Source organism: Pyxicephalus adspersus, chromosome W (assembly GCF_032062135.1).
Source record: "Pyxicephalus adspersus chromosome W, UCB_Pads_2.0, whole genome shotgun sequence".
Taxonomy (NCBI): domain Eukaryota; kingdom Metazoa; phylum Chordata; class Amphibia; order Anura; family Pyxicephalidae; genus Pyxicephalus; species Pyxicephalus adspersus.
The window spans coordinates 5,990,535-6,061,420 of NC_092870.1; the positions used below are offsets into that span (position 1 = coordinate 5,990,535).

The 70,886-nt window shown below is 39.6% G+C and overlaps 1 protein-coding gene across 6 annotated transcripts; it reads left to right on the forward strand.

Annotated features, from left to right (window-relative positions):
- Positions 1 to 6,414: 6,414 nt before the first annotated feature.
- LOC140342775 (uncharacterized) lies at positions 6,415 to 58,283 on the forward strand. Of its 6 annotated transcripts, XM_072429116.1 has the most exons (14): positions 6,415 to 6,528; positions 14,355 to 14,487; positions 15,886 to 15,997; positions 16,080 to 16,201; positions 18,646 to 18,731; positions 19,994 to 20,034; positions 25,848 to 25,982; positions 31,328 to 31,381; positions 31,466 to 31,519; positions 50,922 to 51,023; positions 51,128 to 51,220; positions 52,225 to 52,353; positions 52,453 to 52,533; positions 53,994 to 58,283. In XM_072429116.1, exons 2-14 carry the CDS (start codon positions 14,378 to 14,380, stop codon positions 54,438 to 54,440), a joined length of 1,566 nt encoding a protein of 521 aa, XP_072285217.1. In that variant the 5' UTR covers positions 6,415 to 6,528; positions 14,355 to 14,377; the 3' UTR covers positions 54,441 to 58,283. The 6 variants fall into 6 exon arrangements, with proteins under 6 accessions (XP_072285217.1, XP_072285219.1, XP_072285218.1 ...); XM_072429118.1 differs by lacking the exon at positions 52,225 to 52,353; XM_072429117.1 differs by lacking the exon at positions 50,922 to 51,023.
- The last annotated feature ends 12,603 nt before the right edge of the window (positions 58,284 to 70,886 follow it).

Consider the following 70,886-nt stretch of genomic DNA (forward strand, 5'->3'; position numbering starts at 1 on the left):
ACCGAGCCTCCGATTTTGCTTAGTGAATCAGGGCCATAGACTCAGCTCTCATGCTCCTAGTGTACCTACTTAAAGTGGACCTAAAGAAAAAAAACAGATACGTGACGCATGCCGCTATATTTGTCAGTCTTGTCATCTTTCTTCTTTCAATGACAGAAAAGTCCCACCTGCGCATCCCTGTTCTCGGAGCCCAAGCCGTCTGGAATTTGTGATGTGCGTATCCCAGGAGGGGTTTTGCCTTTTTGTGTTTTTTTAAAAAAATGTGAAAAACAAAACAAAACAAAGGGTTATCTACCCTTCTATAAGGGTCTATAAAATTGTAGAGATTGGCTATTTCAAGACCAGAGTCCCCAAATGGAGTTTACATATTAGGGACCCCTGGGGGCCATTCCATGGCATTGAGCATTAGGGTACTGCCAATTGTCTGTGTGCGCTGTGGTGCCTGAAATATAAATTTGCCCACTCAACAAACTATAAGGCTGTGTTGAGACTGGTGGTGAGGTGGCGCTGGAGTTACCCCTTCCTCATGCCATGGAACCCTGGCTTGGAGGAGACGCTCAGTACCACTCACTGCCGCCTGGAGTCAAATCACCCCGCGGTGCAAGGGACTGAGTGGCTGGTCGGGTGCCTGTTACACATAGCTGGACACTTACCTTCTCTGGAACAGAGGAATGTTACCAACTGAAAATGTGGGAGCCGGTGGGAAACACTTTTTTTCCCCCCCCCCCCCCCAATAAAATGTTATGCCCATCATATCATGCTACCCTGTCACACATAACTATCCCCTTATTCTCTATGAACCCCAATTTCTCTGTAACATCTCGCTATAGATGGAGCTTTTATTGAGAGTGAGTGAGTGAGTGAGAACAATCAAATGTGGCTATTGTTCTAAATGTTTTATGTGCTGCATGACTTTATAACAGTAAAATGAATAAAAAATAATAACGTGTGTAAATTCCCCCACCTACTAGATTGTAAGCTCTTCGGGGCAGGGTCCTCTCCTCCTGTATAACTGTCTGTATTAGTCTATCATTTTCAACCCCTATTTAATGTACAGCGCTGTGTAATATGTCGGCGCTATATAAATCCTGTTTAATAATAATAACATAATTACATAGAAATAGCTCAGGGACTTTCTCCTTTACAAATGAATAGGTATAGGAGAGAAAGAAAGAGGTTTGAGGCTCGTAGTTGTAGATACTGGGAAGGAGATTTCCTATACCCATACTCATCCTAAGGACTTTGATGGATGAATACACTCTATTTAAGATCAATCGGTTCCCTAACAAGCATTTATTGATCAACCTTATTTTGGAAAGCAGAGCCCAAGTGCAAACTTGGTATGCATCACAATCATTATTATCCCCAAACTATTGACTTTTGATTTGTCAGTATACTTACCTAATCACACTCAATATACAAATATATACCTATATATTTGGCTCCAAAAACATTATCATTAGAAAGTGAGGTGAGGAACAATCCTTCTAGCTTTTACAAATGAAACAATAAAATGTGTACATTTTGTGCAGTATAGAAACAGTAACCTTTTTTTCTAGGAGTCTATCATCATAAATAACTCCTATGTAGGGGTTTTGTCAAGTCTTAGGAAGCAATCAGGTTACAATCATGAATTCCAAGGCTGGGTACACACGTGCAATATTTGTCATTGTGTCTTTTAAGATCCTTTTCAACGACAAAAGACTGAAAGATGCATGAACAAGTTCTGTACATACAGCGCCATTCTGCTCTATTAAGGGGGGAGGAGGGGGGGACACGTTCTCTCACCTTCACTTTCATTACAATCGTTCCTCATCCGTCATCCGTGGATCCGCCAGGATGGTTGTTTGGACGACGAGCACTGTACACACGCCAGATTTTCGTCCAATATCAGCCCTGAGCTGATTATTCTAACGTGTGTGCATGATTAAACTATGGTCTGTTGGTCAAAAGCTTGATTTACCTTGGGATGAGTCAAATAGTGACTTATTTTAGTGGGGGAATTTATTGCTGCGGTGCCATCACATAGTAAAAAAAAAAAAAAAAAGCTATATCCATTATATCATGCTACCCTGTCACACATAGCTATCCCCTTACTCTCTATGAACCCCAATTTCTCTTGCTATAGCATAACCCCAGGGACTTTGTACCTTACAAATTCAACAATAAAATGTGTACATTAGGATTCAAAGACATTTATATGTGACAGGGCATCATGGAATGATAGTGGTGATGAAGTTTTAGTGGGGGGATAGGGGTAATCACACTTACTTTGTGACTCAACCTAAGTGTACCTAAACTCAGAATTTTCACTTTACATAAAAGGGTAGACAATTCTTTGGGGTAGAATACATAAATAAGGGTAGAATACATAAATAAATGAAAAATACTGAAAATGCGGTAATTCAGTATACTGTATAGTAATATATTTTTCTAAAACACCTCCCTAGTGTCCGTCACATATCTATAGACAAAACCACATAAATATATTTTCTATTATTTTGTATTGGATTGGATACAGGACTTTGTATTCAATAAAATACTGAAAATGCGATAATTCGGTATAATGTATAGTAATATATTTTTCTAAAACACCTCCCTAGTGTCCGTCACATATCTATAGACAAAACCACATAAATATATTTTCTATTATTTTGTATTGGATTGGATACAGGACTTTGTATCCAATCCAATACAAAATGAGAGTTTGAATTTACCAATTACATACTTTGTATTTATTTTGAATTATTTTGTATTGGATTGGATACAGGAGTTTGTATTCAATCCAATACAAAATGTGTTTGAATGACTTTCAGTTTGAATTTCCCGCACACGCGCCGACGTCATCGTATGCGCCGACGTACACGCACGGAGGGAGAAGAAGCCGTCCGGCTTCTTCTTCCCGGAGAGGACAACCGACGCTGGAGGACGACGCTGGAACACGACGATGGATGATCTCAGCGGCACCAGGTAAGTGATCGATAAACCTGAACTTTTCTCACTGTATTTTCATAGTGAGAAAAGTTCGGGTTTATCGATAATTGTAACTTTTTGAAGCCCGTACCAAGGTCGGGCTTATCGCTCAGGTGGTTAAAGTAAAAATTCTGTTTGTGTTTTTTTAAGTGCAACAAAAAAAAAGGTGTAGCACCACCTCCTTAATTCTCGATCACCTAGGCGATCAAGAATGAATGGGAGCGTGGATCCTCCCGGGATACCTAATGTCACGCAACGCAGGAGGCTCCTGGCTGCAACTCGGGCATGCGTAGAAGGAGCCCTTTCACCAATAGGGAATAATATAGGGAAAAAATTGACGATCTCCCACATGCGCAATCTACGTCAGATCGGGTGACATAGAAGAAAGAACCAGGAAGAAGGGAGGAGAAGATGCCCTGGGCCGAAGACAGATACCAGGACGACGCGGGACCCGATGTAAGAAATCTCCCGTACTTATTGTTTAATTTGTAAGGTAGAAAGTCCCTGGGTTGTTTCTTTGCAGGCCCGAGGAGAGGGGATGGTGTAGCCAATAAATCGCTCCGGGGCCTATGAAGCTCAAGGGGGCCCATTATTTTTTTTAGGGATGAGTGAGAAGCCCCCTGAAAGTTTTGCGAAAATTTCCTCAAAATTTCGGCGAACCGATTTAGTAAATTCCATTAAAGTCAACGGGCTGACTTTAATGATTAATAGCAAAGCCCCTATACATGTTAGAACCACCAAATTTGCTAGGTATGTGTGGGAGAACAGTGACAACAAGGACAAATACAAAAGTTCCAAAAGACCTAGTGTTTTTTTAGAAAATGGCAGGCAAAGTGACAGCAGGCAAATAGGATAAACATTAGGACATTGAGAAAGGGTGAACTCAACCCACTAACAACAGTTTCTGCTGTCAAAACAGCAGAAGAATGCATTGCTTTTTAAAGAACGCACCCCTATTTAATTTTTATAGCTGCCAAATTTGTTTACGCTATATAAATCCTGTTTATTAATAATAATAATTGCTAGTTGGCATCATGACCTGGGTGACGTGTTAGGAATGCCACCCATAAAGTTGTGGACAAGTAGTGCTGTGACATTTGGCAAAAAGATGGAGGACCAGAGACAGAGTGTGGGTCAGCGAGAGCAGTAGCAGTGTGTGACCTCTGGTCAGCTATCTCCAGGGAGACCGCATTGCTAAGAGTCATGGAGAGCTGGGTGTAGTGCATCGTCAATGCGCCCCAGAAGTGTGTAATACAATTTTAGTGAATGGAGTACTGACAGGCGGCAGCAGCAGCAGGAGAAGACGTTGGGCCCTGGGACAGAGTGTGGACCACATTGGTAACTGGCATCTAGAGCTGGGTGTAGTGCATCATCAATCCCACCCAGAAGTCTACAATTTTAGTGAATGGAGTACTGATAGGCGGCAGCAGCAGCAGGAGGAGGTGCTGGGCCCTAAGACAGAGCAGGGACCATATTGGTAACTGGCATCTAGAGCTGGGTGTAGTGCATAACAATGCCACCCACCCAGAAGTGTGTAATACAATTTTAGTGAATGGAGCACTGACAGGCGGCAGCAGCAACAGCAGGAGGAGGAGGCGGTGGGCCCCGAGAAGGAGCGGGGACTGCATTGGTAACTGGCATCTAGAGCTGGGTGTAGTGCATAATCAATGCCACCCAGAAGTGTACAATTTTAGTGAATGGAGTACTGACAGGCAGCAACAGCAGGAGGATGAGGCTGTGGGCCCTGAGAGGAAGCGGGGACCGTATTGTTAACTGGCATCTAGAGCTGGGTGTAGTGCCTTGACATGGCCACCCACCCAGAAGTGTGTAATACAATTTTGGTGAATGGAGTACTGACAGGCAGCAGCAGCAGCAGGAGGAGGCGGTGGGCCCTGAGATGGAGTCACCATTGTCAATGTCACCCAGAAGTGTTGTAATACAAACATCTGAAATTTGTGAAGGGCCGGACCAAGATGTTTTGTGCACCAGCACTGTTGCTGTGGTCTGTGGTGCCAGAAACGGTAGGAAGGTAGACGATATTGCTAGTTTGCATCATGAAGTTGATGACATGAATGCCAACCCTCAATCTTACAATACTTAGCTGAAAAATTAGGCAATGGTACTGTCACGTATAACAGGGAGGGGAGGGTAACAGAAAGGTGTATATACTACTAGGCCTCGAATGACTAGGGAAAAGGGAATGGTCACCCCTTGCAGACACCCTAACCTCACCCTAACTCCTAACCGTATGAGCATTCCCTGATGGTAGGAAAGCTCATACTCAGGAACCTGGGCCCTACTAGCAATGACAACAAACCTATAACACAAATACAAATGTACACAGGAGTTGTGTGGCGGCAAATCTCTCTCTCTCTCCCTCTCCCCTAAAATATTTGATTTCTCTAAAGTCAAACTAGAATGAAATTTTTATCAGGTCACAAATGTTTGTTCACATATTTGTTACAGTCATACTATTGTGTGATGACATATTTGAAAGTGCCACTTAGTATATATCCAGCTTGATAGAAATTAGTTTGCAGTGTTACAACCAAAATAAAAAGTAACAACAAGTGCAACAAATGTATCTATAAATGAAGCAAGTTTGTGATTAAGTAGAATGTAACTTAAAAAAGTAACACTTACACAAAAAAACATCAAGCATTAGGCTTAGTCTACACAGACTGTTTCCCCAGCGTTTAACCTGAGGCTTTTAAAGCCCTTGTTTGAAGTCCCCATGCATTCCAATGGGCTAATCTACACCAGGACGTTTCCTTCAGGCACGTTTTTGAGCTTTATTTTAAACGATTCAAACTGACCTGTAAAATGGACTGGAGATGCGCACAGAACAGGGCGCAGGTGTGCGCTAATCAATTGTTATCACCTCACCATTGAGGTTATCTACTCCTGAATCGCGCAGCTGAAAATTAATCGCCTTAATTGGCGTATTCGAGATCTTTGCTCATCTTTGCAGGAAACCGGCAGGCGAGTTCACTAGAACTCGGGCCCAACTCGCGCTAATAAAGTTTGCTGACCGGCGCGTACGCGCATTTCATTGATGAATCAGGGCAACTGTATCTGGCAATTTGTTATGTTTAGGGGGCTAAAATTAGGTTTATGAAAATTTCACCTGAAAATTTCACGTTTGTACAACAATCAGTGTGGGACATATAAAGGTATACATTGTGGTAATGATAGCAGCATGGACGCCCAAGCAGCTGGTTGTACGCATTCCGAAAGTAGGATAATCTCATAGGCCAGCTACTTAAGTCTATAGTACACGCCCACTTTCATAGAGCTAACGCTAAGCATGCTCAGAAAGCTTCTGCTTTTGGTAACAATCTTAGGGAGATAAGTGATGCGCGCGCAGACATAGTTTATTGTGACGTCATCAGACGCCCAATCAGTTGGTAGTTTGCATTCCGAAGGTGGGATTATCTCATAGGACTACGGGATATGGGGAGGTCACCGCTAGAGCGGAAGAGGAAAGATCTAATTTCCGTTACCTGTTAGTTTCCCGCCTGTTGCTTGTTGATTACAACATATCGAATAGGAGAGGTAGGTAAAGAAACCGGGGAGGTAGGACGGACGGGTCTGGGTTCCCTTAGTGGCGCGGATTAATAGGGATCTAGGGAAGAGCCTCTGGCAGCTATGTTTCTATTCTGTTTTGTATACTTGGGGGCATCTCATCAACTGCGCTCTATGTGTGTACTTATGGTTTCCTGTTTACAGTGTGTCTCTTGTCTTATACAAATTGCACTTGCTCTTGAGGTGTGTGTGTTTGTGTTTTAAAGCAGAATGCATTTACACTTCGTACTGTGTGAAAAGCAGTGTTGTAGTTTTTGTGTATTTGCTCTTACATGCAACCTCAACAGTGTGCACGTCGTACATGAGAGTGCAATGCTTTGCACAAACTCACTGTGCATGTGTGTAATCAGCATTTGTTTTCTATCATTAAAGAAACAATTCCTTCTGTGTGCACACAAAAAAATAAAATAAAGTCTAGTTGTCTACCCCTTTTATGTATATAAAAAAAAAAAAAAGTCTAGAACAATGTTTCCTAATCTCTTTAAAATAGAGTAACTCTTAAGATAACTTTCAGGCTCTCATAGTATTATAGCATGGTGGTCAGTGGGAAGACTGCTTCTTACATTGCTTGCCGTTGGGAAGAATGTCACCCTTACAGATAATTGCTTTCACTTAAACTGACCTAAGGCTGGGTCTACATGGGCGTTTTTTTAAAAATGCATGTCAAAGTTCCTTTTGCGTTTTTATGCACTTTTATTAGCGTTTTAAAGTCTACCTTTAAAATGCTGGGAAGTGCCTATGCCATGTTTCCAGTGTTTTTTTTTTTTTTTATTTTTTTTTTTTGTGTTTTACCGTGTACCGCTGCATTTTAAGTGCTCCAAACGTCCCATTGAAATCAATAGACGCGCTTACCAGCGTTTTTGGTGTTTCCTAGCGTTTAAATTTTTTAAACATTTCAAGCAATGCTTAAGATAAATTGTCATAAAAAAATGTGCCTCAAGTTAATGTCCTGGTGTAGATTAACACATTGTAATGCATCAGGATTTCAAACAAGGGCTTTAAAAGCTGCCGGTTAAACGCTGGGGAAACAGTCCGTGTAGGCTAACCCTAAGAGCCACATACTCAAAGGAAACCATCGCAACCTCTGGAGGAACCCGGGTTAAGAAACCCTGATCTAGAAAATGCTTAGTCCTTTATTTCCAAAAAGAATATTATACAGTTGACATTCAAAAATCTGGCAACTTCTGGACCTGAGGTGCCCTTGATTTTAAAAAATTCTGTTCAGAGAAGGCTGTGGTGTTTGGGGATTGTGTATGCATAGAGTTGATTCTTTCTATGGATGAGTTTTTTTTCACTTGTTTTTGGATCCAGCAACAAGTTTAGTGTTTTCAGACAAGTGTTCCTGAGCCCATACCATGATTTCCACCAAACAGCTTTGTCTGTTCAGTGGAGGTCTTGCGGGTCCCAGGTATCCCAAACTGGTTTTCTGCCTGTACAAACATCCTAATATTACATACCCAAGCATGGTTCTCCCCAGAGGGTTTAAGCTGGCTGATTTGAATACTCCGCCCAGCTCTCGGCAGCTCTCATCCTCCGCACGGATCTCAGTGAGGCTGCTCTGTGTCATCCGTTCAGAGGATTGCTGCCGATGAGAGGTGAGCAACACCGTTCAGCCTTCATGTGAAGGAGACACGCAGCCATCTCATAGCACGAGCTCGGATTTCTGCCTGTGAAATGTATCCACCTCTAGCTCTGCGTGTGAATTCTGCATCCTCACAGCTCTGTGTACAAACCTCCATATCTCCTAATATGTATGTCACAATGACCTGTAATTTTCAGGGTGGAGCAGGCAGCACATTTTGCTAGGTAGAGATTTATGTACTCATAATGCCATAATTACATTTTAGAAAGGTTTAGCCACAAGTGTCCCCCACTTGCACCTACAGTTTCAGTTTCCTATGCCTCCACGTGTACCTTAAAAGTTTAAAATAAACACTTACCTGGTCCCATCGGCGTTCTCCAGGGCCCTTCAATCCTCTGGCCGCATCCTCTTTGTCGATCTGTCCCCCGGTGAGTGCGCTGACCTTCCCCGTGACGTTGCTGCGTACAGCCATCACTAGGGGTGGGGTGGGAACTTCAAATTATTTTGTATTTCCTTTCAATACAAAATAACTGTATTGAATGCATTACACTGTATTTATGTCTAAAAGCAGTATATTGTCTTTCATGAAAATTTATTTTACAGTATAATAAAGTTTGAAACCCAAAATCATGTCAGTTTATAAAAAAAAAAATTAAACTTTTATTATTTTGACATGGTTTTGTCTAACTTTTTTATACCTATACTATTATACTGTAAAATAAGTTTTCATGGTTTTTGCTTACATTAAATGAAATCATATTATGGTCAGTGCTACCCAGATTCTCTTTTATTTGCACATTTGTTATAAGCTCTGCATTGTTAGAAAGATCTAGGTCCAGCAGAGTATCATTTCTAGTTGGGGCTTCTATAAACTGTACCATAAAATTATCTTGTAATAAATTCACAAATATTCTCCCTTTTGCTGTTCCTGTAGTGCCATTACTCCAGTCCAGTTGAAATCTCCCAAGCAGTTTTTGCTGCTTTTTTTTTTATCTGTGCTAGAAGTTGATTCTCTATTTCTTCCTTAGCACTGGGGGGCCTATAGCAGACGCCAATAATTAAATGTGTATGATTCTATTAAGGCTTTTTTTCCCATTAACTAGGTGGGAATGAAATTAATCCTCTAAATAAGGAGGGATATTTCACTATTGTGCTTGATTGCATCTTCCTTTACATTTTCTGAGCACAGCCTTACGCCAGGGCTTTTTTGAGCCTCATCCTGTCCGATTAAGATTGTCAGATGAGAGCCTGGAGGGTGCCGCTCAACCTAACCTAGGAGGTCAAACCTACTCAAGAACAAGGATTCTTGCATGCAGCAATCTGCACCTTACTCAAAAGTAGGAAACTGGTCACCAGGGCCATATATCTTGATTTCTTATAAGAAAATAAGAAACTTTAAGACTGAACTAACCTTGCTGAAGTTTAAGGAAGGATCAAGGGTTTAGCTAGCAGAACTCTTAATATGTGGCATCCTTATCAGTCTTTTTGGACTCTATTCTCCTTATATGTTTCTTTAGAAAACCTCCTAGGGGACTTGCAGTCCCACAGTTGAACAAAAAATCAAAAGTAGTTCTCTGCTTTTTTTTTTTTTTTTTTTTTTACCATCCGGTAGCCCCGCCAGAAAAAGGCAAGGTTACTTCACTGGATGTAAAAACAGTGTATTCTTAAATACATTAGGGTGCCCAAGCCATTTAGAAAGGTTAATGCACTCTTATCCTCATTATTATTTGAGGAATCTTGTTGTCAGATTGATTTGTTCTACCATTACCCTTTAGAAGCATGTGGTTGATAGCTTGCTGGTCTCCTAGGTAAACCATCCTGTAGGTTTGAGTTGGAGAAACCTAAATAACTGATAAGTTCTTTTTCTCAAAGCCACTTCCCAATAAGTTCTCACCCTTGTTACGTGTTTGAACTATGTGTTGTTTTGAGATTTGTTAGACATCTTGATTTAGAATGAACAATGAAGGAGGATTTAGGATTAGAATCTCTGAAACAGCAACCCCAAAGTTCAATTTTCATAACTTAACACTTGTGACCCCCATATCTTGAAATTCTTTAAATCTGGGTGGCTGAAATTGTAGTAACTAGTATCTATGATGGTCCCCTGTACACCCTGAAAATTACAGGTCATTGTGACATACAACTTAGTTGATATGGATGTTTGTGCACACAGAGCTGTGAGGATGCAGAATGGCATGCAGACTTTACACACACTGGATACATTCACAGGCAGTTTTTTTTAAATAGAAATCCGAGCTCGTGCTATGAGATGGGGGCGGGGCTGCCTGTGTCTCTTTCACATGAAGGCTGAACTGTGTGCTCGCCTCTCATGGAAGAAGCAATTCTCTGAACGGATGACACAGAGCAGCCTCACTGAGATCCGAGGATGAGAGCTGCCGAGTGCTGGGCGGGGTATTCAAATCAGCCGGGCGGAGCAACCGGCTAAAAACCTCTGGGGAGAACTACTGTATTTTTTGCAGTATAAGACGCACTTTTTCTTCCCCAAAACTGGGGGGGAAAAGTTAGTGCGTCCTATACGACAAAGGTGTGATAAAGTGTGTACAATATCTACGAACGATCGTGTCGTTAACTCTATGTGCAGGATCGGTGCTATACGATCGTTCGTATATATCGTGCATGAACGTTCGTCGTTCGTTTTCCAACGATAATAATTGGAAGTGTGTATGTAGCTTAAATTAACAACTTCGCTGAGCAAGATGCCTCAAGGTAAGGATGGAGCAAATATTGACCCACTCATAAGGAGGATATACCTAGTTTCGACACAGCTCAATTATCTGCAAAAAATACAAACACAACTTAACTTCAAGACTCAGCAAAATTATATTCCTTACACATGCTTCAAAATCTACCACACCTGGGATGTCTACTAAAAATGTAAATATTTTTTATCTAAAATCTGCTTTTTTTCTGTTATTAATATTGCACCCCTATTTGGAAAATTTCAGTGAGAATGTTTGATAAAATATTTTTTTTTTTTACATTACATTGTTGTCTATTATTTCATTATTGTTTTAAATTATTATTTATATTTATGTATTATATTATAATATAAATTTAATTATACCCAGGAGTTAATCCTAATAATTACAGGCTCACAATATAAACAAAAATTTCAATGCAAAAAAAAAATAGGATCATTTTTTGCATCAAAAAACTGACAGAATTAGAAAGCTAGGGGGGTTAACATGCTCGGTGCTTTAGAAAAAGCATCTCTAGCAGCACACATATTATACCTATAGCAGCTTGGAAATGCAAGCCTTGGTAATTATGACCTCTTAACCCAATTTCCTTCAGATCTTACCATTGATGACAGGTGGAGAAAATACTGCTTGATATATTATGAGGTTAGTCTGTATCAGAAATGGGAGTGATCATCTGTAGCATGGCAGCATGGGATTTTGTTTGCTTTAGGAACTTTCTATACTCGCTGCCTGCTGACCTTGTGCAGTTTAGAAATTAAACGACCCAGCTGTTTCAGTTTAGTAGTGTCAAAAATGTAATACCCTACATACACAAGGCTCAATTTACTAAGTTTTAACACGAACTTGGGTATCTTTATTTTAGCCATATTACTGTAACTTGCAAATCCCATTGTACTTTTCTTTAAATAACTGCAACTCTTCTTGAAAAAAGTATCCTTAAGCCGCGTACACGTGCAATTTTTGTCGTTGGAAAGGATCTTTCACGATCCTTTCCAACGACAAAGGACTACACGATGCATGAACGGTGCTGTACATACAGCACCGTTCTGCATTATGGAGAGGGGAGGGGGAGAGCGACGGAGCGGCACCCTGCTGCGCGGTCTCCCCCTTCCGTTTCATTAGGATCGCTCGTCGTTCATCGTCCGTGGATCCGCCAGGACGGTCGTTCGGACGATGAACGACAGACTGTACACACGACAGATTTTTGACATCTGGCCGATGTCGATTATCGGGCGATAAAAATCTGACGTGTGTACATAGCTTTATCCTGTTGTGTTTTTCCCACTTTAGTGCTAAACGTTTTCTTCTTGCTAATTATTGGGGAAAAAAAATATATATTTGAAATGAAAAGGCAGACATAAAAGGCACAGATAATGTACCTCTAATTATTATTGTCTCATTTTATTTTTTATTTTTTTTATTGAGAAGGTTCAAAAGAAATATCACAGAACGGTAAAATAATCATGTAGTCAAACAAATTATGCAACACACATGAAACAGATCAAAAAAGCCAGAGACATTGGCACACGTCTCTAACACCTTTTTATTTTTAAATGCTAGCAGTTTACATACATGAATTGTTCTTGGCCTTCTTCAGTTCCTGTGCAGCAGAGCTTAAGGGTTAATAAAGTTACAAGAAGCATGCTGTTTGTAAGAGGAAGTAGAGAGAGCCTCATTACTGTACTGATTATTTCCTTACACTTTCCAGTCACAGGCTGGGTCATAAACATAACCATGTTCATCTTTGAGGAGCAGGCTGAATAATAGTGGCAAAAATTTTGCAGTGTAAGATTTTTTTTTTTTATTTTCCCTCTGCTTTATTGTATTTCATGCCAACCAAACCCACGGTATTCTCAGTTTGGATAAATATATTTACTGGTTTAAATTCTGTTAAGTCTACAATGCTTTACAATCCTTTTTTTTTTTTTTTTTTTTTTTTTTTCTTGATTTCTCCTCTATCAATGTTCTACACAAAAGTGCTTAAGAAGTAATGCTCTAACTGGGACATCTTTTAAAAAAATTAATATAGATAAAATGCAGTCGTGTTCCAATATAAGAAAAAAAAATCCATGTAATCGGTCAACCCAGAGATGCATTTGTCCAAAGTTGGCATTTGTATGTAGAAAGGTGTGTGTGTGGTTTTTGTTTTGCTGTTCTCCTTTTTCTTTTTTAGTATTAAGAGTTACCCTTAAGGCCGTCATTAAGGTCAGGGTTAAGATTAAGATCACCATTAGAATTAGTGTTAGGGTTTGCGTTGTTTATTAACAAAGCCACATCATCACTGGACCAATGCTAGTAGAAAAAAAGTTTGAAAATATTATTTTCATCTGACAAATGCACTGTGGGAATTTGCATTGTATTGTTGGAGCTGAAATGTGTCGTCAAGCAAGAAAGACTCAAAAAAGGGGGCGGGAGGGGTTAAGGCAGAACAGTTGCACAGGCATTTAACAGCTTTCCAAAAACTTGAATCAGACCTAATCTCAAAATTTTTACTTAAAAGGCTGGACAATCCTTTAATATAAAGTAAAAATTGCCTTCCTTAAAAAAAAAAAAAAAAAAAAAAAAAAAAAACTGCTCCTTTCTGTCTTGATGGCACTAAATGGGATTGCAGAGCCTCCCCGGGATACCTACGTCACACATCCTGGGAGGCTCTGGCTGCTCATGAAGAAGCCTTTTCTTTAATAGTAGAGTCAAAATGCAGATCTCATGCATTCCCAGTGAAATTCCCTTCTGTATACCATATTGCTGTTCAGACTAGCTGGGGAACTAAATCTTTTGTAAAGTAGACTTGCTTTCACTATTGCTTTGTGCTAATGCAATGCACTACGCAATACATGCATTGATGTGATTGGTTGCCATTCATTGTTGTTGGCACCCCAATTGGCTCTGCAGTGCAATGTGCGGCCATTTGCTACATTTGTGGTACGCACCCAACTTTTGCAGTCAAATTTTGTTTCGGACACATCTCATAGAAACTTTCGTCATGCAAGTAAGGTTTTTTGAAAAAATAAAAAGTAATTAACTAGCTTGTGTTGTCTGTGGGATCTATATTGAATGTAGGTTGTTTTGTAATGACAGATTCACTTTTTAGTCTTCAGTATGTCTCAGAAACTGTTCAAATGCACTGAGCCTTTTATACAGGTTTATCTTTTTGAAGCCAATTGTTTTAATACGTTTGGTAAGCTGCTCCAGCCTGCATGAATTTGGGACTTTAAGAAAGGAGGCAGCTAACTGATGGCCTTGTGCATAGGATGTCATGCACAAGTTCCTGGCTTCCAGCATATTGCATAGTGTTCCTGTCTGCATTACTTCCGTTCACAGCATTTTTTATGGGTTGAAATATCAGGAATTCATTAAAGGTTAAGGGAAGTTAAAGGCTCTGGCATGAGTTTCAAACTGTGAGCATCTGTGTGTCTGATGTGAGTGCCCAACTCTCAGGTGCAGCTGCTGCAGGCTGTGAGGCCCATTATACTGTCCCCTTGTTCTTACAGTTCCAACGGACCCCTGCTGAACCATGTCTGAGGGCTGGGAGGACTGGCCACTGCTGGGCCCAGGCTGGAAGCGGAGGATAGCCATTCGCAAATCAGGACAGTCCTGCGGACACTCGGACACCTATTATCAAAGGTATTGTCTATCAGGGTCAGATTATAGGTTTAAACGTGGACTAGTGCTAGGCATACACTGTGATATTTCTCTATCAATATTGTAATGACTAAAAGTATGTATTATTCACTTGTTTGATAATTGATATGAATTGCAGATGATTTTGCCTTGCCTAAATGTTTAATTGAAATGAAAGTGGTTTTGATTTCCAATGGAGAAAAATATACTTTAGCTGTCCATCTTTTTTTTTTTTTTTTTTTTTTTTTTTTTTTTTTTTTTTTTTGCCATAATATCCTTTGTAAATACAATTTGATTCACTCACTGTTTTTGACTAATCGATCAAAAATGTTACTATGGCTATCCAAACATTTGTGGTGTATTGCTAGCTTAGAGAAACATCTGTTTACAATATTTAGCCATTGTAACCCTCCTCTGATTCCCACTTGTTGAGATCCAAAGGCCTGTGATTGCAGCGTTTATTTACATTCACCTGCAAGGTAGTCATGCATGCACAGTACATCTTCGTAGCTATTGGAAAGGAGTTTTATATAGAGGGCGGTGCTGTGCACATGACTACCTTGCAGACAAATGGGTGCGTGAACACTGAGACTTTAGTTCATAGATTCATATTTATCGAAATCCAAAGGGTTGGCATATACAGCCTACCGTTTGAAGGGGAATTGTGGCATATTACTCTTTAGTATGTATTTAAGGTTTATCTAATTTTCAGGAGACGTGTTATATTATACGATATCCCCTAATATAAAAATTACCTCACATACACACATTTTTTAATTGTATAAATGGTGTTGTCAAACACTTCATTCAGCAATTTTGCTAAACTAGCCATGCAGCTTGAAGTGTTTTGAATCCCTGGGAGGCACTGCTACAAATTAAGACAACCCTGTGTATAGAATAAGCATATACAGCTGCCCCTTTCACAAACTTTGTGCTATGGTTCTCTTTAAAGAGTACCAATCAGCCAAACTATAAAAATGTGTAGAAAATATTATACAAATCAACCATAACCTTGGGTGATGGTTTATAATTTGAAGCTGCAGTGTGCTTTTACTCTGGAGACTACTTATATTTTATTCTGGACACCTACCTTTCATGGGACAGACCTGTCTGGGTAATTTGATTGTAGACTGTACTAAAGGAGCTTTAAAAAAAAAAAATATGGCCAAACTCTGATAAATTCAGTATATTGAATTGGACACACAGCACGAGTATGCAGGTTAGAAAAGTTCAAAAAAAAAAAAAAAATATATATATATATATATATATATATATATATATATATATATATATATATATATATATATATATATATATTTATATTAGTATAGAGTGTTTACTTCATCTAATCTTTGTTACATAAATTTTCTGGTGTTAATCATCTCTCGCTTCTTCTGTTAGTCCCACTGGTCAGCGCTTTCGCAGCAAGCCTGAGCTGGCCAAGTTCTTAGGAGAATCCATTGACCTGTCATGCTTTAACTTCAAGCACGGAACCCTGATTCCAGTAGAGAATGTAAGTGACTTCCCCTGTAGACATTTGGAGAATAAGGTGGTACAGTTGTCAGCCTTTCTTCTTATATGTTTTATGTTTCTAGAGGAAAAAGAGTAAGAAAAAAAAGTCAACGTCACCAGTGCAGCCTAAGAAACGTCTGTCCTTTGCCCTACAGTCCCCTGACGAGCACAAGCAAAATGGCACTGAAACAAAGTCAATGGTCAAGTAAGTTGCTTGAGCTGGAAGGATTATTTTTGTGTTTACTTGTTGCAAGAACTTGCTAGGCAGCTTCATACACCAAAAGTGTTACTGTACTCTGATCAAATTTTTTATTCCGTCACTGGGATTTCCCATAATTCTGATCTCTGCTGTTCACTTGGAAGTTAAGGGAATAAATGGTGGGTGCTCTTCCCAGCCCCCTTTTGGTGGGCGTGCCGCCCACCCGTCTACCGTGCCCCCTCCACCCGGCTCTCTGGGTGCTAAGGCGGTAGAGCTACTATAGTGTTCCCAGCATGCCCACTGGGTGCTAAATATAGCATTGCAGTCGTTCTCAAATACTCTATAGTTTCCTCCATTCTCATTATGCCGTTGACCTTAGTAACCCAATGGGCTAGGGAAGGAGTATTGTTTCCAATAAAGAGGCATAAGTGGCATAGCACAGATTTTTTATGAGAGGCTGGGGGGCCAGAGAGAATAGACGGCAAACCCATCTCTGGGGTCGTGGTGTACAGGTCCAAGCAAATTGAGAAAATATGCCTCCAAAACAGTTGCAGAATCTTACATCCCATATCTAGGTGCCATTGTCTAACTTAGGCTTGGTTTTATTGTGAAGGCCTATAAGCAGTGTATATACAGTATGGATACTGTATGGTGTCGAGGATATTGTTAGGGTACAGTGGTCAAGGTGTGTGGGGTGACAAATGCATTGACTTGCAGAATGCAGCGAGTTGTAATTTCTGTAGCCAGCTTTTTGGGTTCCCCGGGGTGGTGTCTGCTGAAACGAAAGAGGCGTGTACCGGGTTTACAAAATGCCTAGTCTGGGGCCAAGATTTCCTTGTATAGTCTTCCTCCATGGTGGTTGTCAAAAAGTAGTGTTAATGGGGAGTGGGTAGAGGATGATGGGGAAAGGCATTCGTATGCAGATCTCCAAATTTTCAGGGTGGCTGTCGTGATCGGTGAATATTCTGGTCGCAGAGAGACTGGGGATGGGGAAGCCCTTGCCGTAGCTCTCCGATCCAAAGGGAATACGTCCTGCTCAGCCAGGGTTAATGGGGTTTGCCATTCAATTACCCAAGTAAATGTGGTACAGTGCAAATTGTGGCAGCCCCATACCGCCAACCTGTTTGCGTCTGCGTAGGGAGATGTGTTTGATTCTTGGTCTACTTCCACCCCACGCAAGTTTAATAGACAGAGCAGAGTGCGTGGAAAAATGATTTAGGTGGTGATATAGGGATGGTCATGAAGGCATACAGCAGTTTAGATAGAGTCCATTTTTAACCTGTGCATCCTGCCAAACCAGTAGATTGTATGGTTACTCCAGTGGTCAAGGTCTTTTGTTAAACTTTTGAGCAAGTGGGAGTAGTTAAGCTTGTAGTCTGGGTGTCACCATACCCTCTGACCTTGCCAAATAAGGTATGTTTGAGCACCATTTGAAGGGAAAATTCTGGGAGAGCTGGGTGGCAAGTGGTCAGGGTAAGGTAATATTGATAGCCTTTGTTTTAGAAAGGTTATCTTTAATGTTGCTGAAGAGGCCAAATCGCTGCATTTTTAATAAGATGGGGGCCATGGAGATGTGTGGTTGGGTAACGTATAGGAGGCCCGTACTGGACCAGTTTATGGTGATGAGAGGGGGTCTGTATCCCATGGAAGAATGCTTTGGAACAGATTGTGATAGAACAATGTACCATGACCAAGACAAAAAGTGGGGAGAGTAGGCAACCTTGTCTGGTGCCATTGGAGATGGAGAAGATCTCAGATTGGGTACCATTGACCAAAACGTTTGCCGCCAGGGCTGCATATAGGGCCAAGATTTTAGTTCGGAAATCTTAACCCAGACATCTGTTGCAGAGTCAGATCTAAAAAAAATTCCAGTTGACTCTATCGAAGGTCTTTTCTGCGTCTATTTATGGTAGACAAGCAGGGGCCTTATTTTTGAGTGTAGGAGATCAGGTGGATGGTCCTAGTGGTATTGTCCCTTGCTTCCCTGCCTGGGATGAAACCCACTTGGTTATGGCTCACCACAGAAGAAAGAAGGGGATTTAATCTATTAGACAAATTTATTAGTATTTTTGTGTACAAGTGTGGGAAATGTCAGGGTAGAAGGTGAGGTGGGGGTAAGTGTCTAAAGTGTGTATTGCAAAAACCTGCGCCACTGTTTGTGAGTGGGGAAACATGGATGATGAGGTGGAAAGGATTCCCGCCCATGCCTGGCAACCCAGCACAGTGTGTTCAAGGGAAATCTAAAAGAGTGTGTGGCATAAACAACAGAGCAATGAATAATAACTTATAACTGGAATAAGCGGGAAACTCGCTACAATTCAAGGAAATAGCAGTATTAAGCAGCACTGAGCTGTGTTTGTTGGATGGCCATTAGCAATTTACTTGCATGATGTTGTAAATCAGATTGGTAGTGTGAAAAGGAATTTTTAAACGTAAATCTTTTCTTTTAGGTGCTGCACTGGTTGTAAGAGTTGGTTTAGTGGAGTGGAGTTTGGTCAGTCAAAGCAAACCATTTGGTACTGTACCAACTGTTGTGGTAAGAAGTCACTTTTAACTAAATAAGAGCAGTATTCTTGGATGGTGAAGATTTTTCCTGTAACAATCACCAATCTTTTATTGTACTGTTAAGTCTGCAGTGTGCCCCTCTTGCTATTGTGTGTTTAGTTTATTTCAGTTGACTACTGATTCAGTTTTAAAGGTGCAGTGATGACAGAACCCTGACTCATTCAACAGCACTCTGCAATATAGCCAGCTGAAATGTAGGGACATTTGCGGAAGCCCATCTTCATTCAATCACATCCAGTCATCTACCTTTTTGACTTAAAAATTTCAAATATTCTAGGATTTCTACCTCAAACACCTGGAGGTACCGGGATATGTTACCAGTCAGTGCTGCCTGGTCACTGCCCACTTAATTACGGTCTTGTATGGTAATTGTGTCATTCAGTGGAAAGGCGCAAATACTTGGCCATATGTAAACACCTATGGCCCGTGTCTGCCGTACAGTTTTTACTCTCTCCCTAAAGATTAAACCGAGAACAGTAAGGTAACCAGTTAAAAAGATTTATTTTTTTATTTTTTGAACAGGATGAATGTAAACTAATTTCACTCCAGCACTTGCACTATTGCAGGAGTGCCACACTTTTTTGGCTTGCGAGCTACTTTTAAAATGATCTACCAACAATAAAAATGCCACACACACACGTACGTTACTAAAGCTAATAAGATTGAATGGCACTAGTACTACTAGTGACAGGAAAGCTACAGTTCACCTGTCATAGAAGAATGACGTGCTGCACAAGAAAAAGAACTGCTAATCTATACAAAGGTATCTCAGTAATTGAACCCTGACTCCGAGCCTGAACTGACTAGGCTGCCCAGCACTGCTCATCTTGAACTGTCCCCTGTGCCTCGCATTGCCTCTGCTATCGACCAGTAGATCGCGATCAATGTTTTGAGCACCCCTGCACTATTGGATGCCTTCTCTGTGATACTTTTATTTTGGAGACTACGGTGTATTTTCTTATCTTTTTATAGTTTTATGTATTTCTGTTTTTGTTTTTACAGCTGCTATAGGGATGAACAATTTAAAAAAGATATTGGTGCTGACCATAAGCCTTTTAGGCTGTGTACCTGTTAGTTGGTATTTGTGGAGCACTGTGCAAAAACAAAATGTTAACTAATTGTAGGCTAAGGGTTAATATCTTCATAAAGAGACCTGTAACGCTTGCTTCAGATTAACTGTCTTCATTCCCATCACCTTGCATATACCTTAACTATTTTTTGTTTTTGTTTTAGTTTCTCGGAGAGCATTCAACAAGGTGCGAAAGTTTCTAAAGGTGAGCCTCTTGAAACTGAAATGCATGTGTTTGAGGTCTATGGTTTCCCAGTGCTATCACAGGGCCATCTGTGATGCTGGTGGTCAAAGCCAACTTACTTTTTTTTGACAAACCTAGCCCAGTGAGTCCCATGCTGACTCGCCTTCCCTTTTCGTCTTTCTGATGCTCACCATTATGTCCAGCGCAGAAACTGAAATGTAGGTGCAAATGGGGGACACTTGTGGCTAAACATTTAAAATGTTATTACTATGGCACTATGACAACATAAATCTCTACCTATCAAAACAGGCTGCCTTGCCCTGTGATACATATTTGTCTGCTTCTCTACCTTGAACACTAATTTCTCTAGAATGTAGAGGTGCAGGTAAACAAAAATAAAGGTTCAAGTAGTGGACATTTAGATAAATTAGTGAACAATTACATAATCTCTCTACATTGTATAGCTCTCTCTCCCCCCCCCTCTGTCTCTCTCCCCCCTCCCCTCTCTCTCTCTCTTTTTCTCTCTCTCTCTTTTTCTCTCTCTCTCTTTTTCTCTCTCTCTCTTTTTCTCTCTCTCTCTTTTTCTCTCTCTCTCTTTCTCTCTCTCTCTCTCTCTCTCTCTCTCTCTCTCTTTCATCAGGGTTTCCTATTTCTCAGCCAATCACAGAGCACTAGAGAAGAATGGACACAAGTCTCCCCATTCATGTCTAGTGCTGAATAGCTGAAAAATGTAAAACCTCAGCCATTTACAGAGCAGTAGGAGTGAAGGCTTGTCCTCATTTTACCCCTAGTGCCCTGCGATCCCTCACTGTCAGGAGGATTTCCGGGGCTGTGCTCATTGCAACCCTGGAAATCATCCTGTCATTGAGAACCTGTTAAAAAAAAAAAAAAAAAAAAGTTTAATTACACAAACACACACATTTAATAAAATATTTTAACAAAGCCTCCTCCAATTTTTTTACACATTTTAACCCTTTCAGGGAATGAGTAAGGGGTTTTATGTACCTCTGTACTCATTCCCCAGGTTGGGGTGGTGGAGATCTGGGAGTCTCCTTATTAAAGGGGGTTTCCAAAGTCCTGCTAAAAACGTTTATAAAAGCCCCCATTGTTTTCAATGGAAGCTTTCATAAAAGCTGAAAAACGCTTGAAAAAGCCTCCATTGATTTCAATGGAAGCGTTTTCATGCTATTTCCCTTTTTCCCTTTTTTTTCGCGTTTATCCAGCGTTTTAATTTTTTAAAAGTTGCAAGCGATGTTTAACATAACGCTCAAAAACGTGCCTGAAGTAAACGTCCTGGATTAGATTAGCCCAGGGGTCGGCAACCTTTTGAGTCGGAAGAGTCAAAAATTACAATTTACAAAATTTCAAAGTTTTTAAAGAGCCACAAAATTTTTTAGATTAGCCCAGGGGTCGGCAACCTTTTGAGTCGGAAGAGTCAAAAATTACAATTTACAAAATTTCAAAGTTTTTAAAGAGCCACAAAATTTTTTCTTCCCAACAATAAATAGTACTCGTATAAATAAAGTTTTTTGATTAAAAAAAACTAATCTATTACTACTACTACTACTATCTAGTAAGTTAGCTCCATAAGCAAGTAATATTACTGATGATAGATATATAGATATAGATATATAGATATAGATATAGAGTCAACCATGCCCTATTGTCATGTAGTACTCAATCCATGGTGACCACACTTTTTGAAACTTTGTTACCTATGCCTTCAAAGAAAGCCCTCATCTTCCCGTTAACTAAAATCCAGGAGATTTTATTTTTGACTTGTTGTATATTGGGGATTTTAGACCATCATGCTTTAGCTAGGACCATTTTAGCAGCAGTAAACTTGCCAACATGATATCTTCTTATATTGCACTAAAGTGTTCTATAATACTCCTTTAGTGTTTGGGTCCTTTACACACATTTTCTCAAACCATGTCATATTGTAAATACCAGGGGTTGGTCCCACTCTAGATTGTATAAAATGTCTAATCTGGAGGTATCTAAAGAGTTCTACTGAAGGTGCTTCATATTTCTCCAAATGTAAATATCCCATCCAAATTTAAAAAATGATGGATTCTGTACAATCCTTTCTCCATCCACCAGCAAAACTGCCTTGGTTCCTCCATGCCAGGGTAAACATTGGGTTTCCTATGATAGAAGTTCTGGGCGATAACCAGACATAAAACCCCCTAATTGTTTAATTGAATCCCAAATTCTCAATGTATGTTTCAATATAGGATTGGAAAAATTGTGTGTCTGTTTATCCGAGACCCAGAGTATTGCTTCTACCGATATTGATGCTACCACTGCTTTCTCAATGGCTACCCATTTAGGAACAATTTTTTTATTTTTTTATTTTTTAATTTTTTTTTTTTTTTTTTTTTTTTTTTTTTAATATAGTACATTAAGAAAGGGGGTACCTGTGCCGCCTTATAATACAAACTCAAGTTCAGCACTGATAAACCTCCCACCATCTTAGTTTGAAGTAGAGTATGTTTGGGAACTCGTGGGCGTTTAGCTCCCCAAATAAACTCGAATATTTTGCGTTGTAACAATTTAAGTATATGGGTAGGTATGGCTAGTGGGAGAATTCTCATAGGGTATGAAAGTTTTGGTAAAGTCATTTTTTTTAGAAGCGATACGGCCTAACCATGAAATTTGTTACAGTTTTCCTGGTTCCGAAAGGCCTATCAGATATTTCACAAGATCAGGGACACTAGCAGCATATAATGTATCACAAGATAGAGAGATATATATGCCCAAATACCAGCCTTTTTGATTCCCATTGAAAGGGAAATGTTTCTTTAAGTATCTTCACCCTCTCAGGTGCCAAAGTAACATTGAGTGCCTTACATTTTTGAGTTATTTAATCAGAGTCCTGAAAAAGTCACCCCCAGGACCTCCAACAAGTTAGGCAGCGATACCATAGGATTAGTCTGACTAATGTTATCTGCGAAAAGGCAAAGCTATCGTTGTTCACCTCTCACATCTCTTCCCTGGTTATCTGCAATATTTCTAATTGCTATTGCCAAGGGTTCCACTGCCAATGCAAACAGCAATGGTGATAATGGGCAGCCCTGTGTCTAGTACCCCTACCTATTGAAAAGCTCTCTGAACAGTAGCCCAAATATTAGATGAAAGCTTTAGGGGAAGCATACAAGGAGAATATCCATTTGCAAAAATTTGGTCAAAAGCCCTATTTAGTTAATAAGGGAGATATGGCCATAATACTGATCCAAGCTTAACCAATAGTGCTGGAATCTTTTCTTGTTTAGTCTGATGGACCAAATGCAATATTCTCTATACTGTCCCCTGCTTGCCGTCCATTTATAAATCCTGTTTGATCTGTCACTACAATATCACCGATACTCTCGTTCAACCTGGACTCCCAAGATCTCGGCGTCCAGATTAAGTAAAGAAAACGGTCTATAATTAGACCACATTGTTGCGTCAGTAGCGGTATTTAGTAGCATACAAATGGCTGCATCCAGTATGCTAGGCTCCAATGCCTCCCCTTTTAAGATACTATTAAACATCTCTACCAGGTATGTCCCTATGATCTGCTGATATTTTTTTTTATAATAGACTGCCATAAATCCATTGGGCCCAGGACGCTTATTAGACTTGAGGCACTTGATGGGTTGGGTCACTTTTTAATTAATGTAATTGGAGTTTCCATTTTTTCCTTTACACTTTTATTAAGCTCTAGGAGATCTACAAACAGAAAAAAGTTATCAAAAGCTCTTTTATCAAACACACCAGTAGTTTGATAAATTGCCCGCATATGAATATGAAATTCCTGTAATATATTTAATGGCTTGCTTGTAAGGCCTATCCCCTTAACCCTAAGTCTATAGAAATGTAAACGCCTTTCGGGGTGCCTCAACCTATTTGCCAACATCGTATGCATTTTATTACTGTATCTATAAAATTTATTAGACCATCTCGGCTTTTTTTGGCTTTTGATGCCGTACAGATCTTATTCAATTGTCTTATATTTTTACTTGATGAAGCTATATATTGAGTATGTAACCCCGTGGACTTAGTTTCCAAGTCTTTAATAGTCCCCCTTTCCTAGCTTTTTAAATCTGTGAGGCCATCTGTATTAATCTACCCCTAACTACCTCCTTATATGCTGCCCAAAGCATAGCTGAAGAAATCTCAGGCTGTTCATTTAATGCAAAATACTCAGCCAGTATCTCTTGCAGTTTTTGATCCACCTCGGGATTACTTAACAATGAATCGTTGAGCGACCATCTAAACGAGTCTGGTTTCGGAAAAAAAAGTTAATGTAGCCCAAACTGCATCATGGTCAAACCATGAGACCGCCAGAATATCACACTTTGTTACCAATGGTAACGCCCTTTGATGTATTAAGATATGGTCTATATGTGTTAACAATTGGTGTGGATAGGAAAAATAGGTATAATCTTGATCTTTAGGATGTAATTCCCTCCATAGATCTACTAACATCTCAGATTTAAATGATTCAAGCAATCTATTGGATATATTCACATCTCTAAGATTGACCGTTTCCATAGTCACCTTTTTCTTATCCAAACGTGGCCTTAAGGGCACATTGGTATCACCACATAATACCAAGGTGCCCTGTATATTTTGACATATTAAATGCATGAGACGTTCAAAAAACCTTAGTTGATTATCATTAGGGGCAGAGTAAGACACCATATAGAGGTCCATATAGAGAACTCTCCTCCCCATTATTCACTTTGAGATCATTACAAAGAACAAGAGGGCACTCTCTGCATCTGGAGGAAAAGAAGTTTAAGCTTCGGATAAGGAAGGGATTCTTCACTGTAAGGTCTGTGAAAATGTGGAATCGGCTCCCTCAGGAAGTAATTTCAGCAAGTTCTATAGATTGCTTTAAGAAAAAGCTGGATGTTTTTCTAGAAGCACAGACTATAACTGGGTATTAAGGCTTTAAAGTAAAAATATCAATGACTGTTGATCCAGGGAACATCCCATTGCCTCATGGAATCAGTAAGGAATTTTTTTTCCCTGTTTTTTTTGTAGTGTTTTCCAAAGCTGTTTTCGGCATCATTTGAAATCTATCAAGAAGATTATCTGGATCTAATACCTGCTGCTGCTGCTCAGCTGGAAATGGAGTTGAGTGAGAGCTCCCTATGGGCGTATCCAGCTCGCTGGAGCCCTCTCTCCTCCTCTGTTTCATAGGAGAGGGAGAGAGTGAGTCCACTATCTTTTTTGCTCTGTATGTTGCCGCCACTTGCATTGCTTCCTGGGGTTTCCAGTGCTTACCCCGTGTTGGCATCTGGGCTTCTCCTCCGTGCTCCCACTGTACTGCTCGTTTTCAAAGAGCTTCAAATGACTGGTTCACTGCTGGAGCCTCGTTTGTCCCGGCGTGGTGTGTAGCCGGTTCAGGGCGTTAACATCCGCCAGATCTACGCATGCGTCCCCCCTCCTCCTCTTCCTGGTTTCTTATAAGGTTTTTATTGTTTGGTTTTTATTGGCACTTTAAAAAATGGATCGTGTCAGCCTTCAGACAATTTTGCAATTTTTCTATCTATAAGGTACCACTGAAGAAGATCCTTTTTGACAGCTTACATTACTCTTGGATAGTACCATTTGTTAGGTTTAGAATTGTACAAAAATGTGAATGCAGGGTTATTTTGGTCCTAAATTAGTTAAAAATGGATAAGGCTGTATACAGTATGAGAATTAAACAAATAAAATGGGTGTTGGCCATAGTCCAACAATTTTAATATGTTGGTATATGCTTATGCAATGTTTGCCTGCATCATTTCTTTACAGTTTTAGTATGAAAAATGGCAAAAAATAACTATTTTCATAAACAGCCAGGTGACTGTGGAGTGTGTCAGGGCTGCACTGCAACAGATGACTGTGAATCTTGTTCCATGTGTTTAAAGAGAAAACAAAACCCAGAGCTGGAAATCAATAACAAGTGTATGAAACACAGCTGCCACAATGAGGTAAGTGTGACACACACACACACACACACACACACACACACACACTTTTTTTACTAACCATAAAGTATACTAACAGTTGATCAATCATCAGGTTCCATATGGGTGAATGTGGAATTAGGTCAGTCAGTACCAGTCTTTTTCCTGATAGTGATCTTTGATTATTGGTCTTTGCTGCTAACAGGTTAGCAAGAAAATCTTGGTGTTGCTTTTATTGGTTAACCTGGGCTTCAGAAGCAATAGTTAAAATGCCTGTAGCCTTGTTAAAAGGATAAGGTCGCTTTAAAATTAGACTCCCCCCCCCCCACCCCCCCCCCCCCCCCCCCCCCTAAATGTTTTGCACCTCTGCCTTTTAATTCGTCTTTACAGTGCACTAGACACAATGGCCCTGATTTAATAAAGCTCTCAAAAGCTGGAGAAGATAACACTTTTTTTTTCAGTGAAGCTGGGTGATCCAGCAAACATGGAATAGAGTTCCTTAGTCATTTGCTAGCAAATGTTTTCAATCCTGAGCAGATTCATTCCATGTTTGCTGGATCACCCACCTTCACTGAAGAAAGTATCCTCTCCAGCCTTGGGCACAATAGAAGACGTTTTCTGCTGGTATGCATCATCTGATAACTGACAAACAAAATGGTCTAGGTCATAAAGTAAATTGACAGCCCTCCTGATTTTGTTCCTTAAAGGTCACCTCTTTGCTCTGCTTCTGCATGTGCAGCAGTTCATAACCACAGTATTGGCTTAGCAAAGGACAGTCGGTGTCTATCAGCAATTTTGGCCTAGAATACCGTTTTAAGCCCTAAGATGGGAAATCTAATTTAATTTTTTTTTTATTTCATACACTTAACACCCCTGGTGTTCTAATTCTGTCTGTTTTTTTATGCAAAAAGTGTTACATTGTTTTGCATATAGTTACATAGTAGGTTAGGTTGAAAAAAGTTCAAGTTCAACCCCTAGAGAAATATCCCAGGGTTTTAAGACCCTATAAGACATAGTTGGTCCAGACGAAGGCAAAAAAAACCCCGGTACAATTTGCTTCAACAAGCGAAAAACAAAAACTTCCTGATTCCATGAGGCAATCGGATGTTCCCTGGATCAACAGTCTCTGTTATTTTTACTTTAAAGCCTTAATACCCAGTTATATTCTGTGCTTCTAGAAAAACATCCAGCTTTTTCTTAAAGCAATCTATAGTAGTTGCTGAAACTACTTCCAGAGTGAGCCGATTCCACATTTTCACAGACCTTCCAGTCCAACTATGTTACCTGGTAATGACTTTGCTCCCTTTTTGGAGATCGGAACCACATTGGCTTTACGCTAATCCATCGGTACCTTGCCAGTGGCTAAAGAGTCTCTAAAAATTGGAAACAATAGCTTTGAAATACCCAAGCTCAGCTCTATGAAAACACATGGATGTAATCCATCAGGTCCTGGTGCTTTGTCAACCTTAATATTTCCCAGCTGTTTATCAATCATTTCAATTCTAGGCCATTGTGACATTAAGGCAGTGACATTGCTATTATGAATTTGGGCTTGAGCTCTGCCATTTTCCTTTGTGTACACAGAGCTAAAAAAGTGTTAAGTAAATCTGCCTTGTCTTTATCCCCAGTTACCAACCCAGCGACATCATTTAAGGGGCTTACATTGTCAGATCTGATCTTTTTGCTAATATATTTTAAAAAATTTTGGCGGTTTGCCTTACTTTCCTTTGCAATTTCTTTTATTTTGAAGTTTTGCACATTTCATCTTCTTTTTACATATTTTGTTATATTCTTTATAGGTTTCAAATGATGAAGGTGATCCTTCATTTTTATATTTTTGGAATGCCCTTTTCTTTTTCCTTATGGCTTTTTTAACATCAGCAGTAAGCCACATAGGTTTTAATTTTAGCCTCCTAAACATATTAACCATTGGATTATATTTTTCAGTGTGCTTTTGTAGAACAGACTTGAAACATTCCCATTTCTGTTCCCTGTTCTTTAAGGACAATATTGTCTCCCAGTCCAAGTCACAGAGCCGCCCTTAATAATGGAAAATTTGCTCTCTTAAAATTAAATGTTTTTATCTTTCCTGTTTACAACTTACGTTAAGTGAAATCATATTATGGTCACTGCTACCCAGATTCTCTTTTATTTGCACATTTGTTATAAACTCTGCATTGTTAGAACTAGGTCCAGCAGAGTTATTTCTAGTTGGGGCTTCTTTAAACGGTACCATAAAATTATCTTGTAATAAATTCACAAATTTCCTCCCTTTTGCTGTTCCTGTAGTGCCATTACTCCAGTCAATGTCAGGGTAGATTAAAACACTTCACTTTTTGCTGCTTTTTCTATTTGTGCTAGTAGTTGATTTTCTATTTCTTCCTTAGCACTGGGGGGCCTATAGCAGACTCCAATAATTGTGTGTTATTCAACTCCACCCATAATGCCTCAACCTCATCGCTTGTTCCATCCGCAATTTATTCTTTCACATTCACTTTTATATTTCAATATTTTTATTGAATTTTCACAAAAATAGGTACATGTATGTCAACAAAACAAAAAAAAAATAAAAAAACGAGATAATACAAAATTATCAAAACTAGGGTCAGCAGGGTACAAACATATTCTTGACGACCTCAATGTTCAAAGTGACAAGGAGAAAACCATATACAACAGTGGTGTGAACAATGAATAAACCAAAATTGCAACCCCATTATGGAAAAAAAAGGAAGAAAAGTTAAAAGACAACGACAAACATGGAACAAGTAAACAACCGGGAGGGGGAGGGGAAGGAAGAGGAAGTCGCTCTAAACAGTAACACTAGTGTGTAATGATTCATGTTAATGTCCAGAAAAAAAAGAAAAAAAAAATTTTCATTACTTATTAATAAATGCGATCCAAGGTTCCCATATATCATCAAATTTATCCAACGTGTGTTGTAGCGTGTGAGTCAATCTATCGTTGACCATAATCCAGTTCAGTTTGTTATATAAAGGGTCCAAGGATATCAAAGGGGACCTCCACGCCTTGGCCAGAGAGATTCTGCCTGCTAATAATATCAAACGAATCAGCTTTTTTAAGGGAGCTGAAAGGGACAGGTCAAGCCTGCCAAAAAGCACTGCTTCCACAGTGCTGCCAATCGTTTGATGGAGAATGTTAGAGATCATATCAAACACCTCATCCCAATACCGCCTGGCTATAGGACATGACCACCAAATATGTAGCATAGAGCCTCTGGAGTTACAGCCCCGAAAACAAGAGGAGAAGTTGAGGGGAACATTTTCGCTAATCTGTCCAGAGTGAGATACCACCTGAGAGCCACCTTGTAATTGGCTTCTATTATTGCAGAGTTCAGAGAGATCCTGGAAAGGGAGTCTATCGTATCCCACCAATCTTCCAAATCCCATGTAATACCCAATTCGGATTCCCAAGTCTTCATATAGAGCAATTTATCAGTAGGGGTCACTAAGGCCGAATAGATTACTGAGATTTGCCCTTTGGTTGAAGCTAGAGAGAGGCACGTACTTTCAAATGCAGAGGAGCGCATGGGCTTTGGCGCCGCCTTAATTACTGTTGTAATATAGGAGGACAGTTGTCTATAAGGAAAATGTTCTTTATATGGGATTTCAAAACTACTAACTAGGTGTTCCCCAGAAAATACAGACCGGACACACATTCACTTTTAGATCACTTCACATACAGACAGACACCATCCTTTAGTTTGACTCGTCTTCACGAAAGCGAGTATACCCAGGAATATTGACAGCCCAGTCATGCGAAGAACAAAGCCAGGATTCAGCAATGCTGAGTCATAATCCTCATCACTCACTAAGGCCTCCAACGCCCCTATCTTGTTTGCTAGACTTCTAGTATTGTTGAACAGGCTCTTTAAACCATTGGTGCTTTTGCCATCATTATTTGCCAAATACTTTTGTTTTTCAGTACCGCTAGTGCTACACAATCCAATGTTTGTAACATGAGAAGCTCCTTACAATTATCCATAACCCTCCCCCCAACTATCCCTAATCCACCCTCCACTGGTGTCTGACCCCTGACTAACCTTTCTTCCACCTTATATAACTTTCCCACCCCCCCCTTTGTCCTAGTTTAAATATGCCTCCACCATTTGACTAAATCTTTCCCCTAGCACAGCAGACCCCCTTTCATTTAGGTGCAAACCATCTCTGGCATACAGATTGTACCCCAATGAAAAGTCAGCCCAGTGCTCTATGAACCCAAACCCTTCCCTTTTGCACCAGGACTTAAGCCATGTCTGAATCTCCCTCTGCCTTTCCTGTGTTGCGCATGGCACAAGCCATATTCCAGAGGATATAGCCTTGGAGGTCCTTTTCTTCAACTTGGAACCTAGTTCTTCATACTGATTTTTAGGGATCCTCCATCTTCCGTCTATCTTGTCATTGGTTCCAACATGGACCAAGACAGCTGGGTCCTGTCCAGCCCCTCCCAGTAATTTGTCCACTCGGTCCACCACATGCCGAACCCTGGCACCAGGAAGACGGCAAACCATTATGTCTACCAATTGTCTTTTCCTTCCTGCGTTTCCCTCCCCACCACTACTAGATGTGCTTCTCTCCCGGCTGTTAGGGGTAGCAGTAACATCTAGAGTTGCCACCACTGGGTCTGCCACCTGCACATCTTCACATTACTTTGCAAACATGTTGGGGTGCTGAAACACAGGGCTGGCCTTCCTTTTTCTGGGTGCCCCTACCAATCCCTCTAGTTACATTAACCAACGCCCTACATAGAAATTTATTTTACATTGTAGGCCTATAATTCTTAGGCATAACTCACTGAAATATCAATATTTAATAAATTTAATTATAAACTTTAAGTAAAAACACAAAATTCTGTTAAAACAAGGGTGCATAAAACTGAAAACTGTAATAACTGTACAGTAGCATGTATAAATCTGTGTATGTATATATATGTGTGTGTGTATGTGTATGTATGTATATGTGTGTATATATATATATATATATATATATATATATATATATATATATATATATACACATATATATATATATATTTAATACAGCTATTTTGTATTGAATCTAATTCAAAATTATTTGAATTTCCCGCCGCACCTTTTGCACACACTGACGCATGCACCGACGTCACTGGGGAAAGCCCTGCAGCGTCTCTGCACTCGCTGGCTGAAGATCCGTTGGGCAGGACGCCGGAGGTTGTAAGTGGGGGTTTTTTTTTTTTTTTTTAATAGCTACCCCGAGTGTGGCTCAGGGTTACCGCTTTTTGCATGTTTTTTACTCCGAGCCACACTCGGGAATACTGCCTGGAGGGTTAATACAGAAACTGTTGCTGTTAACTTTCTTGTTTTGTGTTTTCAGAAACCAGACACCAAATCAACAAATAAGGATTTTGCTGCAAAGAAGTTAAAAACGGTAAGGGTCTTAGAGATCCAAGGAGAAGGGCCAAAAATAGTAGCGTTAAGTTTTTTTTCCTATTTTGTTTTGTCTTTGTTATAGAAATGGACATTAATGTCCGAAAAAGACGGTAGGAGTCTTTCAGCTAAGAATAAGGTTAGTGGAATTCCTTTGTGTATTTTCTGCCTTCTATAAAATTTTGTGGATATTTTGTAGTGGTCTTAAAGTCCTATAGACCCAGCTTGTGTGTGTGTGTGTGTGTGTGTGTGTGTGTGTGTGTGGCTATTTTTTGTCAAGTCCTTTTGTCGGCTGTCCAAATCTCATCTTTGAAGGCTACAGATCAAGTTTTTTTTAGACATTGTTCTGCCTAATGACTTCATTGTTTCTAAAAGTAAATCCCTCTGAGCTTAAAAATAGAAATCCTTTTCAATAGTTGATCATTTCTCTAAGATTATCAAAGTTTTTTCATAGTTCTTTCACAAGGGTTTTGTGCATGCTGGGCTCGTGCACATGGCTTATACATTCTCAACACCCTAGGCGTCTGGGGATCAAAGGCAGGTATTGAGTTAAATGGTTCAGCTGATATTTAGCATAGTGCAAGAAAATGCCATGAACAGATGAAAAATTATAGATCCTAACCTTCGTAAAGACAACCAACTTTAAATGGAGATGCCTTTATAGAAAAATAGTATTTATGACCTATGTACTATAGAAGTTGTTTATCATGTTGTTTGTAATATAAGTGTTCTATAATATACAGCTTTAAATATCTTCTGTCACACATTCATGCCACAAATTTTGTCTTTAAGCGGCAATGTTGAATTGTTCAAATAGGCTGGGTTTCTTCTGCTGTGGGAATTCTAACCTGCTTGTTTGCATCCTCTCTGAAAACGTTCATTTGCAGCTGGCTGCACAAATTTGGCATATGCCAAGATAATTGAACTATTGTGCATCTGAAGAAATCATTAAGCGTTGATGTAGGTTAACTAAGTATATTGTCAAATAGCTGATTATTGGGGCTAAGATAGAAAACACCATTTTTAAGCTTTGCTTACGCTTTACCACTGAAAGGGGGTAGGGGTGGCCTTCAAGGATAAAATTGGATAGTCATTCGTTTTTATTTTTTATTTTTTTCTAAATATGTTTATTGAGGTTAAACAGTGGAAAAATGAATTACAAGCGTTTTTTCGTTTTTCAAACAATAAACAATAAACAAGAACATAAGAAAGAACAAAACGTTAGTGCAAAACTACAGTGGTACCTTGGTATAAGTCCTTAATCCGTTCCAGATCCTTGGACTACTAAACAGGACTTATACCAAACAAATTTTTCTCATAAGAAATACAAGGAAAATGATTCATCCGTTCCCATGAAAAAAATTCCTATTGTTATTGGCATATTATACCTTGATGGGGTTGTATAGAATAATTTAAACACTACTTAATATTAAGATACATAAATACAAAAGCAATTAGATGAAAAAAATGAAAATTTACCTCCCTTTACCTTACTGAGAACTGCCTACTAGGATGGTGCTGAGGAGGAGGGGATGTTCTGTATTTCACAGAGCGTTATAGCGCGGGTTGTTCACTGAATGGTAGCAACTGGCGTACTGATGCTCATGGGAAGCGCAGTGTTATGACTCATTTTGACCCATACAAGTTCTAGCATAAAGGTTGTATACCAAGCAAAATTTTTCATGTCCAAACAGGGCTTTAAGTTGGACTTATTTCAAAGCGGACTGTACCCAAGGTACCACTGTATACATGTTTTCATAGTAGTCAGAGGTAGGTCAGTACTTTTCGATAGAACATACAATAATTACACAGCGTTGGCAGTACAGAAAAAATAGACATAATTAGCATTCGCATAACAATAGGGGGTCATTTATAAGTTCTCTTTCAAGATACCATGTAGTGTGATGAAAACAGTTGTACAATTTCGTTTTGTTGGCCAGGTTTAGTGTGTCAATAAAACTTTCCCAAGTTTCAAAAAAATGTGGGTTTTAAATTCTTTCTGACTAGTTCTTGTAATTTAGTCATAAAGAGACGCATCGTTGGGGGAGTGGATTCTAACCAGCAATGAAGAATAAAACCATTCTTAGCAATAGCCTAGAGTAAGAGTGCTAATCTTTTGGTGCCCCTGGTAAATCAGTCTCCCCTTAACTCCACTAGACCAAAGACTACCCATTCTGGTGTAAATGGTATGTAATTTAGTAGTTATCTGAATATTTTGTACCACTTGCCTCCAGAATTGCTTAAAAATTGGGCATTCCCAGAACTTATAATAAAGTGTAGCCGCCTGGACTCCACATTTAAAACATGCACTTTTTGTTTTATACCCCAAAAGTCCAATGCCGTTTATTTTATTCCAACTCCCTTGAGTTCCATGTTTTAATAGTGTAATACCTTGTAGTAGTGTAATATTGTGATCAACGTGACTTAACAAATTAGGCTTAGTTCACATTGGCAGTAAAAAATGCCCCTCCTGAGTGACTACTTCTTGGTAACTGCTGGGCACCTGGGACTGGTAACTGGCGGTAGGTAAGTGCTGGGGTAAAGTCTGCTTGTCATGTTCTGCAGCCTAACAACTCATTGCTTTCAATCCTTTAGATCTCCTAAATTGTTAGTTGTAATTACCTAAAAATTTTAGGGTACACAGGGGACTCTCATAGCTACTAATAACCAACATTTCTTTTTTTAATTTCAAGAATTTCAAGATATGGGGCTCATGAGTTTAAAAACTTGTGGAAATTGGAAGATTTGGGTTGCTGTTTTGTAAGAAAGTGCACCATATCATGAAATTTGTAAAAGCTGGGGTGCTGAAATTGTGAATGGTGCTATCTATAAGTGTTCCCTGTGCACCCTGAAAATTTCAAGTCATTATGACATACAGTTTAGGGGATTTGAAGGTTTATACACAGAGCTGTAAGGCTGAGGAATGTGACATCACACACACACACACACACACACACACCTCTGATGACGTCATTACACACGCCCACTGGACGGATACATTGCCCCTGATTCATCAATAAAATCCGCGCTCGCTGGAAGCGCGGTTTCCCGCGGTCCGGAGTCGAGTGCGCTCGTACACTCGCCTCCTCACTGCCAGCATAGAAATGAAATAATTGAAAAAAGGATTATTGTCAAAGGTGGTTTAAAAAAACATTTAGTGATTTCACTTGTGTGTATATATGTCAAAATACAAATAAATGCATATAAATACATAGTTCTCTCCAGAGGTTTTTAGCCGGTTGCTCCGCCCGGCTACTTTGAATACCCCGCCCGGCTACTTTGAATACCCCGCCCGGCTACTTTGAATACCCCGCCCGGCTACTTTGAATACCCCGCCCGGCTCTCGGCAGCTCTCATCCTCGGATGCACGGATCTCAGGCTGCTCTGTGTCATCAATTCAAATGATTGCTGCGGTCGAGCACACAGCTCAGCCTTCATGTGAAGGAGACACAGGCAGCCCCGCCCCCATCTCATAGCACGAGCTCTGCCTGTGAATTGTATCCACCTCTAGCTCTGCATTCCGTTCTGCATCCTCCCAGCTCTGTGTGTACAAACCTCCATATCTCCTAATATGTATGTCACAATGACCTGTAATTTTCAGGGTGTACAGGGGACAGTGATTTAAAAATATGCTTTTTTTCTTAGCGCACATAAATGTTTAAAACATTTCAACAGCGCAAACATTTTTTTTTAGGGCTAAGGGTAATATGTGTGCCATCAGAAAGAATGATTTTTTAGGGTAACAGTGACTTTTAATACAAGCTCGCCAGTGTAAAGCTGCCGGAGATGCGCGGCTCCGGGCGCGAGCTTTTTCAGTTGCTGAATAGCGTGACGGCGTACGATTTCGGATCGCGAATACGGATGCGCGAGCGATCATCCGATTCTGCTTGATGAATCAGGGGCATTGTTTGCACTATGTTTTTTTTTTTTTTCTTCCCCCAAAAGACTCAGCACAGCTATGAGAGGGGGAGGGGCAGCCTGTGTCCCGATCTCTTCATAGCTATGCTCTCCTCATAGCTATGCTCTCCTCACTCTGCCCGGCTCTAATCAGCTATCAACTCTTATCAGCGGAGAACAGCAGGCAGAGCAGCCTCTCCGATGTCCGTTCAGAGCTGCTAAAAATGTGCCGGGCGGAATAATCACGGAATGTGGGCGGCCCGCCCCCAAAAACGGGCTGGGGTGAACTAAGCATCTGATAGACTCATTTAATAGGCTCTCTGAGGTGAGATAATTCCTATGGAAAAGTTGAAAAAAACATTTTCCTGTATTGAACTACCACAATTGCCTTCCAGGATAATCTGTACATTTTGCAGGATTTTTGAGACCGGTAGATCAGAAAAATAAGCCCGCTATTTTGCCATGCTTACCATAGAAGATTTTTTTAATTTAGGTCAGTTCTAAGAAACTTATACAGTTTAGAGATGGCCTTTGTGGGAGCCTCAGGGGGGGGGGGGCAACAACATTTTGTCTAATGGATTATTCCAATCCCAAGAAGCTAATTGTCTAGCAATCTTTACTGCATACACCCTAACTTGGATTAGTAGGAAAATACGCTCATCCATAGAGGGGAACCTTTAACTCTGGAAAAGAATATCCCTTATGAGTGTTGGCATCAATTAGGAATCTGACTGAAGTATGACCTCGGTTAGCCCATGTTGTTGTTGTTGTTAACAAAGGCATGTCCAGGTGTAAATTCAGCATTGCCTTCAAGAGGGAGATAAATTGATGCGTGAGCACAATTCTGTTTTCGGTAAGAAATGCCAGAGTTGCCAGAGAGAGTAAATTAAAAGGGTTCAATTGTATCTCCTCCGGCAAGAGTTCTTTGTGGGCCATGGGATTCAGATCAGGATATAATGAGAAATCCACCTGCAAATTTGTGTAAAAGGATGTGCCGTGTATCCAATCTTTTAAGGTACGCAGCAATGCTGCTTGATTATACAGGGCTACATCTGGTACATTCAACCCACCAGAACCTCTTGTTCTTTGTAATCTCAACGTGAATAATTGGGAAGACATTCTCTATATGCACCATTTATACAGGGTGATCATATCCATATTTAAACATCTCTCCTCAAGGGGGAAAAGATTCAGTTCAGCTAATCTCTCCTCATAGCTGAGCTCCTCCATTGCTTTTATTAGTTTATTGAACCCTTTTAATTTACTCTCTCTGGCAACTCTGGCATTTCTTCTCTGCACTTTATCCAATTCCACAATGTCCTTTTTGTGAACTGTTGCCCAAAACTGGACTGCATATTCCAGATGTAGTCTGACCAATGCTTTGTACAGGGGCAGGATTATGTCTCCATCTCTGCAGTCTATTCCTCTTTTTATTACAAGAAAGTACTTTACTAGCTTTACATATTGCAGCTTGGCATTGCATGCTGTTATTAAGTCTATAATCTACCAGAACCCCCAGATCCTTTTCCATTTCTGACTCCCCCCAAATGTATTCCCTCTAGACAGTAAGAAGCATGCATGTTAGCTCACAAGTGCATAACTTTACATTTATCTATATTAAATGTCATTTACCACTTGGCTGCCCAATCAAACAGTACATCCAGGTCTGCTTGTAGATTATAGACATCCTGTATGGACTTCAGGTCTGCCTGTGGATTGGTGTCATCTGCAAACACAGAAATGGTACTTTTAATCCCAAACTCTATATTATTTATGAAGATGTTAAACAGTAAAGGTCCCAACACTGAACCCTGGGGTACACCACTAATAACCTTAGACCATTCAGAGTATGAATCGGTAATTACAACTCTCTGGATGCGATCTTTAAGCCAGTTCTCTATCCGTTTACAGATTGACTTTTCTAAACCTATCGACCCTAACTTGCATATTAACCGTATGTGGGGTACAGTGTGAAATGCTTTAGCAAAGTCCAAGTACACTATATCAACTGCTATTCCACTGTCTACCTGTTTACTTACTACTTCATAAAAAGAGAGTAAATTTGTTTGACAACTTTGGTCATTTTTGAAGCCATGCTTACTATCACTTTTAATATTATTTTCTAGCAGGAACTCCTCTATGTGGTTCTTTATCAAACTCTCTAGGACCCTTCCAACTTTGGACGTTAGTCCGTCCTGACCTGGTGCTTTGTCTGTGACTGCATGCGTCACAGCTGAGGATAATTCCTCTGCACTAATCGGGTTGTTAACAGTTTCTATGCACTCTTCAGAAATCGATCGAAAGAACACACTTATTCATTCCTGTTTACCAAAATCTGCTGATTGATTCTGCGTGCTATTTTACTTAATAAGGGGGTCCTAAAATGCACAAAAGGATACCACTAGTTGAAAGACTGTTTAATTCTGAAAAAAAAAATTATTCTCTGTCCGCTTTAGTATGTATTTCTGGGCATTCTAAAAGGGATTATTTTAGTTTCCAGAAGTATGATTTGTGCGGAACAGGGACTGTTTGTATTGTAATGGATACCAGGGCATGTTCTGAAATGGTAAAAACCCCTATATGACGATGAAAAGGGACGGAGTGATGAGGAAAAAATCTGTTCTGGAGTACATTTTATTTATTGGAGAGTAGAAGGTATAATCCTCCTGTAGTATGAAGGAAGTTGATGTAACAGCCGTTAAATCCGCTTCAAGGCCGCGAATGAGTATCTAGAGGTCTCTTTATACACGTCTAGTGTTGGGTTCAGTTAAAGCAGAACTAAGCTGAAAACAAAAAAATGACACCTTTTATTCCTGTTGATCCCTCGATGGTGCTGTTCCTTCCCACAATCGGGTCCCATGTCGTCTTGGAATTCCTCTTCATCCCAAAGATAAGGAAGCTCCGGGCGCCGCCATCTTCGGTCTTCTCTTCCATCGTCTTCTTACCACGTCACCCGAACTCGCACTCCGCAGGTGTGAGATCGGGTGTCGTAGCCCACTATAAAATGGGGGGAAAAAAAGAGCCGATCAGCATTTCTTCTCTAATCGAAAAATGCCCCTTCTGCGCATGTCTGAGATTAGGGCATGCGCAGAAGAAGCACCAAGAGCGTCCCGTGACGTTAGCCTTTCAAGGCTAAAAGGGGAGGTGCTGCTATAAGTTCATTCACTGGTGTGAATTTTTTAGACTGTATTGTCCCCTTATTTATCAGGTATTTGCCTTCAGGATACACTATCTGCGAGATAAGATGCCACACTTGGGATTTGTGTATTACTATACAGACTCCTGTTGATTTGGAGTCAGTGGATGTGCCCTCTGAACATATCTATTTCATACATTTGATCTTATGTATGAAATGTTTCCAGTAGAAATGCAAATTGACATTTTATAAACTGTTTAACTCACGCAAGAAAGTTTACAGTAACCGCCTGAGCGGTAAATAAAAAAAAAAAAAAAAAAAAAAAAAATGAAGCCTAGACATTTATTAAATTCTGGAGCAAGCTGTGCTTTGATATGTATATATATATATATATATATATATATATATATATATATATATATATATATATGCTGTATTTTTTTGATTTATTTTATTCACCCTTGTTTTAACAGATTTTTGTTTGTTTTTTTTATTTGAAGTTTATTATTACATTTAATACATTTATTAAATATTTCACATATTTTGGTGACTTATGCCTAAGAATTACAGGCCTACAATGTAAAATAAATTTTCTAGACAATCTACCGCTTTTAGATATTTAAATCCGGACAGTAATGAACCACCCAGGAGGTTAAGGGAAGTTAATCTGTAGAGACGTGTTTGGGGTGGGGTGGAAAGGAAGAGAATGCGGGGTCTGAGCAGAGAAAACTATGTACAGAACCGAAAAGGTAGTAGGGTATTGTCCCCAGAAGGGCGGGGATGCTAAAATACTAACTATAAAGAGCTCCACTTGGGAGGTGTTGCCTAGTGGAGATGAGCAAGTGGGTGCTGAATTGGTGACTAAAAAAAAAAAAAAAAAAAAACTTATTTTTTTTTAGATTTGTCTGTTATATTACTGACATCGGAAACTGTTGTGCGACATTGATAAGTTCCATGTGATATTTTCGTTTTTTGTGTTAACCTCCCTAGCGGTTCATTTCTTTCCAGTTTTATATGCCTAAAAGCAGTACATTGTTTTTCATGAAATTTATTTTACGGTATAATATTGTATGAGTATAATAAAGTTTGAAACACAAAATCATGTAAATAATAAATTGAATAAATTAAAAAGTTTATATATTTAAAAAAAAAAAAAAAAAAAAAATTTTAAATACATACTCATTCTAATATTTATATTGTAAAATAAATGTTCTTGAAAGCAATGTACTGCTTTCACACATATAAATCCAATGTATTGCATTCAATACAGTTATTTTGTATTGAATGCAATATAAATGGATTTTGAACTTGCCCGTCCCGCCGGCAACGTACACACGCACCGAAGTCACTGGGAGCTTCCCGGCGACTCATCGGGTGCAGAAGCCGGCCGAAGGAAGAAGACGGAGATCGCGGCGATGGACAGCGCGGGACGCCGGTGGATCAGCTAAGGCTGTATTTACTTCTACTTCCCATAGGTTTACCTACCCCGAGTGTGACTCGGGGTTAGCGCTTTTAACAACTTTTTTTCTACCCCGAGTCACACTCGGGGTTACCGCTAAGGAGGTTAATGGGCATTGAATTGAAGTGTGAGGGTAAGGAGTGAAGGGGAAGTATGAATAAGTGAGAACGAGGTGCATGAGATAGAATGGAGGACAGGGGGGGCATAGGGAGTAGGTGTTCTGACGGTGGGGGATAGATTAGCAAAATCCCACTAAAGGTGGTATGTTAAGCATGGTATCCTATAAAAAAAAATATATATATTTGTTTCCACTCCACCTATAGATCATCTGCTCAGCAAGCTGCAGCATCACCTTCATCACTGTAACTGTGAATTTTTCCCCGTTCTCTACATCCCCTGCACAGTAACAGAGGCTGTGCACAGCTGAAGGGGATTCTGAAGTTAGGTGCAGGTAATTTACAGATTTTTCAGTCCTGTCCTCCCATTGGCTGTTGGGCCCTTTTAAACCTTTCCAGGTTGCTGGATCCTCAGTGCACTACCTGCCACTCTGCCAGCTAGTCGTCTGTTTGGATTTTCTGTATCTGACCTCAGCCTGTTACCTGGCCTTGCCTGCCCTTGGCTAGTCCAACTAGCTCAACTTGACTCTGTTTTCTGGCCTCATTGCCATTCCTAAGGTGAGGTCTTTTGATCCGTGTCACCCCCTGGTAGGGACAGCCTGGGGGCCGCAACCTGGTTGACCACCTTGTAGCAAAGCAGCCCGGTGCTCACTAGGGTCACCTCAGCTTGTGCTCAAGCTGCTATTGCATGGCCACGCCTCCTTAATGATTTTCTTACTTACGGCCCATCACTACCCAGGATTCCGCGCCTCAGGTAATCCTGTGTCACCTGCCAGAGGGAGGCAACCCGTAACAATATTAATATATAACAGCAAACTATCAAGTAGGAATATATATGGTGGTAGTCAAACTTAAATTGCAAAAAAATTATTTTCTTTTTGTAGGACCACTCACTTATGTTGGTGCAACATAACAAGGCAAAGGTTAGGCAGAATACTTATTTGTTGAAATTGACTTGACTAAACTATAAAGTTATTAACATAGTTCCAGAGATATATTCAGTCGTTCTATAAAACTAATTTATAATATATTAAATACAAATTGTCCCTTTGCAGCATAAAGGAATAAATGTCAGGTAGAAACAAACCAGAGTTTTTATGAGCAAGCATTACAAACCCATGATGACTGGTCAGAGTGTGACTAGAAAGGTCTGGTAAAATTTGTATAGTGGGTCTGCAAAATCGATTGAGCTCTTTCTCCAGGCTTGTTTCATGATTGCTTCTTTGAGGGCATAAAGGTGAATTCTGCACAGGATATCCCTTGGAAGAGCTCCAGAGGTGTTTTGTGAGCAATTTACCCTATGGACTCTGTCTAGCTAAATGCCAGTCGGAGGTGGTTGTCTGCCAGATGTAGCTTCTGGTAGTCCACAAATTCGTACATTGTTTCGGCGCTTCAGATTTTCATTATCCTCCGTAAGTTGAAATAAGTTGTGATTGCATAATAGAGGTGGGGGATTCTAATGCATTTAGATGAGCTTCGGTCAGGGAGGATGAGAATTCCAATGTAGTGACCGATATATCCACAGATATTTGGTGCTGGATAGCCGCCTTCTTTCGTATAAAGATTGTTTCTATGTGTGTTGCCAGTGTATTTAGGTCCTCCATTTGAGAGGAGGTGGCTAAGGATTGCTTCCGTATCCATCTGTGGGTGGCCCGAAGCAGGTTGACTAGCATTCGCTGGAGGGTCTGACATCTAATATACTGGGGTTATTGGAAAGGCATCCAGGTTGTGCAGTTCATCCAATGAAATAGTGGAGTTCCCGTTTTATGTGTGTTTACAGGACTGGGGCCTTCAGCGGTGGCGGCACGCTTCTTGGATCCAGTCTGTCGGCTCAGCTGTGGCATTAGGCGGAATAAATTGTGGACTCCTGTTTTTCTGCATCCTTGGGGGTTTGAAGTTTTTTGGTACTGTGACATATGCAGTGGTGAGAAATCAATCCTATATGGAGTGTACAGACTACTAGATGCCTCCAAAGGTAGAGAGCTCTAAAAAAAAAAAAAAAAAAAAAATTGTGTGCTCAAGCTGCTATTGTGTGGCCACGCCCCCTTACAATGATTTCCCTACTATGGTAGTATACATTGTTAGCTTTAACCTCCTCAGCGGTAAACCTATGGAAAACCAATAGTAAATTGCGACTTACTTGATCCGCCGGCGTCTTCTGCACCCGATGGCCCTGATTTATTAAAGTTCTCTAAGGCTGGAGAGAATACAATTTGATCAGTGAAGCTGAGTGATCCAGCAAACCTGGAGTGGATCTGGTCCAGGATTCAAAACATTTGCTAGCAAATGATTTTAGGAAATCCATTTCAGGTTTTTTAGATTACCCAGCTTCACTGAAGAAAGTGTATTCTCTCCATCCTTGGAGAGCTTTAGTAAATCGGGGCCGATGAGTCACTGGGGAGTTCCCGGTGACTTTGGGGCAAGAAATTCAAATTTATTTGTATTGCATTCAATACAAAATAACTGTATTGAATGCACTACCGTGGATTTATGTGTAAAAGCACTACATTGTTTTTCATTAACATTTATTTTACAGTATAATAGGAGTATAATTATTTTTTTAAAATAAAAAATTTAAAAAAAATTTTTTATGACATGATTGTGTTTCAAACGTTATTATACTCATACTATTATAATATACTGTAACTACTATAATATACAGTAAAATAAATTTTCATGAAAAACAATGTACCGCTTGTAGACACATTCTGGACAAAAATGAACCGCCCAGGAGGTTAATGCTCTTATTTAAGTGCTGTATTTGTTTCTTTATCAACTTACTTTCATTGAATATTTTCTTAAGTTTTTCCAGCGGTAAAGACACGGACATTAATTAGCTGGACAGGTGCCAGGCTTGAGAAACATTTTATATACTTTTCATTCTACAACATATAGGTTCTATCGTTCCAGGTAAAGGGGGTCACATTGTCCAAGCAAGGGGCAACTAATTGCACGCATTATAGTCTCGGTGGTTACTGCACAGAGAGTCTGACTCAATCTCTACAAACAATTTGTCCGATTGGGGCATTATGACCCATTTATACACGTTTATGGAGCTATGTAATAAACACGGTTCATATACTTGTGATCTTAACTTGCACACCTTACCATTGTAACTTTGTGTACACACAGTTGCTGAAACATGGTTTGCATAGTTCAAAGGGTCAAATCCTTAAAGCTAGTAAATTTTGGTTAGTTTTTAGTTGCGCTATTACTGATTTGTTAACGAGAGGTAATTAACATTTGTCTATCCCCAAGGTTTTTTTCCTATTAAACCACTGGGTATGCCTCCATTGGGCCTGCAAATGTATTATATTAAGATTATGTTTGGCTGTAAAAGTCCAGTTGTGCTCCCCACCTCTCCCAACAGGGTGTCATACCAGCTGTGCTTCTGGCTAAACAACCCTGTAAATGCGGAGTTAGTTTATGGAAAAGTCACTGCATAGCTTACATGGAATTTCTTTTCTTGGGTGCCCACTTCTTTACAGGTGGAGGGCACTCTTTTTATCTGTACTTGGGTCTACTTTAGTTGGTGTTTCCTGGGCAAAGATTACATAGTTCCACATAAATTTGCATGTTTTTACAGGGTCTGCAATTATTGTGGTACTGTTGACACAGTTTAACACTTGAATGCCTTTCAAGCTGAAGGAAGACTGGTTGGTGATAGGCCAGCCAGGATATGTCCCGTTGGTCAACCACTCATTGGTGTGACCAACTCTGATGTCAGGGGTCAACTTACTTGCACTCTTCTTCAACTCCTTCTTTATATGGATGCGTTCGTTGAGGTTTTCAGGAAATTTTTTGAGGGGGCAAATTGCAACATTTTAGCAGTGTTCCCCACAGAATTTTTTTTCAGCCGGGTGGGGGAAACTGTAGCCGGGTAGTAAATAAGTGGGCGGGCTAGACACAGCAAATTTGGAGCTCCTAGGTATTTATGCCATATGTATCCAGTAACCCCTTCTATTGTGTCAAGTGTTCTACCCACCCCCTATACTTCCAACTTTCTAATGCCTAGCTTGTTAGACTGTACAATTTTTCCATTTTTTGTATTCTGCACCAACAGTCTAGTGCTGTGTATTTTAATCCAACTCCCTAGAGTTCCATGTTTTATTAGTGTAATCCCTTGTATTAGTGCAATATTGTGATCAATGTGGCTTAACAAATTAGGCTTTGTTCACATTAGCAGTAAAAAAAGAATGCCCCTCCTGAGTGACTACTTGGCAACGGCTGGGCACCTGGGATTGGTAACCTGTGATAACTACTGGGCACCTGGGATTGGTAACCGGTGACAACTGCTGGGCTTTTCAGGCCTAGCAGTTTTTCAAGCAGCAGTGGTTCCTAGCGAGAGGCAAGTGAGGGGTAAACGCAGCAAATGCAACCTTACTGCTAATGTGAATTCAGCCTAACTTCAGATGTCACCTCCTAGTGTTATACCTAGGTAACACAAAGAGCATCATGCATGTAATCGCAGATGGGGGCAGGACACCCAGTGCCCTCCTCATCACTGCCAAAAATAAAAACTTCCTGTGAAATTTATCCACCCGCAGTGTGATAGGTGTGTGTAAAGTCTGCTTGTCATGTTCTGCAGCCTAACAACTCATTGCTCTCAATCCTTTAGATCTCCTAAATTGTTAGTTGTAATTACCTAAAATTTTTAGGGTACACAGGGGACTCTCATAGCTACTAAAAACCAACATTTCTTTTTTTTAATTTCTAGAATTTAAAAATATGGGGATCACGAGTTTAAAAACTTGTGGAAGTTGAACATTTGAGTTGCTGTTTTAAAAGAGAGTGCACCTAGGAGCCGAAAATTGAAAATGCAAATTAAGGGACCCCCGGGGCAACTTGCATAGCAAGAAGCATTGGGGTGGGGCCCCCTAAATATTTACCTACCTTACACCAGATTATAATTGTAATACTATGCTGCCCCTTTCCCATTCTTGCCTGTAGGTGTGGGGTAAGTATTCTCATCTGAGGGGGTTTGTTTCTGCCACCAGTCTGTTTTCAGGATTTGCTGTGCCTTTTAAAGGTTATCCCCCTTCTGTTGGATATAATCCGCTCCCCCTAGTTTCTCAAGGTGTTCCTTGAGTGGGCCATTCATCTTCTCTATTAGTCCTGCAGCTTGGGGATAACAGAGATGTGGAAGACCTGTTCAGTGTTGTTCTCCTAAGCAAATTTCTTTACTTGCTCTCCTTTGAAGTGTGATCCATAGTTACATAATAGGTTAGGTTGAAAAAAGTCCAAGTTAAACCACTAGGAAATAAACATATCCCAGATAAAGCAAATTGTACCATAACAGGGTGAAAAATTCCTTCCCGATTCCATGAGGCAATCATATGTTCCCTGGATCAACAGTCACTGTTGTTTTTACTTTAAAGCCTTAATACCCAGTTATATTCTGTGCTTCTAGAAAAACCAGCTTTTTCCTAAAGCAATCTATAGTAGTTGCTGAAACTACTTCCTGAGGGAGCCGATTCAAATTTTCACAGACCTTACAGTGAAGAATCCCTTCCTTATCCAAAGCTTAAACTTCTTTCCCTCCGATGCAAAGAGTGCCCTCTTGTTCTTTGTAATGATCTCGAAGAGAATAATTGGGAAGAGTTTCCTATATGGACTGTTTTATATTTATACAGGGTGATCATATCCCCATAACCCTCTTCTCTGCACTCTCTTCAATTCCACAATGTCCTTTTTGTGAACTGGTGCCCAAAAATGGACTGCATATTCCAAATGTGGTCTGACCAATGCTTTATATAGGGGCAGGATTATGTCTCCATCTCTGCAGTCTATTCCTCTTTTAATACAAGAAAGTACTTTACTAGCTTTAGATAAACAGTAAAGGTCCCAACACTGACCCCTGGGGTACGCCACTAATAACCTTAGACCATTCAGAGTATGAATCATTAATTACAACTCTCTGGATGCCTTCTTTGTTTGACAACTGCAGTCTTTCTTGAAGCCATGCTGACTATCACTTATAATATTATTTTCTAGCAGAAACTCCTCTGTGGTTCTTTATCAAGCTCTCTAGGACCTTTCCAACTATGGACTTTAAACTAACCGGTCAGTAGTTACCTGGTAATTACCTTGCTCCCTTTTTTTTTTTTTTGAAGATATGAACCACATTGGCCTTACGCCAATCCATCGGTACCTTGCCAGTGACTAAAGAGTTTCTAAAAATTAGAAATAATGGCTTTGCAATAACTGAGCTCTTTGAGGACACGTGGATGTAATCCATCAGGTCCTGGTGCTTTGTCAACCTTAATTTTTCCCAGCTGTTTCTCGATTATATCAATTCTAAACCATTGTGACTCATTTAAGGCAGTGACCTTGCGATTATGAATTTGGGCTTGAGCTCTGCCATTTTTCTGTGAACACAGAGTTAAAATAAGTGTTGAGGAAATCTGCCTATACTAATCTTTTTGCTCTTGAAATATTTAAAAGTTTGGGGGTTTGCCTTACTTTCCTTTGCAACCCGTCTTTCATGTTGAAGTTTTGCTCATTTTATCATCTTTTGTTATATTCTTTATAGTTTCAAACGATGAAGGTGATCCTTCGTTTTTATATTTTTGGAATGCCCTTTTGTTGTGGGAAAATAACTTCTCTCAGTCAGTTGATTATGGAAAACAAGCTGGAAGGCTTCTGTTTATTTTCTTGCGCAAGGAGAATACAATACAGAGAATACGGTTGCAATATCTCAAGTAGAGTAGTCTGATAACCAATAATTTTGCAGGTTTATATACAGTAGTGGTTTTAAACACACCTTAACTTCTAAACGTCTTTTGTAAGAACTGAAACTTACAAAGTTTCGTTTCCGGAGAAACTACCTTAAAGGTTTGGCCTCTCACAAGAAAACAAACCTTATCAGTCATGCTGATAAGAAGTTTTGCTAGCATCGAAATTCCACATAATATAAGTCATAGGGAAAAACAAAACTTTTCAGCTTCATGCATAATAATGGCGTATATTAACCACCTGGGCGTTTCACTGATGTCTAGATTTCTGTACCAAAAGTATACTGTTTTTCATGAAATTTTTTTTTCTAATTGTAGACCTGTAATATAAAAAAAGTTTGAAACCCACAATCATGTAAAAAAAAAATAAAAAAAAAAATTTACTTTTAATAAAAACATTAAATAAAAAACACAAAAATCAGCTTAAACAAGAATACATAAATAAATACTGAAAATGCGATAATTTGGTATACTGTATAGTAATATATTTTTCTAAAACACCTCCCTAGTGTGGTAAATTTTAAAACGAGTCCAACGTCACATACCTATAGACAATGAAAAAGAGCGGATGTCTCCGGAGGAGCTGCGGGGACAAAGTAAGTATTTTTTTTCAGTTGTAATCCGATTGTCATACAATGTTGTATGACAATCGGATTGCAATATAACGCTTGTTTATACTTTTAGCTACCCCGACCTTGGTTCGGGATAACCGATTGTAGCAAGTAGCTAACCGCCCGGTTGGTATTGTAACACTTTACATTATGTGCATAAAAACAATTTTCTCAACAAGTATTCTTTTGTAGAACAGACTTGAAACATTCCCATTTCAGTTCTTTGAGGACAATATTGTCTCCCAGTCCAAGTCACAGAGAGCTGTCCTTTAATAATAGAAATTTTGTTTTCTTAAAATTAAATGTTTTTATTTTTCCTGTTTTTGCTTCCTGTTTACAGCTTACATTAAATGAAATCATATTATGGTCACTGCTACCCAGATTCTCTTTTATTTGCACATTTGTTATAAGCTCTGCATTGTTAGAAAGAACTAGGTCCAGCAGAGTATCATTTGTAGTTGGGGCTTCAATAAACTGTACCACAAAATTATCTTGTAATAAATTCACAAATTTCCTTCCTTTTGCTGTTCCTGTATTGCCATTACTCCCGTCAATGTCAGGGTAGTTGAAATCTCCCATGATTAAAACACTTCCACTTTTTGCTGCTTTTTCTATTTGTGCTAGTAGTTGATTTTCTGTTTGTTCCTTAGCACTGGGGGGCCTATAGCAGACTACAATAATTTATTGTGTTATTTAACCCCACATTCACCTCCACCTATAATGCCTCAACCTCATCGCTTGTTTCATCCGCAATTTCTTCTTTCACATTCACTTTAGATCACTTCTCACATACAGACACCACCACCCTTTCGTTTGACTCTGTGTTTACGAAAGAGTATACCCAGGAATATTGACAGCCCAGTCATGTGAAGAACAAAGCCAGGATTCAGCAATGCCAACTAGGTCATAATTCTCTTCACTCATTAAGGCTTCCAACTTACCTTTCTTGTTTGCTAGACGTCTAGCACTGCACAGGCTCTTTAAACCATTGCTGCTTTTACCATCTTTGTTTGCCAAAGCCTTTTGTTTTACAGGACAACTAGTACTGCACAATCCAATATTTGTAAAATGGGAAGCTCCATACATTTATCCATAACCCCTCCCCCCTTCAACTATCCCCAATCCACCCTCCACTAGTGTCTGACCCCTGACTTTTCCCCAATCTTTCCCCCAGCAAAGCAAACCCCCTTTTCATTTAGGTGCAAACCATCTCTGGCATACAGGTGTATGTACCCCAATGAAAAGTCAGCCCAGTGCTCTATGAATCCAAACTCTTCCCTTTTGCACCAGGACTTAAGCCATGCGTTTACCTGTCTAAGCTCTCTCTGCCTTTCCTGTGTTGCACATGGCACAGGCAGTATTCCAGAGAATATAACCTTTCTTTCAACTTGAAACCTAGTTCTTGGTAGGATCCTTAAAAATCAAGATATCTTCCATCTATCTTGTCATTGGTTCCAACATGGACCAAGACGGCTGGGTCTTGTCCAGCCGCCCCCTTCCTTTATGAGGAAGTAACTCCTGATCATAGAAAATCCCCCCTAACTACCAATGTGCTGTTAGGGGTAGCAGTAACATCTAGAGTTGCTACCATTGCGTCTGCCACCTGCAAATCTTCACATAACTTTGCAAACATGTTGGGGTGCTCAAACACAGGGCTGGCCTTCCTTTTCTGGGAGCCCCTACCACGCTCTTTAGTTACATTAACCCAACGCCTAACATGCTCATCTTGATTAACCTTTCCACCCTCCACATCTAAGCCATTAACTGCCTGCTCAGTGAGCAGGAGACCCCTCTCAAGGTTATCCAGTGATTTCAGTGTTGCAATGCGCTTCTCCAGCTCTCCAATGCGAGATACCAGAAAGGCGACTTGCTCACATCTGTCACAGCGGTATTCATCTAGGAGCTGTTGCCCCATTTGTGCATACATATGGCAGACTGTGGACTGAACCAAACCTTCAACCTTGCTACGGTACCACTCATCTTCCCCGTTACAATATGTTTGTTTACAAGGAGCTATAAAAGTTTACTTACTCTAAGGATTTAACCCCCTTTTGTTTTCAAACCACTGTTTTTTCTAACTCCACTTGATTAAAAAGCCACTTGTTTCACCAGCCAAGTTTAATCGATTGTCTGTTTGACTATGTAGTGGAGTTCCATAGTAATACCTGTACTGTTTTAATTGTACTTCACTGTTTGGCTCTCTTACAGGGATATCCTATTAGATATCCAGAAAATGCGTCCGTAGTCGTGCACATGTGTTGGCACCCTCTGCTTTAAAGGAGGGGTTCATTAATGTCCATTTGCCAGATTTGTCTTGGCAACTTTCCTCTGGCAGTATGTCATGGTAGTATTTGGGACAGTCCTTCTCTTGGCATACTAGACATTCTAAAATCACTGTTTTTATTAGGTCTTGTGTTAGGAGGGATGCTTAATGTGGCTTTTTTGTTCATTGTGCCTACTTTTCTGGTGAGCTCAGAGAGCTGTAGGTTTAAACCATCCTTCTGTGTCCAGTTCCTTTACACTCGGCTGAGAAACTTGAGTAACTTAAACAGGCGTTCCAAGGAGTCAAGTGGAGCATGAGCATCTATGTGAAAAACTGTTACTGTGGTATTTTCCAATATCCCCATATCTTCCCACACTTCTTTTCTCTATATTTCTTTGGAGTGGATCATCGCCCTATGTTTCTTCCACATGGCTAGCCCATTGTAGAGTCATTTGTAGATGTGACACTAACTGCATATTGGCTGCTTTTTCCTTCTCCCACTGTTTCCACTTTCCTAGAGTTAAGGATTGAAAGCTACTTCTTTCAACACTTTATTTTTCATTAACATATTTTGCTAACCCATCAGTGAACCATGTTCCTGTTCTGTGTTTGGCAGGTCTGAGTAAGGTTTTCCTGGGGATTCTATTTGCCGTGTCTCTAGGTTGGGGCTTTTGTAGGGACTGCTACAACAGTCTCATTTAAAGTGGCAACCCCTACTACACCTTGTTTGGCTCTGGAGCGAATATACCATTTCCATTTTTTAACATTTGAGTCTTGTGCATGTCCTATCTTAGGTGTTTAGGAGTCACTGAATACCCATTGTATGATGGGGTATCTGGGGCTTTATGGCTACCACATGATTGAGGGTAAGCTGTTCTGTGTCTATCACATACAGATATCACATTACATTGATGACATACTTATTGAAGTGGAAAACAAAGAGCAAGTAGAGGAACAGTTAAAAATTTTGCCCACATGAGGATATATAATCACTTGAGGAATCCATTTTGATCGCATTTAATTTATACAGCACTCGGTCAATATGGCCAGCTGTATCACACCATACGGTAAAAATGAGCACACCTCCAAAATAGTGTATCACATCACACACTGTTAATGCTAGGTGTGTTGTGTGTGTTTTTTCTTCTTCTGTTGCCCAAAATGGGTCACCTTATTTTCAATTGAATGAACTGCTTTAACACACTCAAAGGTGTGAATATGTCTGAGAATATATTTAAAATGTAAATGGTTGTTGGGCAGTCAGGCAGTTCAGTTGCCACCTAAAGAAGCTCATGCATGCATTTTGCTTATACCGTTTGTTATAGGAAAAAAATATTCATGTGAATCTCAAGTCTAGCAATCATTCTGTGATCCTTGAGCGGCTCCAGAGAGAGAAGTTGACTGGCAATGATAAGATGGAGACATTGGTTAGTTTTATGGTCACAAGAGCTGAGTGCTAGATTTCTTCAATAGACCTACAACTCTTCTTTTTTTCCCTACAGTATTTTATCTTTTCACTGTCGCCCTCTAGCATAAAGAAAAGGAAATAAAGCTTCTACCCAGGTTGCCAATTATTAAACTTGAACGACTGGATTACAGATATGGAGTGTTCAAGAAGATAGAAGTGAGTAGCAAAAAAAAAAAAAAAAAAAAACACAAGGGCACACATTGTGTAGATCTTAAAATAAAGGACCCTCACACAGTGAACCTGTTCACGCTTCCCTACTTACTTTTTTTGATCATGCATGTGTTTGTTTTTTTCTGAATGCAAGTGGGCGTTTTCTGAACACACTATCGCAGGCACCAGTTAATTTGAATCCCTTTTTGACACTGTCAGAGCAAGGATGTAAAAAAGGTTACACAGTATACCCTTCAGGAAGAGGTATGTACGCAAAGAGAGATCCCTTCTCTTAATGTACATTTATTGTGGCCAGGCATGATGTGAATAAAGTGTAAATTGTCTTCAGTTTTTTTTTTTTTTTTTTTTGTTTCTCCAAAGCCAACTTTATAGTGATGGCATAGTTTTGGGCACAATGAGCCATCATTTATTTGAATATACTGTTAATTGCTGTTCTCAGAACTTATAAATTCATGTTTGACATTTTTTTTTTCTCAATGACAAGTGCCTGGATATATTTAGTTGTTGGCATATGCGGTATTCTCCCAGGATTTTGTTTTTAAGCTGGGTGGCAGCCCCTGTATTGTGAGCCAACTTTTTAGTAACCACCCAAAAACAGCCGAGTGATTACTGAAATGTGCCGGGTGGTCCACCCAGCTAAAGGGGTCTGAGGATTCTATATACTTTGGGAGATTTTCTCTTCTTGAGTCTTTTGGACAAGAAGTAAAGGTAAATGGTACAAATACAGTAAATAACCTGGCAGGGGTGGTGGTAACCTTTCCCTAGGTTTTTGTTGCACATTACCTTGAAAGTGTTTGTGCTTTAAGTTCAGGTTTAATAAACTGGAAAAATGTTGGTGTCTCTCTGACAAAAGTAGAGCTTCAAAGAATAGGTCTTGTGCTGCACAAGTTTGATACATAATTGTGTAAACTTGTATAATGGTCACAAGTCTCAGAAGGTTTGCAACCATGTTAGTATTAGTGCGTTCCAACCATGTGTTTTTGTTGCAGGATGGTGGTAGTTGGATCATTGGCAAACCTGAGACCAAACCAATAAAAGAGGAGCGTGAAGAGAGTAATACACTTGACAGTAACTCAGTAAACAGTACAGTTAAGCAGGAAATACCAGAAGAGCCTCTGGTAGGAAGCATTTTTCAAGTATATTCAGATATTTTAGTGTTTTTTTTTTTTTTTTTTTTTTTTTTTTTTTTTTTTTTTTTTTTTTTTTCATGGTTACAGAATCTTTACTGTCCAGTGAAAACAGAAGAGTTTATTGCAGAGACTGATGATGTTGAGGCAGCTGATGAGAGTACCCCAGTGGTGAGCTTGCTGATTTGTATTCTTTTTTTGTATTTGTATTCTATACTTTTTTTGTTTCTGACAGTAAAACACATCATTCCACCATCAAACATTGATCAATCACCTCGGGAAAGGCACATAAAGACCGTTTCTTGGCTTGTACTTGTTTAGAACATGGTTCATCAGGTGTATCAAGCTTTTAAAAGAACTCCAACTTGTTGCAAATCACCCAAATCCTACTAGGGATACAAGCCATTTACTGGGGTTGGTATGTGGGAAGGCAGCAATAAATGAACACACTTTACCAAAATGGGAGATTTTTTTTTATTGGTGGTTAAAAATGTTTATTACATGGACTTGTTCCATCTATTCTTTCTATTCATGAGATTAATCGTCTGTACATAAAATGTTATTGATAGACAATATAGACACTTCTCGAGATATGGATACACATACACACCTAGGGAACCACATACACACCTAGGGAACAACTAGTGGAACTAGTGAAAATGTTTCCGCATATAGAAATGTAATACTGAAAAGCTTTCACAAACCTTGGATGCCTTAAATGTGTACTATGTCATACATAAAACATACTTGGGTCCTTGCATATATTTTAGTGTGGGTGGTATAGCCAAATAATTCATTATTCTTGTTTGTTTGTGCTTCTAGTATTGGTGGGAAGAGGTAGCTGAAAACTGTGTTCGATAGTACATGAAAGTCATTTTTCCTATGGCTTGTTTAGACCTGCTAAAAAAAAAATAGACGTTGCCTCTACTGGAGCCTTTTTGCATGCATTTACAAAGTCTAATACAGGCTTTTGTAATTGTCTAAACAGGTGTTATTTTAAAGCCTAGTTAAAAAATAGTAAAGTCCAGACATTAAACACCTGTACAGGCAGTTGCAAATGTCTGTACAAGCCTTTTTAAGAGTTTTTAAACACTTCCGGTCAAGTCCATGCAGGCAGCAAAGGTGGCAACTGCCCCAGGACGCTGCATTGAGATTTCAGAAAACCACATGGAAATGCTGGCACTTTTCAAATGAAGAATAATAAACAAGACCTATTTGGTCCAATGTTAACAGTTTTTTGCAAGTGTTTGAGCAGTAAAACCTCTTGGAAAAAGCTTCCCGTATTCTTTAACTTTTTTCTTTTTTATATTTATCTTTATCTTTTTTTATTCTCTTTTGTTGTACATAATTTTGAATGTTTGCACTGAAATTGTTGTCGTTATATTTAGGTTGTTTTCCCTTTTTCAAAATTTCAATAAGTATTAACAAAAAAACATATTTAAAACAAAAAAACACCACATCAATTTTATTAGTATTGGTGCTAATTCTGACTTGCAAAAGAACATCAACTTAAAAAAAAAAAAGTTTTGATGGGTTTACAGGCAGTAAAGACCTTATTTGCATATATTACCTTGTCATATGTATTTTTCAACCTTCTGCAGTTATGTATTTTCCTAATTTTTGTTTTGCAGATCACACAGATCTTTAGCTTTGCGACCTTACTTGAAAAAAATGGCCTGGGCCAGGTTCTCCAGGAATTTTTGATGGAGCTACATGAAATCCCCTTGCCAGCGCACTGGGAGGTCCTGTCTAACGTAGGCCCCACCTTGCAGTTGGTGCAGAGGTCGAAAGCTTCCACCATGGCAGAGACAGTTGTTCATATTCAGCCAGGACTTCACTATCATATTGTAGTCAGGGAATACACTGTACCTTCCTTCCATGAACTTTTCCAAACTCACCCAAGCCGGCTCACCACCGTGGATGAAGTGGTGGAGCTTATCTGTGACCTTGAAGCCTATCGTCCTTGTGCCGGCCTTCCCAGAGAAGGACCTCGCTCTCCAAACTGCCAAGTACTAGTGTATGGGGAATGGTGTCAACAATGCAGCATAAATCCCTGGCCTTCAGGATTTGTCCGCTGAACTTGGGAAGGTGATGGGTGAGCCGAAGCTCAGGGGGACAAGGGAACTACTTGTGAGATGTTCATGACTTAAGTGTTTTGTGTTGGATATTCAGAAGGCATTTAAGAAAGCATTTGAGACCATCACCTAGGAAGAACCTGTGTAATACTTAGCAGTGGTTCATCGTTTTGTCGTTCATCGTCTTGTTTACCCTCTTACCGTTGTACCCGCTGTATGCATAGGTAAACTATTTCTTAGGCAAAGATGAACTAGTTGCTGACCCTATGGCTGTTCGATAGATAGAGCTGGTTTTTGGAAGGAAATGATTTATGGTTTGAAATAATTTGAATGTAAGAATATTAAATTTTTTAGCAAATAGTTCATAACTAGGCATCACTAACCTGGCAAAGGACTGATGCCTCTTCAATCCCATTTTAGTGCACCAAATAAAAGCCATGTCTGTAGAAATGGACATTTTAATGTGTTTGGTTGCAGCAGGGACACCTTAGCCAATGTATTCAGACCTCTAACACAGATGTGTGTGCAAAAAAGCTTAACATAGGGCCAAATATATCCCAGGAGCAAGTTATTGCTTCTGCCCAGTACCCCCCCCCCCCCCCCTTACTCCATTGGAAGCACATTTAAAAGCCCTTTACTATTTAAAATTGATTAGTGATTAATAAGCTGAACTGACTCCTGTATTCTTTATTCGTCCATCCCTGGTTGAGGTTATCTTTCAAGCAAATAGAGTATCGTTTTTGTGGGCCCTGTAAACACACTATCAACCTGTGTGTTTGTATGAGAAGTGTTTTTTTTTTTTTTTTTTTTTTTTTTTTTTTTTACACATTCGTGTCCTTTTATGCTGATTCTGTTTTTTTTATATATATATATATATATATATATATATATATGTGTGTGTATGTAAAGTTATTGGTGTGTATATTGTTTTTTAATGCCATTTTATAATTCTAAAAAAGCAGCTATATTTTCTGGTTCCTTTGGCAGTTTTGTCTACTGCTAGTAATGCCAGGCATTGAATGTGCTTTACAGTTCCTAGCTCTCATTTAGTGCTGGCTTTTTGTTTTTGTTTTTTTTGTTATATATAAAAAATATATGTTTTTATAAAAAGAGCTGGGAATGGCAACCACCATAATTGTGTTATTTCAACAAGTAGGCTAAACAAGCTGCCTGATATACACATTGTGTGTGTGTTTCATTCAATCATAAAAATGAGGTGGCAGAAATTTAAAAAGGCACACAGGAATTTAGATTTTTGAGTAAGTTGTAAACAATTCAATTCGACTAAATTAAACTCGATATGCTCTTTAGTTTACCTGTTGGGCTGAGACTTGAAAATTAAATGAAATCGCCTTGCTTCGACAAATTCATTTGGGAGGCACCGCTATGAATGCAAGGTAGGTATCGCCACTTACATCACTTTTCTAAGGATATCAATAGGAAATATTGGTAACACGGGTAAGTATATTGAAGGGCCAAGTTTACACTGAGACTTGCCTTGTAAAAACCATAGTTTGAAGCCAAAATGTAAGTATCCTTCCATCATTTGGGCAGGACAGGCTTTCTCAAACCTAACACAAGAGGAACTCTTGAAATTCTTTCAGGTCTCAGTGAACCCCTGCCAAAATGTGAGACCACAAATTGCTCATTCATAACCTTCAGGCTAACCGTTTAAAGCTTTAAGACGAATTGAAAACGTTTACTTAAAGAGGAACTAAAGTAAAAACTGACCAAAAAAAAAGAAAATACATTTACCTTCAATCCCGCAGGGCAGTCCGATCCATCCTGGAGTGTCTTGCATCAGGTCCCGCGTTGTCCCAGGGCTGGTGCACCGGGCGCCGTCATCTTAGTCTCTTCTGGGTTCTTCATCCTACATCACCCGGCCCAGGTGCAGGATCGGGTGACGTAGGATGGGAAAAAAAACTTGCCGATCTTGCTGCACATGCGTGGGATCTGCAAATTTTTCTCTTTGCGTGAAAAGGCTCCTGTGCAGGCTCCTGTTAGTTTTGTTAATGTAGTTTGTTTATAGGGAACATTATTGTAGGTAACTTCTTAGATCTAGACATGTCAAAAATGGAACTGATATACTGAATATTATCATTACATGCATTAATCTTATACAATTTTTGGTATGCAATATTTTTCTGGCTACAGTTTTACAATTGACACTTTGGTGTGTATTTAAAAATTATTTCCCTGTCAATATGACCTAGATTCACCCCTAAATTCGTTTAAATAGTTATTTCCTATTGTGACTACTTTGCACGTCTGAAAATTGGTCAGTAGGTGGCAGAAGGAGTCATTGTTTTAATATGGATTGAAAGGAGAAATATAGAGGAATTTGAACGGCTCTGAGCAAACTTCCAGCCAAATTGACTAGAGAATAGTTCATAAATATACATTACAGAAAGGCAATCCTCAGCTTCATAAATATATATATATATATTATATTTTTTTTTTTCTCTTGCTCATGTCAGGAATGAATGAACTGTGTGGGAGTTACATCTTCACGGCAAAGATTTGGGACATTTGAGCATTTCAGGGTTTAGTTTGGCTTTTAAGGTCTCCCTACCTGACAGTATTTGAGACGCTATTGTCTTTCATGTAATGCTTGTGTGAATCAGGCCTACACTCATAATCATAGCTGAGCTCCAGGATTTTTCTAAGCTTGAACCTACAACAGAAAATGGTTTCCAGGGTTGAAATTTTATAAAATTATATTCTGTCCTATTTTGGATACCTCCTAGAGGTGGTAAAAACAGGTTACCAGATTTTAGGATTTGGTTAAGTTGAACTCCAGCCAGATACAAAAATACTACTACTACTACATTTAGTTGGTAATTATCTTAAGAATAAATTATTCCTATTTCTTCTGCTGCAGACCTCCTCCTAGGTGCCTGGCTGTTTTGCTGACCTATTGCCTTTAGTGCTTTTCTTGGTGAGCTGCAACACATGCTCAGATCGCAAAATGGAACACTAGCATGACAGCCAGGCAATTTTAATTTTTTTAAGAAAAGAGCCAAAAACCGCAGACCTTGTGCTTTTACTCATGATAAATTCCCTTTCAATGTATTTTGCAGTAAAACTAGTGCATAGCTTTAGAATAAAAAAACTAGTGCAATAGCGTTAGAAAAAGCTACACTGCTTTTCCTACTGGTATGTGAAAATGTTGAACATGTAACATAAAACACAATAGGAAAGTAAATCAAAAACGTCTTCAATGCACTATTGCTCCTTTATTGTCCATTTAGCAGGCTAGGGGTGGATCCTTGATCAAGCTGTATTGGATAAGTATGCGGGAGGTCAAGGACCTGTCTATTATCTAGGAGCGCCACACAGTTTACATATGTGTGTTTGAGCCGCACTGTTTGCCTGGAGTTCCCTTGTAAGCTGTTAGATTCACTGCCCTACTTTACAATGTGAAATTTGCTTGGTGTGAGAATTGGCTTAGACTTATATTTGCTAGGGTAGCAGACTTTTTAGGTAATCCGCTTTTGAATTGTTTGTCAGAATGAGAGCACAATGTAGTGTTCTTGTGTGACCTATTCTTTAAAAATGGGGCAAAGCACCATAAAACCTGTCTTTTTTTTCAAATGTCATTTGAAAAGGTATAATTTTTTTCCTTGTTTTCTACACTGGAAGTAGCTGTGTAACTGGGGGAAAAATGCTTTAAAACATTTATTTTGTTACCAATGCAATGGTTGGCAAACACGATTTATATTTATATATAATACTTTTTTACACCATTGTTGTGCCCAAGCATACCCTAAATGTTGTTGGTCTCCTAATAGCTCTTGTTTAGAAAGTTACTGCTTTTTAAATAAATGTTCTTTATATTTGCTATAATGCACAATGGGTTTTGGTTTGTATCCCGTGTTGCTGTTTTTCAGAGACAAACCTTCACTGTGTACAGGACCATGTGAAAAAATAAAAATTGCTGCTGATGGTTTTGTAAACCAACCAGTTGCCATTAGAAGTGCTCAGGACAGTAAAATGCTGACATAAATCGAATCTTGTCTAATCAATCAAGAAATCCCAACTAGAGTCAGAAATGGTAAATTTGTAATGGGCTGCATTATACCTGTCAGTGCCAGGTGGTGTATGAGTTGGCCAATCCAGCAGTTGGAGGGCAGCCAGATAGTCCTACTATACCAAGTATAGTAGGACTCGGCTGTCACTGTCCAGTGGCCATATAGATTGACAGGATGAACCCTTCTATAGTTGTCAACGTGTAGTATAGATATAGTAGAGCTTGGCCAATCCAGTATGAGAATTTGCTGACATAACGGCTGTCATCGTCCGTGTTATGTCACGGGTATAATTTGTGACAGTTTATGGAAATAATAATGGGTTGAATTTGAAGTGTGCAAAGAGATAACACAAAGACTTGAAAGATTATACTATTTATTAATAAAGACAGATAGATAAAACAATGCAATAACAAAGAGTTAGATATAACAAAAAATACTTTGCTGCGGAAGTGAGTTGCATTCATCCAAGGAGTCCCCCAAATTAATGGCTTGGCAGGATATTAAATTATGCTAACCCAACAGTCCGGCAGCCTGCTTTATGCATCGACAGGTATGAGATTGCTCATATTCTAATCTAAGTCAGAAAAGACGCCGCTCCAAGCTATACAACCACCACTATTTGCCATGTATTTAAGTCCAAGGAACATCTTGGCTGTAAAGTACTATTTCAATGTTAATATTTTGCTCCACAGATAGCTTCTGTCTTCACCTTGTAGTTGGTAGACTAGCTGAAATATAAGCCCTATGGTACCAATTACATAGGTATTAAAAAGTGTTGGTGTAGGAATGCTGATTACCTGCTGCATTAATTGAATATCAATATTGCGTTCTGCAGGTGGTTACATTATTTGGCATTTCCTCAAACAATCCCTGGTGGGAATCAATTACTGCCATTGGGACACATGGACCTGCAAGATTCCCACTAGGGAATGACTGATTCCCAGTTTTATAAACCTTAATCTTTTTACATCTGTCTTGTGTAAATATTTTCCTGCATGGAAGGCATGATGTCTGCTAAACTTCACTCACTCAACTCCTTTGCCAGTGGCCTAGATTTGATACATGTTGTTAACGGACATGTTTTTTTTTTTTTTTTTTTTTTTTTTTTTTTTTTTTCCCCTCTTTCATCTTCATGCTGCTAGTGAATAGACTACATACATGGTAAGTATGGGCTACAAAATGGCTGATTTCCTTTTGTATGAGCAACAGCACTACTTATCTTATACAGCTAAATCAGCTAAAAGGAAAACTTCAGATTTTTCTTTGAGTGTTCAATATGGTACTTGTAAGTAAATGTTGCCACCCCTGAGAAAGTCATCTCCCACTCAAGGAAATGGAAGTGTAAATTGCATTCCCAACAACGCAGCTGCTGCTCTTTCAGTCTCTGAATATGACAATTACAGCATTTAGTCTGCACTAACAGCATTTGAACATCCCACTCATTTCTCTTTGGCAATCACAAAATGCCCCATATTCTGTGAACACGATGCAGAATGTACTGTAGTGTGAGTTCGGCAAGGACAGGTGATGAGTGTGTAACCAACACTGACTAAAAGTTACATCTTTCATACCTGGAACAAGAGTAACAGCTGTGCTGTTGGACCTGTATTAAAGTAAGGCAGTGTACACATGTATAATTTTTATTGCTGGTAACCGTCTAATGATTATCTGTCACTGGAAACAAACAAACAAGTGCTGTACATACACCTCCTGTTCTGCTTATTGGAGAGGACAAGTGGCACCCCACTGTGGTCTACTGCCTTGACTTGTATAGTGGTCATTCCTGATCAATTGTTTATTCTGACATATTCATAAACTATGTTGGGCGTCCACTGTAAACACGTTAGATTCTTGCCCAAGAACAAGCCCGATCACTTTGTCTCGGGCAATAATCATCGAATGTGTGTACTTAGCCTAAAGGTCTACAGGAAACCTGAGCCTAGAGTTTGTTTGCCTGTTAGGAGAGTTATGTCCTCCTAGGAGCAAGAGACTTTCTCAGGAGATACAGTTAGGTCCATAAATATTTGGACAGAGACAACTTTTTACAAATTTTGGTTCTGTACATTACCACAATTAATTTTAAATGAAACAACTCAGATGCAGTTGAGACTTCCAGCTTTAATTTTGTTCAACCCACTCAATTAAAGCTGAAAGTCTGAAGTTCAACTGCATCTGAGTTGTGTCATTTAAAATTAATTGTGGTAATGTACAGAACCAAAATTAGAAAGAAGTTGTCTCTGTCCAAATATTATGGACGTAACTGTTACATGTTCTTTGAGATAATGTTATACCATATTGTAAACTCCAACATTACATCTCTCTTTAGTGTCTGTATTGTCTGTCTGATCTGTCGCTATTTTTCCCTTTAATGTGCAAAACTTTTTTTTTTTTTTTTTATAATAAGGCTTGTCTAGCTTCGTGACCTGCACCAGGTTACCATTCCCAGAAGAAAATATTTACATCTTGAAAATGTATTTTAAAACAATCTGTCTTACCTCATAAACAGTTTAGTTACTCTGCAGACACGCCTATTACTCCTAATGTATTTTTAATCATGCACCAATTGCCGCCCCCCCCCCCTCCACCACAAACAGAACATTGAATATGAATAGTTTCATTTCTGACCCGAAGCCCACCTTCTTTCTCCCTAGACTCTTAAACTCTGAATAGATTTGCATCTTCTATTGTAGGTCACAGCCTGGCAGCATTAGTAATAAGTAACTAAGTAGTTGGTATAATAAGGCTTCAGGATCAAATAAGTGCATGGCTTAACACAGAAGCTGTAAGGGACTGTTCCAAATTTATATTATAACATTTTTTTAATTTGTCTTGCTATATTTATTAAACGTCTAAATAGGGAGATGGGGTCGTGTTCTGACAACGGGAAAAAAAGTGTTTTTTTTTCCCCGTTGTCAGAACATTGAATATGAATAGTTTCATTTCTGACACATCCCAATAGCTACATTCAATTCCCAAACCTCACAGATAAGGGACTTTATAAACCAAAAAAATGTGATTTAATTGTTCAAATAAAAGTTATAAGTAAAAGATTCACATAAGTGAACACAATTTAAAAAAAAAAAAAAAAAACACTTTCTATATCACACATGGTCTTGCATAGATCAAACAGTCTTGTTTTGACGTGTTTCAGGGGTAGAACCTGCTTCCTTGGGAAGTAAAGTTGAGACCTATCAATGCAATAAATTCACTGTATCTGATTTATGAACAATAAAAAAAAAAATCTCTATTTCAATTCTATTAAATTTTCTCAATTTACATGCCCATTTAATGGAAGTGTTACCAAATCACTCTAAGGTGGATGTCTCCTCCAAAAAGAAACAGTGCAGATCACAAGCCAAGGAGTAGCATAGCAACAGCAGCAACCAGGAATGATCAAATTGGGCTTCTTATGATGTCACCAAGCAATATTTATATTCAATGTTTGTGTGTGTATAATATATATATTTTTTTATTTATTTTACAGCACTAAGGGTGGGTGTATAAACAATCCGGTAGAGAAGCAATACACGGTCACCTAAACCTGTGTACTAATACATATTCATCTTGATAAAATAGGAGCCTCATATAAATGTCAGGTTCTCTACGTCATAGCATTGTGGGTATACTATGAGATCCGCATGACACTCTCCTGACTCAATGACATTCCCATACCTACATACTTTGCCTTAACATTTATTCTCATAGTCGCTGCATTTCATTACACGCTTTATAAATCATTAAATTCTCACCTGAATCTATCCACTTCAATATTGTTTCCACACCCAAATACTAATGTAAATAGACATTTTAATATTAACTCACTATTTGCGCTGGTATCCATAGTCTGTACTAGCATGTGCTTGATGTAATTAAATTACACTCACGAGGCTTTAATCCGGACAAACATTCCCTTGGTGCTGTAGCTCTGTCATGCGGCTACTCCCTGCTAAAATAGAGCCGCATTAAACGGACTGAGCATCCCACGTGGAGAACAATGCCCATGCTGTTGTGATGCAGTGTGGGGCGGGATCCCCTGCCTCTTCATCCTGCACACACGTGTGGGATGACGTGATTAATTCCCTATTATCAGCTTTAGTGCTTACAACGGAAGCGGAAACAGGTTTGAATGGGACCGCCGCTCAGGGGATACAGAGAGCGCAACATGTCCTGGACAGATCAGTCGATCCGGACTGTTTATTCTTGGACCTAAATATACCCAGGCTGCCCCTCTTAGTAGAGGGGGCAACCATGGGGCTTTCCGTCCCCTGTATACCAGAGACAGAACTATTTTTAACATTGTATATACATTGTAAATAGTTTCACAGAAATTTATGAGAGTATACATTACTTTGTAACAATGTTGATAAATGAATACATGAGAAAGCAAGGAAATAGACATATTTAACAAGACAACATTGATGTACAACAAAAGCAATACAAGGATAGACCAAAACATTACAAAACCAAAATAAGACAAAACAACAAACACACATAAAACAAAACATTACAAAACGCCTTTTCTCCCCTCAATTTATTTTTTCTTTTAGACCAAGAAGGGTTCATAACTGATAATCTCATTGAGACCTGGGAATTTTGTGGCCTCTAATTGATATATACATTTTGCTTCTCTTTAGTGCTTCTCTAACAAATAGTGAAACATAATATGCATGTACAGTATAATTATATATAGATTATATGAAGATTTCTTTGTATTGGACTCAATACAGCTATTTTGTATTGAATCCATTACAAAATTATTTAAATTTCCCGCCGCTCCTCCTGTCCGCACCAACGCATGCACTGACATCACTGGGAAACCCCAAATATTGTCGCTGCAGTTTGCAGTCTGCAGGACCTGCGGGGGACGCTGACAGAGCAAGGTAAGTGTTTTTTTTTTAAGTTTTAAGCGACCACACTTGGGATTACTGCTAGGGGGGTTAATGACTTAGTAAAATGTACATTTTATTGTGGAGAAGGTACATCGATGATGTTATCCTTATATGAACTGGACCCAAATCAAGCCAAAAGGAATTCTTTGAAATAATTCAGGTGAATGCATTTAATTTGAAATGTACGCTAGAAACAAATATGTCATCTATTCCTTTTCTAGACATAACTATTGAAATTATTGGACCGAACACTCTAGTCTTTAAACTATACCTAAAAAAGAACAGCAGCTACCACAATCTTATCTGCGACAAGTGCGCACCCGATAAGGTTAAAAAACAGTATCCCCTATTCACAGTATTTACGTCTTGGACATATCTGCTCACAAGAAGATGATTTTCTAACAGTGGTGAGACTACTTAGAGCATATAGTCAAAGAATCCCAAAGAGAGCTTATCAGAGAGCCAAGTCAAAAACACGATCACAAGCATTATTTAGGGGAAGAGAAGGCAAAAATGAATTGCAGTTGAACCTAATAACGAGATATTCAGAAAATCATAAGACTTTGAAGGAAATCTTGGATAATGTTTGACCTCTTCTTAAAACGGACCTGAAAATTGGTAAACATTTCATATTATCCACAGATTACTTATAGAAAACTGACATCACTTCAAACAACAAGTTAGTGAAGAGTCATTTTGTTTCTACTGAAACTATGAAAAAAAATAAATTTGGCACTTTTGCCTGTAAAAAAAATGTAATTAATGTAAGTGGATATACACGACAAAAGGCCCTTTTAAGGTACCTAGCCTTTTGTAGCTGTGGCAGGTTCCATGTGGGAAAGACAAAAAGAACTAAGGAAAACTAGTGGGAAAATTATAACACCACTTAGTTTCCACATGGGCATCTCCCACAGCTACAATAGTAATGAAATGAGATTTAGAGCCCTCGACCAGATTGTTCCCAAGGAAAGAAGTGGTGACATGGATAAGGAACTTCTCAAAAGAGAAGCAAAATGTATATATCAATTAGAGGCCACAAAATTCCCAGGTCTCAATGAGATTATCAGTTATGAACCCTTCTTGGTCTAAAAGAAAAAATAAATTGAGGGGAGAAAAGGCGTTTTGTAATGTTTTGTTTTATGTGTGTTTGTTGTTTTGTCTTATTTTGGTTTTGTAATGTTTTGGTCTATCCTTGTATTGCTTTTGTTGTACATCAATGTTGTCTTGTTAAATATGTCTATTTCCTTGCTTTCTCATGTATTCATTTATCAACATTGTTACAAAGTAATGTATACTCTCATAAATTTCTGTGAAACTATTTACAATGTATATACAATGTTAAAAATAGTTCTGTCTCTGGTATACAGGGGACGGAAAGCCCCATGGTTGCCCCCTCTACTAAGAGGGGCAGCCTGGGTATATTTAGGTCCAAGAATAAACAGTCCGGATCGACTGATCTGTCCAGGACATGTTGCGCTCTCTGTATCCCCTGAGCGGCGGTCCCATTCAAACCTGTTTCCGCTTCCGTTGTAAGCACTAAAGCTGATAATAGGGAATTGGTCACGTCATCCCACACGTGTGTGCAGGATGAAGAGGCAGGGGATCCCGCCCCACACTGCATCACAACAGCATGGGCATTGTTCTCCACGTGGGATGTGTCCTAACAAAAAAAACTGCCCGTGAAAAATAACTGCCAGGCGGCGTATACCAAGAGGCGTGTACAAAGACTTCATGTTAGGAAAGTTTCACTTTCACTGGGTATGAATGCAGCATGTCATGTACTGCACCCTTACATCTCTCCCAGTACAATCCTGTATATCTCCTAAACACTATGTCCTACTGACCTGAAATTCTCAGGGTACACTCATAGGTAGCAGTACCCCAAATTTCATCTCTCCATCTTTAATAACTTCCAAAATATGAGGGTCATAATTATAAAAACTAGTTAAAATTGAACATTAGGGTTGTTTTAAGTGTGTCTGGAAGCCAGAAATTCAACATACAAATTATGGACCCCCAGGGCGACTTACATAGCAAGGAGGTGCAAACCCTAAATTTATACCTACCTGTCACAAAACAAGGACTGTCATACTACACTACCTTGTCCCCTTCCCTACTTTGAACCCCAATTTCTCTGGAACAGGGAGATGCACAAAACCAAAAATGTAGTTGCAAGTGGGGGACACCTGTGACTAACACTCCCTAAAATGTTATTGTTAGGCCATCGTCAGAACATAAAGAACTCTGCCCATCCAAAAAACTCTACCGCTACACATTGCTGGAGGCTTCTAGCACCTCAACCCCAATTTCCCACCAATGGGGGGGGGTACGGGTGAACAAAATATTAGGTGCAGGTGGGGAACACCAGTGGCTAACACCCCTAAAATTTCATTGTTAGGCCATCGTCAGAATACGGAGAACTCCACCCATCAAAAAACAAACTACCCTGTTACACATTGCTAGAGGCTTCTAGCACCTGAACCCCAATTTCTCTGGAACTGGGCCGTGAACACAATTAGAGGTGCAAGTGGGGGACACCTGTAGATACCACCCCCTAAAATTTCATCAATAGGCCATCGCTAGAACAAAAAGCTCAGTAATTCCAGCTGACTGAATTAGCTCTGCTATGCCTGAAGGATAGCCACCCTATATCGCCACAATCACGGAGCGCACCACCGCCTTTTCTGCACCACATCTTCCTGGGATCATCAGGAGGAGATGGGTCTTCGTTCCCAGCAAAATAAAAGGTGGACAGCGTGACAGGAGAGAGCTGCAGCGTTGAAGCGTGTTACAGCCAAGATGGGCCCGGCAGCCCAGAGAACAACGTGGCTTCAGGTCCTCAGCGCAGTGAGTCAGAAATCTTCCTGCAGGGCTCTCCTGCTCTCCCTCCATCCCCAGTGCCAGTGCTACCTGAACCCCCTGAGGTCCTGACCTCTTGCCTAAAATGCAAGTTATGTTGCACCAAGCCCTAGATGCACGGTTTAAGAAGTTGGTGGATAATTTTTCACAGGATATTGGGGAGCTTTACCATCGTACATTGCAGTTAGATGGGCATATGAATGATACTACTACTGTCCTGGAAGGCCATGAGGAGGATATAGACTCCCAGAAATCTGACTTTCAAGCTCTTCATTATAAACTGGAGGACATGGATAACAGGGCACACCGCGCTAATATAAGGATAAGGGGGCTGCCTGAATCGATAGTGGAGCTAAACTCCATGGTTAGTGCATTATTACAGGAATTGGCACCAGACATCCCCATAGACTGATTGGAGATTGATTCCACTATTACCAAACCAAAGAGCGCCTGATGCGGGCGGCTCGAGACAAAGCTCCACTACACTCCAGGACCATGATTATCAAATATTTGCGGATCTGGCTCCCTCCACCATCCAGAGAAGGCGGGCACTGAAACCGTGGCTATTAGAGCTGCAACGCCATTGCATAAAATACAGATGGGGGTTCCCATTCAAATTATTATCATTCATCTATAAAGATATCACCTACATAGTGGTGTCAATGGTAAGTTGACAATTATTCACGACAACTTCTGAGGTATAGTAAAAGAATCAAGGTTTTATTCACGCGTGGGAAACTCACAACAGACAAGGCAATAGAGGTCAGGACTGTCCTTTCCTCTGTCTAAAGGAGTCTCTGAAAACATAAGCAAAAATCTATATTTTATCTACTTCAGTTCCTTGCGTCACCGGTCATCCAATTCTGGGCTGGTCTCTTCTTTAATTTGCCTGGAGACAGACTAATTATTATTATTTTGCTTTTTACTGCCGCTGTACATTCCACTTTTAATTGGTTTTCTTGAGGGGGTTATAGTTTTCATGGTCTCCTTATCTGCTGGCAGTTTCTATTGTCTTCTTATCTGGTTTCACTTGACCAGGTGCAAGGCCAAGGCGCCTCTGGGAACAGAAGTAAAGAACACAAATAACTGAGTTAGTCATTTTAAAAACAGAATAATATAGTTTGAGTTAATTCTCACTATACTTGTGGCTAGTATATATTCTATATACATTTACAGTGGCCACCCCGGAGGAAGCAGATAAATGTTTTCATGACCTGGGTTTCTCCTTGCCTGACCCTCCTATTTCCCAGCAGAGGGCCTGGCGTGCATCTGAGGATAGGATGTCCCTTCAATCATCACCCTCCAGCTCCCATCTCCAAAGACGACAGCATGATGAACACCCCCACGCTATCACAGAAGCAAATCCCCGAGGCTTTACTCTTACCTGTCTGAAGCCATGGTTGATCTTCACGGCAAACATGATGGACTCAGGCTTTTGGGGGGCTTGCTCCCTTCCTACCTCTTCTACATGCTCATTAGCCTCTATTTTTGTGCTAAAATATATGGTCAGAAGATTCTGCTAACAATGTTGTGATTCTCAGGAATTATGTTTTTGGGTGTTAACTTAATTTTAGATTACTTTACTGTTATTGTCCCTGTGGTGCGCTTAGTGCTCTCTGAGATTGGTCATATGTAAATTAAGCTTGGCTTCTCTCGGGCTGGGTAGTCACTGCGCACTTATTGTTCAGGGCAGGTACCCTATTACATCGTAACGATGTTTGTTGAATGCAGTCTTAGCCTCCAAGTAGGGTCAAGTGCACTTTTTTTGGTGGTGTTTAGTCTTTGTGCGCCCCCTCTATTCCCACCCTGTTGCCCTTATCCCTGCCTTTTGGGATCGGATCTCTCTATTATTTCTATCTCAGAAATGCAAACTGTGATGCTGTATTACTGTATTTGCCATGCCATTATCATTGCTTAGTTTGAATGTGCAGGGGCTGAACTCCCCTGCTAAGAGAGTCAAGGCTTTCTGGGGCTTCCATGCACAGAAGGCAGATATTATTTGTCTCCAAGAGACACTTCTCAACCTCTTCCTATGCAAATTACTTCAGTAACCACTATCCACAAGTTTATCTGGCCAACGGTCCTACCAAACAGAAGGGTATCCTGCTTTAGGCAGTCTTTGCCGTTCAACTGTGATCAAGAAATCAAAGACCCTGATGGGTCGCTATCTTATTTTGATGGGGCAGTTGTGCTATGTGCAGATGACCATAGTTTCCTATTATGCTCCCAATTCTAGGCAACTTCGCTTTCTCCAAAACCTGCTGACAGAAATACAACATCAAAAAGGCACATTGTTATGTGGTGATTCTAATTTAATTTTACACCCTACTTTAGACAAACGACAGCTCCTAGCCCCGCCAAAGCTGGTACTCCATAGCTCGGCTCCCAGCCCATTCACCAAGTTCTTGCAACAACATAATCTGGTAGATAGCTAGAGGGAGTTACACCCCCTACAACAAGATTACACACACTTTTCTTTTCCTCACAATGTCTGGACTAGTATTGACCATATTCTTTTTTAACCCTCTTGCTTCCCCAAGTACAAGAATGTAAAATTGCACCAATCTCGTGGTCTGCCTATGAAGCTGTGGTTTTATCACTCTCCTCCTTATATGACGAACCCCGATTAAACGGGTGGTCAGTAAATTACGCTTTGTTAGGTGACCCAGAGGTGGGTGCTATGATCCAGCAACATCTGCGGGATTATTTTTCCTGCAATGATACACCTGAGATTGGACCTGCGACACTCTGGAATGCCCATAAGGCGGCCATCAGAGGCAAATTTATACAACTAACCCCACGTAAAAAAAAAAGGCAAAGACTGGCAAAGACCATGGAATTGGAAGCAAAATATAGTTCTCTGCTTGACCAGGTCAAGCGTTCCCCTTCAGAGGTCCTTAAGAAACAATTGGAAGCAACTCACACTGAGTTGGAACTGTGCCTATATACCCAAGCAGAGAAACACCTCCGCTGGGTCGGTGTCCTAACAAAAAAACTACCCGTAAAAAATAACTGCCAGGAGGCGGATACCAGTGGGTGTGTACAATGACTTCATCCTTTCATCTTTCACTTTCACTTTGCGTATGATTGCAGCATGTCATCTACTGCAGCCTTACATATCTCCCACTGCAGCCTTACATCTCTCCCTGTACAAACCACCATAACTCCTGAACAGTATGTCCTACAGACCTGAAATTTTCAGGGTACACATTGGACCATCAAAGCTAGCAGTACCCCAAATTTAATCTCCCCACCTATAATAAATTACAAAATATGGGGGTCATAATTATAAAAAGTAGTGAAAATTAAACATCAGGGTTGCTGTTTAAAAAGTTAGTGTGTCTAGAAGCCCAAAATTAAACAAACAAATTAGGGACCCTCGGGGCCACTTACATAGCAAGGAGGTGCGACCCCCAAATTTATACCGACCTGTCACAAAACTAGAAAATGCTCATAATACAGTACACTGTCCCCTACTTTCAACCCCAATTTCCCAAGAACGGTGCGGTGCAGGTGAACAAATTCATAGGTGCGTGGGGGATACCTGTAGATAACACCCCCAAAAATTTTATTATTAAGCCATCAGCCAAAACAGGTGAAACTCCGCCCATAAAAAAACTACATTTTTACTGAAGGGTTTAAAAAGGACTGTATAGCTAATTAATGTTAATATTAATTTTAAGCTAGTTAATTTGAGCCATATACTTGTAGTATATAGGAGATGTATTTCGATTTCTGTCTACTCTGTAACCAGATGACGAAAATTCTTTGAAGTACAATGTATGCCTTGCAATGTATCAAGTGACACTATATATGGCTAAAACTTAAATAGCTGTACGTGAATAACACAACCCCCTTGTGTACCAATGTGTATAAAAAGACCGCCTTGTCAAATAAAGATCAGAGACTATTCCTAAGACCATACTGTGTGCGTGTGTTATTGGGGTATCTCTCCAGACGTCTGTCTCTCTGGTTGAAGGAGAAGTCAGGGTGCATTCGAGGAACTAGAAGTAGAAGCAGATCCTTTCAGCTGGGGGCTCGGGTCCGGGATTAGAGCACACAGGAATTCGGTGAGTACGGAAAGTCCCTGCCTTGAGGCTTAGGGGAATTCCGATCCTTTCCGAGATCTGTTGCTTCTATCATGAATCCACTTAGAATAGACTGAAAGGGAAAGTATCTATCTTTAGGGAAGATAGACTTTAAACTGTGAACTTTTGGGAAGTCCCAGAATTAAATTGACTACTGGCCAAGTCTAAATAGAGGAATTCTTTAGGGAAGAATTTAAAAGAGGAATTCTTTAGGGAATAATTTAAATATTGTCTGCACCCTGGTTTCTCTTGTCAGCCAATTTCTACCGCTTCTTATCTGTCGCTTTCCTATGCTCACTTTTTGGGTATGATCTTATGAAGCATTAAGTATTTTCATTTTGTGCTGAAGGTAAGCAGCAAATGATACTTTGAGGTTATGAAATATTAAGTAATTTTATTTTTGTGCTTAGGGTAAGCAGCAAATGATACTGTGAAAACTGTAACTAACTTTATTGTGTGTGTGTCCTGGAGAACCGTAAGACGCCCGACCACTCTGGCGAGGGGAAACCCGCTAACCCACAAACTGGTGAATGCAAGTGATGCTTTTAAGGGATAATACTAATAGGCAGTTGAGAAGGAAGT

What these genes read in the sequence shown, in the direction of transcription:
- LOC140342775 (XM_072429116.1), top strand. Translation starts at nt 14,378, where the DNA reads ATGTCTGAGGGCTGGGAGGACTGGCCACTGCTGGGCCCAGGCTGGAAG. An exon ending in GTACTGTACCAACTGTTGTG is followed by an intron (nt 18,732 to 19,993) that starts GTAAGAAGTCAC and finishes TTTTTGTTTTAG; the next exon opens with TTTCTCGGAGAGCATTCAAC. An exon ending in AGGTGCGAAAGTTTCTAAAG is followed by an intron (nt 20,035 to 25,847) that starts GTGAGCCTCTTG and finishes TTTCATAAACAG; the next exon opens with CCAGGTGACTGTGGAGTGTG.